Source organism: Carassius carassius, chromosome 25 (assembly GCF_963082965.1).
Source record: "Carassius carassius chromosome 25, fCarCar2.1, whole genome shotgun sequence".
NCBI lineage: Eukaryota > Metazoa > Chordata > Actinopteri > Cypriniformes > Cyprinidae > Carassius > Carassius carassius.
Genome location: NC_081779.1, coordinates 8,428,084 through 8,487,495, shown reverse-complemented (window position 1 = coordinate 8,487,495; position 59,412 = coordinate 8,428,084). Strand labels below are relative to the sequence as shown.

General features: G+C 38.7%; 3 protein-coding genes across 5 annotated transcripts; all 3 read left to right on the top strand.

Moving 5' to 3' along the window:
* The first annotated feature begins 14,560 nt into the window (after nucleotides 1-14,560).
* On the top strand, nucleotides 14,561-27,402 carry LOC132104070 (protein shisa-6-like). Of its 3 annotated transcripts, XM_059509270.1 has the most exons (6): nucleotides 14,561-16,113; nucleotides 16,174-17,320; nucleotides 17,513-17,670; nucleotides 19,293-19,349; nucleotides 20,825-21,010; nucleotides 23,760-27,402. In XM_059509270.1, exons 2-6 carry the CDS (start codon nucleotides 16,641-16,643, stop codon nucleotides 24,587-24,589), a joined length of 1,911 nt encoding a protein of 636 aa, XP_059365253.1. In that variant the 5' UTR covers nucleotides 14,561-16,113; nucleotides 16,174-16,640; the 3' UTR covers nucleotides 24,590-27,402. The 3 variants fall into 3 exon arrangements, with proteins under 3 accessions (XP_059365253.1, XP_059365252.1, XP_059365254.1); XM_059509269.1 differs by having other exon boundaries at nucleotides 14,561-17,320; XM_059509271.1 differs by lacking the exon at nucleotides 19,293-19,349 and having other exon boundaries at nucleotides 14,561-17,320; nucleotides 23,760-27,401.
* An 860-nt stretch (nucleotides 27,403-28,262) lies between these two features.
* On the top strand, nucleotides 28,263-40,236 carry znf865 (zinc finger protein 865). Its single transcript, XM_059509268.1, has 3 exons — nucleotides 28,263-28,668; nucleotides 28,976-29,092; nucleotides 33,582-40,236. Exon 3 carries the CDS (start codon nucleotides 34,409-34,411, stop codon nucleotides 38,930-38,932), a length of 4,524 nt encoding a protein of 1,507 aa, XP_059365251.1. The 5' UTR covers nucleotides 28,263-28,668; nucleotides 28,976-29,092; nucleotides 33,582-34,408; the 3' UTR covers nucleotides 38,933-40,236.
* A 2,192-nt stretch (nucleotides 40,237-42,428) lies between these two features.
* dbpa (D site albumin promoter binding protein a) lies at nucleotides 42,429-48,802 on the top strand. The gene is made up of 4 exons (XM_059509267.1): nucleotides 42,429-43,386; nucleotides 45,213-45,644; nucleotides 47,846-48,090; nucleotides 48,543-48,802. The coding sequence occupies exons 1-4, from the start codon at nucleotides 43,194-43,196 to the stop codon at nucleotides 48,756-48,758; spliced, it is 1,086 nt and encodes a 361-aa protein (XP_059365250.1). The 5' UTR covers nucleotides 42,429-43,193; the 3' UTR covers nucleotides 48,759-48,802.
* The last annotated feature ends 10,610 nt before the right edge of the window (nucleotides 48,803-59,412 follow it).

The window sequence follows — 59,412 nt, the reverse complement described above, 5'->3', positions numbered from 1 at the left end:
TATATATATATATATATATAACTCAGAAAGGGAATTAAGGGATATATGTTCATTTATCAGAAAAATGTGCATCTCCAGCTGAATTTTTGAAAGCGACAGGTTTTGAGAGCCTCTGTAGACTTGCATGTCTTACAGATTTCACTAAAACTTCAGTTTCATTTGAAAGTGGCACACCTTAATTTAATTCCCAGTATTTGTTTGTGCTGTATACCACAGTAATAATTTTAATAAGAAGAAAATGGGGTGTTAAATACCCAACCTTATGAGATGCCCATGTACACAACCTTGTTTTTACCTTAACCTTTATCCTTCCAGAAGAGTGTGTGGAAGAGAGCAGAAATGTGAATTTATATATTTTTTCCTAACTGGAAAAGTGTTGTACAGAACATTTGTTCTCCTTCTGTTGACCCCTCCCCCTCCCTCACCTTCCATTTAAATGGCATAGAAAGTTACACTTGCAAAGTGGACTGGAGTAAAAAAAAAATCATGGTAAATAAAAGACAAGACTGTAAAATATAAATAAAATAACTACTTTTCAAAAATTTTGTGTCTGGGTTTTCATCATCGCCGAGCATGTGTTTTGAAATTACATTGTTCTCATGAGACGTTCTCCAGTAACTTAATTTGTTGACTGCCTCATGAAGAAATTGATTATCATTTTAATTTAGTCCCATTATAATTCAATTAGTTCCAGTCCTGGAGTGCTGTTCCAAGAGTTGATATACAGTACAACAGCACTGGGACTCTTCACTGTTCATATCCTTCTGCTTGACTTTCTTTGCAGGGTAGAAGCAGGGCGAAGGCCAGTTTTGAAAGTCAGAGCATCTGTGTTTTCTCTTGGTTCATGTTGCTCATGGTTTCTCACTAGTAAGGAAATTTAGCTGAAGCAGTAACACTTAAGAGTGCAGAGGAGAAACCTCTCACTCCACATCACAAGCTGTTCTAGACTGGCTTTCGGTCTGTGCATTTGTCAGTGAGCGACGCTTAAATTTCTGGCCTTTTTAAGAAAAAAGGCAAGTTGGTTAAATGTAGAAATCATTTGCATTGCGGGTTAATTACGAAACAAACTTGTAGTCAATACTCTGTATTAGCATAAAACGTTTTGTCAGTAACTTTTTTTATTATTTACATTTTTATTCCACAAGGATGCAATAAATTACTGTCACTTTTCATCAAAGATATTTATAATGTTTATATTTTTATTTTATTTGAAGAATGCCAAAAAAATACCACAATTTCAATAAAAATATTAAGTAGCATAACCATGTTTAAAATGTATGATAATAAGAAATGTCAGGTACACTTTACAATAAAGTTCATTATTTAACATTAGTTAACGTGAACTAAGCATTAACAATACTTCTACAGCGTTTATTAATCACAGCTAATGTTAATTTCAACATTTACTAATGCATTATTAAAATCAAAAGTTGTGTTTGTTAACATTAATTAATGCACTGTGAATTAACAAACTAACAATGAACGACTGTATTGTCATTAACATTAACAAAGATTAATAAATACTGTAAAAAAATGTATTGTTCATTGTTGGTTCATGTTAGTTAATACATCAATTAACATTAACTAATAGAACCTTATTGTAAAGTGTTACCAAAGTGTCTTTCAAGACAGAATAGAATTATTTCTGAAGTGTCATGTGAAGCTGAAGACTGAGTAATGGCTGCTGAAAACAAGCTTTGCCATCGCAGGAATAAATAACATTAAAAAAAATTATTTAAATGGAAAATTAATATTTAAATTGTTTATATTTCCACAATATTACTGTTTTACTGTATTTTTGATCAAATAAAATGCAACCTTGAAAATTCTTGAATTTTCTTGAAAATGCATCAACACGAAGATATTTTTGTAATGAATAGTATTTTGTTATCTAATACTATGACATTTGTACATTTCTTAGAGTGGCTTGGAATTCCAAGCTCTTGTGAGGGCCACTGTACATTAATAGTATTCATTGTGTAAAATATGTATTGCATGCAAGTACACCAATGCAGACATCATATCGACGCTTGGCGAAACCTTGTAGTAGCTTTCAGATTCTTTAGGCTTTGTGCTGCTTTATGCACCATCCTTGAACTTGTCCCACACCTGAACCTGTTTTTCACATTTTTCATCTGTTCACGCTTGTGTGAGTGTGTGATTCCATGTTTTTGTGTCTGATTATTTTTGTGTGTGGCTCTGTGACGCATATGTTTGGGCCAGCAGCTGCAGGAGTGTTTGAGTCATCTGGCTGTGTGTGAGAGCGTGTTTTACTTTTGTGTGCGAAGGCTATGAGCACTTCTGGCAGGTTCACTACCATAAAGCTCCCACAGCGACAAGACTGACCCCACCATTGCCTCCAGCAACACAGGGAGTCATGTCATGCCCCAAATACAATCATTCGCTCTCACGTCACTGGAGATAAGAATGCTCATACCCCAATGTCCTAAAGTGTGTTGCCTTCAGACTGCTGTATCTTAATTGAGAACAATGCTGTCTCCTCCAGAAAGCCTCCTAAACCATCTTGCCTTTTCCACGATGTGAGAGAACCAGTGCCAGCTTCTGAAGACTTCACATGCATGCAGCCTGGCATCTCTGCTACTGCTAGGACCACTAGTGAGGGAGTCTGTATGTTCACTTTAGGCGAAGTGGCTTTACAATCACAATCAACATTCGATTATTTTAATTACTTAGGAGGAAACATTCTTCAGTAACATATAGGTAGTAGTAGGTAATATAGATTGATAAAAACAGAATGTGAAAATGTACAATAATTATAATTTATCATTTTAATCACCTTTTTGCAGGTCATTTAAATAGTCCTTTGTGGGGGATTTTTTTTTTCAGGAATTTTCACAATTAATTTGATAAAACAGAAAAAAAAATCTAATAAAGCAGCAAGTGTAGTTATGATGCAATAATGAGTAAAAATAAATGTTTGTAGAAAATGGTTCTAAATATATATAATGTGGCATTGCTGTCAATACTTGACATGTTGACTAGCTTTATGCAGTGCTTTTTTATTGTCTAGTTTTGTCTGAAGAATAGCTTGATAGTTTAATTGCAATAATAAAAATAATTACCAATGAGTAATAATAATAGTGATGAAATGTGATCATCTTTTTAATAATAATAATATTGATGACAACCAAAATATTTTTTACAATATTTTTTTAATAAAAATATAAAAGATACAATTTGTTATATCTAATATTTTTCACTGGCCATCCCAATGATCATGTTTTATGATTTTTTTTATTTTTTTTTTTTCTGTAAGAGCATCTGCTTTTAACAGTCAAGCCGGGAAACATTTAAGCCTATCGTCTGGTTCCACTAACGTATGCGCACAGTTCAGGAACCCTTGCGCATGCGTAGTAATCGTATAACCTGTGGGGAAAAAGGCATTTTAAACCTTATTTTGGGGCAAAGTCATCAATATTTTTCAGCGATTTTTATTATATTTTACTGCTGTTTCTGTACATGCAGTTTTTATGTCCTGGTGACCAGTGAAAGTGCAGTTCTGACTCTATGCCCATCCATTTAGATAGGAGCCTGGTCTTGTTAGTCTGAAATAGCTGCCCGGAGGCATTGCCAAGATGGCGGCCGAGTGGCACGACTTGCCTAAAAGGACTTTGAGGGAAATAACGCCATGCTGCAAGCAAGTGCAGAAAAAAGCTCTTCGGTAAGCCTAGCCCCAGAGTGCCCGTAATGAGAGCTCCTAAAAAACATGAGCCAAATATGAGTCCCCAAAGCTGCTCTAAGTGACAAAACAGATCAGAGTGCTCAACATACACTCTAAGAGCCTGAACTGGGCAGAGTGAATTATGCTGTTCATCCTCTGAATTAGGAAGAGCTAGAAGGGTAATGACTTGTGCTCTGAACGGAGTGGAGAGCACTTCAAGTATACAGCCGTGTCTTGGTTTGAGGATGATTCTACAGTCGTTAGGCCCAAACTCAAGGCATGAAGCACTGACTGACAGTGCTTGCAGGTCACCCAAACGTTTGACTAATGCTAAAGCCAAAAGGAGAGTGGACCGGTCTATGAGCCCTCATACTCCCCTCAAAAACTTTACGACAAGGTTGTTTCTGCTGACTGATTTGGCCAGCCATGAGAGCATGGTTCACTGAGATGACTGCCACATATACTTTGAGCATGGAAGGGGGGGCCCCCTTATCCAGCAGCTCTTACAGAAAGGTTAAAACGGATGACATATAACAAGAGCATAATTGTCATGGACCCATATTTGAATAATACCTCTGAAGTGAGGTGGCCTGCATGCAAACTGGAGTGAGTAACCACGTTCTATGGTTTTTAGAACCCAGCTTGACACATCCAGAATGGCTTTCCAAGCCTGGAGCTGGATGGCAAGTGGTCTGAGTTTCTCGAGTGGCAGGTGGCCGCACAGAAGTGGGGAGCGGACAATCACAGTACTGCTCCTTTGAGTGAGTAGTTCTACTATTACAGTAGTAATTTGCTTGGGCATGTGCTGGGTGGGAAGTACGAGCCCAGCATGAACAACACTTTCATTTCCCAGAGCAAGACGTGTAACTGGAAAGCGAGCGCAAACCTTTAGATGCCTGAGGGTGCTGACAGAGCCTAGGCTTAGCCGAGGTCAAGTGGGAGACAGCAAGGGCATTGCAGGATGCTAGGAAAAGCTTTCTGGCAACCTGAACCAGCCGCAGAGCTGGAGCAATGAAGCTGCTTTCAAACTAGCAGTGACTTTGTTTCTTGCCGTTAAATACAAACATTTTGAAGGCAAAAGACTAAATATAATATAAATATGAATTAAATCTGTACATACAAACCAAAATGAATGAAAAACAGAGCCTACTTTTTTCCATTGCATATTTTTATCTACGGCTGAGATACTGCATCTTAGATCTCCTTCAAATCCAGTCAAAGGTGATGATGCTTAAACACCACCAAGCTAGCCATGGCCCTTCTGATTACCTGCACAATAGACTTAGTAGCGCCCAGAGCCAGGTTGGTTGCTGTGTGCAGCTCCTTAAAAGCATCAATAATAGGGCCGGATGTCGGCGCCTATCGGTTTTCCCGAGTTCGAGTCCCGACTCGAGGACCTTTACTGATCCGTTCACCTTAACTATCTCTCTCGCTTCCTGTCAGCTATGATCTGTCCTACTGTAATAAGGGCGAAAAATGCCAAAAAATTTATTGTAAAAAAGAAAAAAAAATGGGATAGACTTATCCAATTCACCACCATAATGTGAAGCTCTGAGCCAGCCTGGTCAGCTGCTTGAGGTCTGCCCACTAGAGACAAAATGGTCCTGCTGGGCCTGGATGGGTGCACAGCCTTGGCTCTTAGTCAGTGGAGGTGAGGGTGGCAGAATTAGAGTAGTGGACGTGTGCCGAGGAAGGGACACACCATGCCTTGGTAAGTTCATCTTGAACTTCCGGAAAAAAGGGTTCTGGTCTCTGGCGGGAGGTTCGTTGACGATAGCCAAGTGAGCATCGATCGTCTAAACCAGTGGTATTGCAGGTGGGCCGCCAATTACTATTAAAATAAATAATAATATTGTTAATATATGTCAAAGTGTCTAAGTCATAACATAATAACATCATTTCATATATATAATTAAATAACAAAAAATAAATATTAAACTGTAACTATGCTTCCACTATTCGAGCTCGCTGAAGGGCTGCGGGAAAATCGTGCTATAAAGAGATTTAGAAATTGTGCATGCTCAAATTGTGATTTTATGATGATTTATATTAATCGCACAGCCCTAGAATGAACTGTCAATGAACAGAAAATAACTCGGGCTGGCACCGCTCAGCGGCAAAACGGGAAAACCAGATCCAGGCAGAGCTCGGCAGCGAGTGGAGCAAGCAGTCAGGAGGGAACATTTATTCATGTTTGAATTTGTTGTTCTGTAGCATATGCAGCAAAATTATCTAAGATAAATTGGTGGTTTATTCTTAAACCAATCAGCGAGCTCGAATAGTGGAAGCATAGTTACAGTTTAATATTTATTTTTTGTTATTTAATTATATATATGAAATGATGTTATTATGCAATACCACCGTGACCAACTAGGGGGCCGCGGCCCACAGTTTGAAAACCACTGGTCTAAGCTGCTGCGGGCAGGTTCTTCCAGAGCCAAACATTCCAAGCCGAGATTCTCCACAGCCTTGGTGAAGATGCAAATCAGTTCGCTATCTCCGTCGGCCCATGATCCATCTTAAAAGATTAAACCACTCGTTGCAGACAAGAGGCACTGATCCTCACATGAAAAAGACACTGGCAGATCAAGGTGCTGTGGGGAGAGTGAAGCACGCAGGACCTGTGCCAGAGTGCGATCACTTGAACCCGGTTGCTCAGCCCTGTGACTCCACTGTTTCTTCCTCTGAGGCAGCTGGAAGGAGAGAAATGGTAGAGCACGAAGGGTGGGGACACCCTTATTGAAGAAGGCAATCTGTGAATGAAGCAGGGCGAAACTCATGCTCTTTCAGTGAGAGCAGTGAGCGCAGCCTCTTCGTGGCATTTGCAACAATGCAGTGGAAATTTGCTCCAGAAAATGTGCTCTTTGTGATTGTTGGATAGCCGCAGGGGAGAATGTGCTGAAGAGAAGCGTCTTCCTGCTGCCGTGGCTCTTTGGCAGTGAGTAGTATTTGAGAGTCCAGTGAGGAGATGATCTTCACATTGAAGGAGAAAGATTCTGAAAAATGGTGCTCTGAGCTGACTTATATAGCGGTCGGCTCCACCACTTCTGCAGCTATGTGAAAAAACATGAAAAAGGGCTTCAGGATCAGAGTAGACAGGAGTTTCCCCATAAGTGTCCCTGACGCAACAGGAGAAACTGTTTGATAGTGAACCATGGTTAATACACTTTTACTATAATAAAACCATGGTTAGTTTTCGTAAGGGTTGACAGATTTCATGAGCTTCAGCTAAAAAAGTGACATCAATCCAGATCCACTATTGTCAAGGGATGCGGCGGTTACCACAGCAACCAATGGCACAACACTTGTTATATACATTTCTGTCGCGCAAATGGAAGAGCTAGACTCTATTAGTTTAGCTCATCCTGTTTTTCATTTATCTCAGGCACAAAATACGTTAAAATCTAGCTCATGTTAATTAGTTTTATTAATTCTCACGCGCTAGAATCTCGTGAGTGTGTGCCAGTCTGCGCACGAGCGTAAGTTGATTTTTCCACAAAGCCCAGCGCGCGTAGAAAACACGTTCTCGGCCAATAACGCGTGAGAGCGATTGGCAGATCATCTTCAACATTTAGCAAATGAAACCACGTGCAAGCATCTGTTCGTTCCAATCAATTGATGTAAACTGAATGGAGCGGACCTTTGTGGGAGCAATTGTGTTTCCGTGGCGCGGAGGTACATCTCTATTTGTGTGTGTGGAGCCCATTGAATTTGTGTTGAAAGCGGAATAATACGGTCATATAAATAGTAGACAAACGGATATTACCGGGCGCGTCTAATTAATCAGCCGTTTAATGCATATTTGGCAACATACGGATTAGACTTTGCTTAGTCAATAGGGTTTTATATGAAAAATAACACATTTTTACCTGGATGCACGGAGTATTATGCATTTTCTTTTCTCATTGGGAATGTAAATTACGCATGGTTGATATTTTGCTCATATTTGGACGTCCACGTATTCATTTCATCTTTTTATGACTTGTGACTTAATGAAAACTATATTTTGAAACTGATTTTTTTTGTAGACCACCGAGTGGAGATTTTATTCGCCTTTAAATGAGATACTCTCCCATTGCCAATGCCACAAATCTGCGTCTTTTTCTACGAACCAAGAGCTGTAAAGAAACGCAAGACCCCATCTCTGTGAATACTGCGCGTGCTGCATCATCTCATTCAATTTGCTGTCAGCCAAGAGAGGGGCAACAATAACTTTGAACGGTTATTGTGTCACATTTCCTTCAGTCTCCGCATCATTTTCCACAGATTCGAAGCGGGCAGCTGTTGCAACACACGCATACACACGCAGGTAAGACGTGCCTTCATTTTGTTCCCATGTAATGTGGCTACTGCTACAACGTGCGCGAGGATCTCATACACATAGGTCGCGCGCTCATTACAGCCTTTGCTTTTCGGTTTTTGCTTGATTGCTGTGTGTAAAGATATTTATTATGAGCTAAATAAGGAATATTCATAACGAGGATGAGATTTGGAAATGGATACATGTTATGGGGGTTGTTGTCGCACAGCGTGTGTCGTCCGCCACTTGAATTTTAATTTCCTCCCCGAGATCTGCCATGATGCTGCTTGGGGGGGGGGGGGGGCTGGGGGGGGGGGGGGGGGGGAGCATGAATAATGTCTGAATGAAAACCTAAAACTGCAAATAGGTGTCCTAAAAAGATAAGTGTAGGGGTGGGAAGCTGAAAATGTAATTATGTCAGTGTAACAACACTGGAAAGTCAATGGAAAGTCCTCACCGTGATGTTTGTTTGTTAACGGCTTGTGTTGCTTATAACTATGGTGCATTGTCAACAACAGCAACCAAATGTTGCAAAATGCACATAATTAAGCAAATCCATCATTTTTTCGAGTATCAAATGACAGTTAGATTTCTTTGTTAATTCCTTTTGTTTGTGTTCATCTGTTAATGACAGCACAAAGCTTATTTGTACTAGGACTTGTTGCTAACTAAGAGACTTTTAACATCCTAAGCTACTTTCGATTAGTATCCCAAGGCCTACTGTCCTCTTTCTGCCCTTCATCCCTCCTTCCCCATTTCAGTGTGTGCTCGGTAAAATGGTAATGGGCTGCATATTGGCTTGACATCTGTCATCTGCACCTGTTTGTGGATGGGACAGATGCCTCCCATCCTCCTGAGTCAGAGAAACAGGGCTGATGGTGATGAGGATGAGGAGGACGAAGGGGGTGGGGAAGGAAGAGGAAGAGGTGGCTGAGTGGAGATGTGTATTGCGCTCGCTTATAGGAAGAAGTATATTGGATATTTACCGCAAAGGGAGGATGAAACGAGCAAACTAAGCAAGGTGATCCATCTGCCCATCTCAATGTCACATCATTCTCTATCTCACTCACTGCAGCAGAGCTATTCTAAGAGAACACATTCGACCCACGCTCTAACAAACAGATTTCTCTAACGAGAAAAAGAGTGTATGAGAGAGAAGGAAGGACGAGAGCCTGTAGTGTGGCAGGCTGTCTTTGGAGAGTTAGTGTGCATGTGTGTCCGAGGAGTATGAGCAGATGCTGTAGTGCACATCTTCCAGGACTCTGTCTCTTCACTTTACATCATAAGCCACACAAGGCGTTGCCAATGGCAACTCCGTAAAAGAGGCGACTCGGTGAGCATAAGCATGCTGTAAAATGAAAGGGCATAAGATACATTTGGTTGCTGTATGTGAGAGCAGTGTTGGGAAGGTTACTTTGGAAATGTAATAGGTTACAGATTACAAGTTACCCTATTTAAAATGTAATAGTAGTGTAACTTTTTTAATTACTTTAATAAAGTAATGTAACTAATTACTTTTGAGTACATTTTGATTACTTTTATAAATTTCTAATGAATGTTAATTTGCAACTGTTAATCATCTTCAACCATTTTACACCATGCAGGTTTAACCTTAAAGTAGTGCTCAATACTGTCAGACTTTCACCATCCTTCATCACCTGAATTAAGATGATCACATTTGAACACATCCACCACACAATCAGACTTTAGTACTGCCTTTTACTTAGAGATTGATCTGAAGTTCAAAGCAGATTTAAAATCAAAAGAAATAGTTTATAGATACTGTTTTTGAAACCAAATCTTTGCATAACTACAGGCACCTACCTGCATCTAACAATGGTTTGGGGAAAAATAGTTAATAAAAAAATAAAAGCATTTACATCAACTCAAATACGGTTATCTAATAAGCATGTGTCCTATTTTGTGTACTAAACTCCTGAAACATTGGTGTCTTTTTGAAACACTGCTGTCTCTTTGTATATGATATGATGATAGTTTCTCAAAATAAGTAAAAAATGCTCATGAAGTGACTGTTCTAGAGATTAATTTCCATGAGGGGCGGACTGGGAAAAAAATAGGCTGGGAAATCTCACACTCATACACCCACAACCCATTCTGAAACATGGACAACCCTATTTTTTTTTTGGACCTGACATCAAAAAGATTTGAATCCTTAGGTTGGGGGACTTGCAACATAATCAAGAGTTCTCTCCTGAACTGCACCTTCACTTCCATTATCCATCCATCTCTCTCATGACATTAATACTGAAGATTTTTATTTGACTTTTACCATGTTTTGTAAGTGCAGATTGTTTTTTTTTTGGCAAATTAATTACCACTTGTATTTATTTTTACTACAAATTCCATAATTAAACCACGGTTAGTGCCATACCATAGGCTACATTAATTTTCCTCAGGGTTGTGTTTTTGTATCCACTAGCTCCCCCTAAACCTATGATAAAATATGATGATTTGTCTGCTAACTTACTACTGTAACATTACAAAAGATAATATTGACGTCGTTTATACAGTATTTTGAGTGATTGCGAGAAATGTGCTGCTGCTGCTTGACTAAGTAAACAAAGACAAAACTACATTAGCATCTTTACAGATGAAACTGACCTGCACCTGAAACCCTGAACAGAAGTGTCGCTTCTCTGCTCCAGCTTTGCGCTTACACAGTTCACTCCGGTCTCTCTCTCGCATTGATTACTCGGAGTCTGATCCAAACCGTTCGGCGGAGGCGCTGAGAGCGCGCGAGGCGCGAGCCCAACCATTGCCAGTCACGACTAACCGATTCACGATTTATTAGAAATTTAATTATCGAATGGCGGATTCGGAAATAATCGCTTTAGTATATTCGGCCAGCAATTATACAATAACAATATTAAAGTAGAAGGCCAAATCGTCTGCCAGGCCACCGGGAATAGTCCCGGTTCTCCCGATGTCCAGTCAGCGCCTGATTTCCACAGACACGCAGAACGTGCAGGATTCATATTCAGTCTTTTTGCGGCTTAATATTGACAGACATCAGTCCATATCGGGTTTTGATTCAAGTGTACTGACCTACTTTTGATTTATTCGTCCAAAATGTGGCATATTGCGTCCGCGTTATAGGCTGAATTCCATTTTTATGACTCGATTCTACAAATGTGTTTTCCGCGTCTCGGAGATTATGGGCCATATGTCTTAGTGCAATTTGGGAAAGTATAAGCTGTATGTGGATGTGTGTAAATATTCAAATGTAATCCTCTTTGTAATCGTTACAATTTTCATAAGTAACTGTAATTTAATTACTCATTTTTTCTTAGTAACTGTAATTGATTACTGTTACATTTATTTTGTAATTAAATTACGTAACGCCGTTACATGTAACTAGTTACTCCCCAACACTGTGTGAGAGGCTATTGAAAGGTGCGTAGCTTTGCTCTTTTTCCCTAATCCCTTCTTCCTTAAGGGTCCTTGGTCCCAAAGACTCATCCTCCCGAATCCCTGCATCCTTCTTGTCTTCTCTTTTCCTCTCAGTAGGGTCTCTCTCTGCCCTGTCAACCCCCCACTCAGCACACATCTGTGGCTGTGTCACCCCGGTGATTGTGATTTCACCAAGTACATGTTCCTGGATCAACATTCCAATCAACCAATCAGAAACGAGTGATAAGTTTTCGAGAAATGTCAGTTTTAGACTTACAATCAGGGTTAGATGCTTCTACACCCTTGTTTTTCACTTATTTCCCTCTGATTTTAGGAATACATTATGGGTAAGGATTGGGGTTAGGTCTATATTTTTGGACAGTAATGTTGATAAAAGATGTTGTTGCAGGAACATGTCTTACTTGGCAAAATCGCGATGACCGTGTCACCCCCTGCTTTCTCTCTCCCTTCACCCAAAGCTGCACCCCTTTGAATGTATTAAGCCTTAAGTATGTTCCCACAAGCCTTTTTAGTGGCACTTACACTGTTTTGTACTGCTTTTTTGTGCCTGGTGCTGTCATTGAGGGTTAAAGATTCACTGTATTGCATCAGCTATGCTAACATGTGCATGTTATTCACTGCTGTAACGTGTGACTCAGTATGTGAGAAAGCTGAGGTCGCACTACTATATGCAGTAAATATGGTGTGCATATTGCATACACTTTGCACCTTGTTGATCGTGGAGGATGATGTGATTCACAGCCATATGTTTTTGGATGACTTTGATTTTGTTGAAAAGAAACAACATACAAATATAATCGAACCTGAATGCACAAATTTGACATTATTGTTTAAATCATTTTAAATAGTTTATTGATTGTCGTAATTGTGTGGTTAAATTGGTACATATATGTCAGAATAATAACCAAAAGAGTAATTTTATATCACTGTTATAGTATTATATATATATATATATATATTTATTTATTTATTAGGGCTGTCAACGAATGTTCTAAATTCGAATATATATTCGAATAGTTAAAAAAAAGAAATTTCGGAGGTGAAAATTAACATTTGAATAAAAAAAATGTGGAAAAAAATACCTGCGGTAGTAGAGGCGTGGTTGTCTGCTTTGCGAGTGGGCGCGCTAGCGCGCCTGAGGGTTCAGGGACAGGTCACAGGAGTCTGGCACAGAATCATTGCTGAAAGTTGACGCGTCTTCATGGAAGATGGCAGCAAGTGCAGAGCCCAACTCGACCGCAGCGGAGAAAGCGAGGTAAAATTGTTGAACCGCGAGATAAAGTTGTATGCAAGCTATTTAAGATACAGTTAGCATACCATTCGACCACTAGCAACATGAGGTCACATCTCAAAAATGCGCACCCAAATGAGCATGGCATAATGTGTGGACTCCAGCTAAACAGTCACGTCTTTACACTTAACATTACATGATGTTTTATAACAAAGTTCGGGAGGAGCATTCGCAGTTCATTAACCTGATTAACACAAGTGGAGACCAATCAGTAATCAACTCATGACAAGGTATAAATAACAGCAGAACCTACCTCTGTTCATTGACAGTTTTCAGCATCCCTCCTCCACCCCATTTCTCCTCACTTATAGATCCATCTACTCTTACCACAACCGGGGGGAGTACTCTGGGTTTGGGCCACATCCCGAGCTTGGAGCCCTCCACCCGGACAGCACGCCAAATACGCATAACCTTAATATGTATTAAATATACGTAGATGACCGATCAGTATCGCGGATGGGGCAGGCTTCGGGGAGTTCTTTCAAGCAATGGAACCGAGGTTTGATTATTTATTGTTTCATGTCAAGGAAAAGTTCCATGTTTACCACAGCACAGCTCGCTCGGAGCATTCAATGTCAGTTCTATATGCTGTAAAACTTCAATTAATATTAATAATATTTGTTTCAATCACTGAATGAAGCCTTGGGACAACAGTCGCGACTTTAAATTGCTTGCACAAAACTCTTGATCAGCACTCAAAATTTGTTTGTTCATTTAAACCGTTATGCGCAGAGAACGTGAGGGTGAGAGAGCGTGAGGTCCGCAGTCTTGGCCATTAGTTGATTTTCCTTGTTTTTGTGTAGGTAATACGTTGTCAAATATGTTTAAACTTAAATGGACTACCTATACAAGTAGTTATGTCTCTTTGTATTATTTTGTCCTGTTATTGACGTAATGCGCGTCATTGACGACAGGCGCAACTAGATGTTCGAATAGTTCGAATATTCGTGTTTTTTTTTAGAGGGAATATTCGAACGGCATTTTTGAGCAATTTTAACAGCCCATATGTATATAGCTATTTTATTGCACAGTACAGTCATTTTAAATGAGAAATATAAGAACAATTGTTTATATATTAACAATATTGTAATATGTAATTCTGGATATTGAATTTTTATATAGAATTTGAAAGACACGCAGAAAATATGATTATTCATAACAAATTAATAAGTCTGGCATTAGTGCAACAGCTGCATTATACAATACTTGAAATAGACTGTAAAACTATTACTTCTGACTGAATTTTAAGATGATGATTTGCGTTTAAAGCATGAATAATGCACTTTGTGACATAGATTGGCACTTGTAAAATTGCATTGCTGTGTGTGGTGCCCAAGACTCCTTAATAACAAGATATTTTTCATTTCTCATCCTACTTTCACATTACTCCAAGTTTCTGATGGACATATGAGCTCATTGTAGATTAGATGTTTGTTTGATTCATTCTTAACTTTCTTTTGTTTTTCAGTGAAAATCCAAGACTTAACAAAGGAAAACAGAAGCCAAGACAAAGAGCCATCAGCCTGGATGAAAACGACTGGAGTCCTGGCCAGGAATACAAGTCGTCTTTTCTAAAACAGATGAACTATCACTGTTTTTTGAAAACAGCTTTTTGAAAGGATGTTGATTTGCACAGATTGAAGATTTTCTCTTTGACTTTTTGCTACCGAAACCAGTGCCAAACACTAACCATGCAAACCAGAAGCAAGAAATTATTTCACTAGTATTTTTGCATTTTTCTTGATCCATTTAAGCCATTGAAACTCAATTTACACCAACATTAGTTCACAATTTTTACCTTATCTTCACTATTAGTATTTAAAACTTTAATAGCATGTAATGTAATGTAAAGTCAAAAACTACCAGCAGCTTTTGATCCCCAAAATAGGGAGAACAGTGCATTATTGGTTAAACATGCTTTATGTAAGAGTGACCGATACGAATGCATTAACCTGAAAAAGTTTGGCTCCTGATCGTTTGATCGATGGATGGATGGATGGGTTTATGGTTGGCTGGCACAAGCCTCATTAAACTTTCCAAAGTGAGCTGCTGCTAATTCTGTTAATTAGTCGTCTGTTCCTCTCACTAAGGCCCATTTAAATCTTCCTCAGCATCAGATCTCTTTAGTCATCCATCTTGTTTGCTTCTCCTTCCTTTACGGAATCTGCACATTTAGAGCAGAACCCTCAGAAATGTCTGAAGGGTTTACATACTGAAGCCATACTTCTCATAGCCATACTAACGTCAAGATCCCTGCCATCATTGCAAGGATTCAGCTTGGTCATTCGGAAAGATCAGGTGCATTGGGATATTCAGGAATATCTTTAGAGGTGTGCATGTTCAATGGTGGTCCAGGTTTGACGTTCCGTAATCTGCCATATTCAATAGCGAGCCATTGATGCGTTTACTGTCTTGACAGTGGGACGACATTAAAGTTGTCACAGTACTTGAAAAATCTATTTTTAACACTTAGGATAGGCCTTCAGTGTGTCTGCTTGACGATATCCACGTGTTCCACATTGTCGGATGAATCCTGACTTCATGCCTGTTCAGTGGGCTCAACCATGCTGTCCTGCCAGAACTGGGCCCAAGCCCCCATTCGTTTTATTCTGTTGGGTTGAGCTAAATCCAGAGCAGAGACACTCACGCAAGAGGGTCCAACACACATAGACCCTCAAACTTTTTCAAGTTCAACCTTCCATTTTCTCTCTTCCTTTCCTGAACACTTCTTCCTCTCTGGCCTGACTTTTGTCATCAAACCAGGAACTAATATATACCTGCTGCTTGTTACGCTTTGTGAGTGCCCTAACCGACCTATACTCTTCTAAAGCCTTTGTAATGATCCTTTGTCCCATGGTGCCACCTGTAGAGAAAAGATCAGCTCTTCCCCATTTCTGAACACTTGCTCATTCATTGCTTCATCCTACCTTTATGTCTAGCCTCAATGACTTCCTTCTGAAACTCGAAAAGATTAAGTACTTGACACTGTTAACCTGATTATGTGGACTGCACAACAGAACCTCAGTGACCTTGAAAGGTATTCTTGTTAGTCTCACAAGACATTCTTATTGAAAAGCAGCAACCAGCTGAGATTTGTTTACAAGACAACATCAGTTCTTGGAGCTGACGATGACAATTGTTTACAAGTCCATGGAATAGCTGAGTACTAGTAACTGTTTCTTTCTATACTGTTGTTTAGTGAGTTGACAACTGAAGTGCCAACCAGAATAGAGAACATTTGGTGAGACATAGTTTACACTGGAACAGAAATGTTTACATGTTGCCCATAAGGTGAACTCAGATTAAGTCTTGAATGAATTGTTAGTGCCATAGATCAGTTCAGTTACACAGACTTAAATAAACCACCTTTAAGATAAAGCTGTACCCATGACTTTGACACTTTAAAAGGTTTACATTGTTAAAATACATTTTGTTTACCGGACTAAATTGCTTGCAACAAAAGTCAAGAGTCAAATATTTGTTCCTTTTGTTTTTCATTTGAGCCATTTTCATATATTTAAAGCTGTTGTTTTATAGAATTTGTTCATCAAGAATATTCAAAATTTTACATTTTGTGCCAAATCAAATTTTTTGCAAATTCCAGCTCTCACACCTTAAGCATAAAATGTGTATATAGATTTACCTCATTCTTGTTAATAATTTCCTCAGAAATATGTTTACACCTTAACTGAGAGTCTCATACTTTTTTCTATAACCCAGACTCCCGCACTTGGATGTGCATTTTGCATATTAAATAATTTGCATACTAGTGTATGCACACGTAAAAGAGAGATTAACTCGACTACATGTCATATATTGCCACACTGACTTGCAACTTTTGATAGACATCAGCTTTTTGTAGGCCTCTGAAGTCTTTTGTACTAAGGCTTCACATTTTTTTTCATCTTTGATAAAATAAAGTCCCTTGTATCAAGATGCCACCTGCTGCCATCTTGCTTTTCTTCCTTTTTGGCCCTGTGGTCTCCACAGAGACTATTACCTCAGAACGCACCTCCGTGAATGGGGGCCCGGTGCTGCTTCTGTTGCGAGGACGCAACCGCAAGTTCCCTCAGCCCGATGTGCGGGGCAAGGAGGCCGCTGCCATGGCAGCACAGCCAGAGGCAGCCGAGATTCCTCCGAGACCCCTGCCGCAGATTATGCTACCCCGTAACGTGACGGCTGATGCCCTGAAGCCCCCGCTGGGTGCCGCTCAGGTTGCCCCTCCTCCTCGGCGACTGGTGGACGTGGACGTGTGTCAGGGCTACTACGATGTGATGGGTCAGTTTGACAACACTTTCAACTGTACCAAGGGCACCTACATCTATTGCTGCGGCACCTGCCATTATCGCTTCTGCTGCGAGCACCAGCGCAGCCGTCTAGACCAAGACTCCTGCAATAATTACCGCTCACCCGATTGGGCCATCACGGCGGGACCCATCACCCAGCCTCCCATCCGACACGACCCAGATTTCGACCCACTGCAGCAACAGAGCAACAACACGGCTTACGTCATTGGGGGAGTCATCTCTTTTACCATGGCTGTGGCCATTGGGGTTAAAGTGGCCTTCCATAAACTGTCTCGACGACCGAGGAACAGAGACATCAACATGCCTAGGTGAGTGAAAGGCCAATTATGACCAGGCTCATGATGTGGAAGTAGACAATGCTGTACACATCTGAGTCTGCATCAGTGACTGCCATCTGAAGAGATCTGAAGTGATTTTGATGTCAGACTCTTTCAGCTTTCACCTTTTGATTCCGTCATGCACTCATCCTTCATTTTTACTGTTTACATCTCTCTCTTCAGAGCGCTGGTGGACATTCTGCGTCACCAGTCCAGTCCAGTCCAGCAAGGAGAGAGGAACAACAGCACGGTTCTCACAACCGCCACCTCCAGCGAGGGCATGCTGGGGCGGACGTCAAAAAACTTCTACGCTCCCATCCTCCAGAGCAAAGACAACCGGAGTAAGTCTATCTCACCCACTCATAAAAAGCTAATTTGTATGCAAAGGGCATAATGGATGTAGTCACAATGTGTATAAATTTGTAGAGGTATGAATAATCACATATAAGTAGAAAGGGGGTTTGAATTGTACAAACAACAGGGCAGAAATGAAGTCTGGAGGCATAATTTAGTCGACAGATTGACAGTGTGAGTGTATGAGGTAATGTAGAACAGAGGATGTGTCAGAAATGAGTCAGATGAATTCTGTTTCAGAGGCAAATTATGCTATGTAACCACATGAAACTATAGCAGCAAGTAAAGAAGGAGGTGTTTTCCACCTTTAAAGCTAAACCGTTATCGACTAACATCCAAAATGGGAATCCTAGAAGTATAAAGCTCGGGGGCAACTTTCAGGAAGTGAAGAGTAATCACTGGCCAGTGAATAAAATAGACAAATCTTGTAGTAATGCTAAAAGTTTATCAGCTGGTTTTGAGGAATGCAGTAACCAAAAATAACACATCTGTCTTAGACTGGTTAAGTGATGTTTTTAAAAGGTTCTTTTCATTTTTCCCAAACAGTGTAGTTAAAGTGAATTTATACATTTTTTTTTCAAAAATACAGTTAAAACAGTAATATTCTGCAATGTTATTCAAAACGTAAAATTTCCATTATAATACATTTTTTTATTAAACTTACCCATTACTCCAGCTTTTAGTGTTACAAGACCCTTTAGACATTATTATTTTCAATGTTGAAAACACTTGTGCTGCTTAATATTTTAAAACCATAATGCAATGTTTCAGGATTCTGTGAAAATAAGTTCAAAAGAACAGCAATAGAAATATTTTGTAACATTATAAACGTCTTTAATGTCACTTTTTAGCAATTTATTTAATCTTTGCATAAAAGTTTTGAACAGTAGTGTATATGCTTTTGTAATATTCGTAAATACTTTCAAAATGTGTTTTTTAGTACTTAATATGCAAGAAAAAAAAATCACTATAATTAATCCCAAGGATGTGGATGAATATTTAAAACTGGGCAGATCAAAGCTAAAATATATGATAAATAAAATATAATAAAAATGAATGAATATATGAAAAGAATAATATTATGAGGATGCACCCCTCATTGTTTGTGGTATTCAGCCCTGATTTCACAGTTGGTGTTCTTTTTAGGATTGAGTCCATTTTGTCTTGAATTGTCTCTTTTCACTCTCAAGTTTTCAATGTTTGTTTGCAATTGTTAAATGAAAACCATGCTTTTTAAATGTGCTGCAGGCAGTCTGTACAATCAGTGGTGAGAGTCTTTTAGTGGCACCATTAAGTTGTGAGAATATATAAAAAAAAAAAAAAAAAAAGGAAATATGACTGCACTGCAAGGGATGTGGTACAGCATGACAAAACTGCATCTCTGACATACGTGCTTGCAGTCTAGACTGCTTCATTCATTATAACTGGAGCATTATTTTTGCGTTGTGTTGTTCACTTGCATTACTGATACATATTTGGCAAATTCTCAAAAAAAAAAAAAAAGATATTGGTGCAGGCCACTGAAAACATTGTTTCTAAGTTAAGATATTAAACATGCAAAGAGGATCAGTGGATGGAGTGGATCAGTGTTCACTCTGCTCTCTTGCAGCTGGGAAACACAGTTTTGGCCAGACTGGGTCCAGTCCTAAACGCACAGCTACTATCGGTAAGCCAAGGAGCTTAGGCAGAGTGTGCAAATGTGTCACTTGTGTGAGAGTGCCAGTAAGAAAGCTACAGGTTTTTCTGTGTATGTATTTGTCACTGCCTTTGCTTTGGCTTGGTCTTGTTGGTTCGAGTGTGTTTTCTCGTGACCTCCCACTCTGTCACTACCCTGAGCTATTTTCTTGTTGTTTGTCCTGCACCCATCGCTGTTTGCACCAGTCAACAAAGCTTCAGTAAATGTGCTGGCATGCATAGTAGCAGAATGCCAAAATCATGAAGAAAAAAGCGTCCTTTCTTCATGTTTATGTATGTTATATATTCATTTATATTAATCCTATACGATAAAAAGAAAGCTATGAAATTTAACCAATAGATTGGGATCTAGATCTATCTATCTATCTATCTATCTATCTATCTATCTATCTATCTATCTATCTATCTATCTATCTATCTATCTATCTATCTATCTATCTATCGTTCCATCTATCTATCGTTCTATCTATTGTTCTATCGTTCTATCTATTGTTCTATATTGTTCTATGTTCTGTCATTCTGTCAGTCTATCTATGATCTGCCAATCTTCAAGGCCCTTTGCATTTTTTTTTTCAAGTTGAAATGATTGTTTTTTTAAAAATGCTACATCAATTCAGATTCATACTAAAAATTGAATTTGAATTTAAAATGCATTGTCATTTCAGTTTCTAAATGTTCAAATCCCAGATAAATATTATTTCCTAAGAATGATTTTGTCTGTTATTTTTTATTCATTTTCTTTTATTATTTTGCTTTTGGGAGGGTGGGTGGTGGAAAGAAATCTGTAAAGCCAAAATATATATATTGTATGTATGTTATATACAATATTATGTATGATATTTACATACAAGATTTGGTAACATATATGTGAGAATAATAATATTAAAAGCCTTTAACTTCATGAGACACAACAACACAAATTGCATGCCATGGTGAATTTTGGCTGGTGGCCTGAATTGGGCTGCTAACTCCAAGGTACCCAAGTTATAAATCTCAGCAAGATGATCTATGAACTGGAGAGTTGCTGAGATCCCCTGTGACCACTGTGCCTTTGACTACATTTAATCTGCAGTGCTTAACCCAAGGTTGCTTCAGGGGGACTCTCCCTGTATTACGTGCTGCGCAAATTACTTATACAAGTGTCTGTGGAACAAATTACTACATGAATAAGGATATTATCATTATGTAAGGATATATTAAATTTAGTGGAACGACGAATAAGACAATATTCTAGTCATATATCTGTACACAAATACTCCAGTTCCTTTGTATTCTAGATAATTATTAGACATCTGCCTTTGTCATTTAGAGACTCGGGATACAGCTTCAGTGTTCCAGAAACCCACATTTAATCAGACACGTATTCTATATTCGACCCAGGCAGATATGCTTTGAATACATCAGTTGTTGGTGTTTGTCTTATTGTCTTTTGTTCTCCTCTCTTAGAGCGAGTTCCACGCATGAACAACACCCAGATGGTCTCCACAGGAACACTGCTGTCCAGCAAGCACAATAATTCTGGCTTTCAGCCTTCCTTCTCTCACTCCTTCCACAACCTTGCCCAGCTACCTCCATCATACGAGACCGTCATGAAACCAGAGCTCAACCGCTACAGTTCCCTCAAGAGACTAGGTGAGTGTGTGTCTGAAAAAGAGTGTGTAATTTCAGAACTGCTACTACTCAGAGGGTCTTTGGCTGCATTTACACTGGCAGAAAAAAAATCGGATTTTTGCCCACATCTGACACAATAAATCTACACGATATATGATTTTTTTTTGCATCCGATCTGAGCCGGTTCCAAACATGGTTTTAAATCAGATACATAGCCGATATCTTGACATCCGACCTATGTCTAAATATACATATCCAATTCCCCACAGAACTCCCGATGCGAGGGTGACACATTTGCCCATAAAGATGTGTTTTAATGCCGGTGTGCTGTATGCGCTTGCATTTTATTGAAATGGAAACTTAAAAAAATTGCACATTCAGGAGCTGCTTTTCAACCTCTGCCCCATGAATTTTATAAATACAACAGCTTCGCTACTAAAATCTACTTTATATTTCTTAGCAATGAGGTAATAACTTTCACTTGTTTGCAAGCTTCACACTCGCACAGTCTCTCTCTCTCTCTCTCTCTCTCTCTCGTTAATTAATTTGAATTCTTTAATAAATATCATCTTGGCACTACATGTATTTCACTAAAGAATTCTACTTCTAACAAGCTGTATAAGATAGCATACCAAATGAAAATTACCGTCATTTCCCATCATTTATCCGTTCAGTGAGATTTTGAGCTGCAAAACATCCATGACAGCCTTTGTCCACGCTGGAAAATAATAGCCAAATGGCCACTCAAAGTGAATTATATGAATCATTTTAATTGCAAGGCTATTCATAACCCGAGGATCTACCATGTTTGATCAATCACAATCAGTTTGGCCTGTAATTATGTAAACACTGAATGTAAACAGACGGGCCAAAAAAAGATTGGATCTGTGCATTAAGACATGCAGTGTAAATGCAGCCTTTGTGAGGAAGTGTAGCATGGAGTCAACTGCTGCTGTTTTAGGAAGGATGTCCTGTGGCATTGTAGATTTTTTACATGCATAATTTCATCAGCATGATTGGGGAACAAATATTTCAGTTTGGTCATATTCATATTCAATCAATGCTTAAAAAATACTATTTAAATTATTTGGAAATTACTACAACAAAAGGTGACATACAGTTAAAATGGCTTTTAAAAAAGGGTTGAGATTGACCTCTATTATATCAAGCATTACCATATATGTCATATCCAGTACTCTCAGTATATTTTAGCCATATATAGTATAATTTATACGCATACACAGTATATTTTAACTCCAGTGTGACTGCATGGTGTGATCTCACTTTACCATACAAAATGCAAATCTCCACATACATAATACAAGAGAGGTTATGTTAAACTGAAATTATATCAATTAAATCTGAATTTAAATGAATTTTATGAAAATTGATGGATAATTCAGAATTCTTTCCATCATGTCATGCTTTTCCTTTCTTTACGAACCTTGTAACTTGTTTAAATAATTTTCATGAATAATCAGACTAAAGATAATGCATTCAGAATCATGAACAATTTTTACAGCATCTAGTTTAAAATTAATTCATAAATATATACTAGTTTTTATTAAAACATTAGGATATTGATGTTAACATATACTATTTTAATTTATATGCTTTATGTACATTAAATAAGTATTGAAGTATTTAAGTATTGAAATATAACAAAATATTAGTACAAGTAAATTAACATTAACCACCATGAATAAATGCTGTAAAAGTAATGTTCATTGTTCATTCATAAGGCCCTAATGCATGATCTGTTTACGAACTGAACCTAATTGTGAGGTGTTACAAAAAATCTGCAATGCATCATTTTTAGAAATTATTTTTACCATTGAATATTACTTGCATAGCTGAATGCAGAAAACCCATTTGCATGTTACACATTCATTAAATGTGGTTTACATCTGCCCCAGACCAGTGGTTTGATCACATAATTTACAGTTTTTTTGTCGAATTGGTGCATCTACATCACAACGAATATCTTTGCAATGTGGAATTGGAGTCAAGTAAACAATCTCACAACTTCATAAATGTTGATGAGGCTGGCTTCAACCTGTCCAAAAGCAGAAGGCATGGTTGAAATCTCATCGACCACAGAGCTACTGTTGATTTACAAAGCCAGCAGGGAGGAAATATCCATTTTCAGAATTTGTAATTCTTTGTGTTGTCCTCTGTGTATATACTGTGCTTCTCAATTGAATGTTCATGAGATGCACCTTTGAACTATTTCAGAGAACTGGTTTATCATTAGCTGATCTATATTTATATTAGTAAAAGTCAAGATTCACCTGCACAATTCATGGCAAATATACAAAAAGTCTAATAGAAATGTGTAGAACATATGCTTGACAGTTTATGACAACTAGATCAACCATTTTGTATTTAATGACTTATATGATGAACTTACTAATTATATGTTTTGGGGGTAAGACTATTGCACAGAGAACTATTTTATACATTTTGAGCAACATGACATTAGCAACTGATAATGTAGGAAACCACACACAAATGTACATAATCAAATTGCATGAATGTACCAAAGCAATCGCAACTGCTTTTTTTTGATGTGCAGAAGTGACCAGATGATGTGGAGGTTAAACAAGTCGTTTTAAGAATTTCATTTCTGATCTGAAAAATGCACCAAAGCAACTGAGAAAAACTGTAAATGTGATCAAGTGCAATCTGATCTCCAAAATTCTATTTAAATGACAGGTGTAATGGGTGAAATTTATGAAAGAAACTTAATTTTCATATTTCCTAACTACAGAGAAAAACTTGGATGAATATTCTGGATATTACACCTCCAGGCGAAGGCCAGACAATGCACCACCCAGCTTCCACTCCTCCCAGCACCACCTGCCCTGGAGTGGTGACTTAACACTGGGTGGCCGAGGTACCCTCCCGTTAAACACTTCCCGCACGCGCATCCACATGCCCAGTTCCACTTCCACCCCAAACCCCTACCCATTACCCCAGACGCAGTACAACCCAACATTCGAGGCGATGAGTAAACCGCCTCGCCGGGTGATGTCCCAAGACCAGCTTCTGGCACTGGTGGAGGGGAACACTCTCTCACGCCTCTCCAAGAACCAGCAGCATCAGTATTACAAACCCATGACTACCACCAAGAGCTCCAACGCCCAGAATTTGCGCAAGTCTCACGAACGCCTCCTGGTGTCTCCGGACCGCCTGGAGGAGCGGATGATGGGTGATTACGGCAGTATGGTGCCCACCATGTCCCATCTCACCCACCACCAGAAAGCGCAATCCCAGCAGAACGTGTGTGTGATGCCCTCGCTCGACCGCCATCACATGATCAAAATGAATTCGCACCCTACCTCCGGCCGTGAGCAAGACCACACAGTCGCCACTATGTCCTCTGGTCATGGGGCCGGGACTTTGGGATGGGGGGAGGTCCATGGCTCCGGAGGAGTACCTGGAGCAATGGCACACAGCGCTCGACGAATGGCCTTCGCCACGAAACGCCAGAACACCATCGAACAGCTGCATTTCCTCCCCGGAGGAGGTGGGGGAGGGAGCGGAGGCGGTGGAAGTCAGGCACTGAGGACGGGGAGCAAGAACGAAGTAACCGTTTGAGAGCAAAAAGAAGGATAGTAAGGAGATGATGGATAGATGAAGTGTGATTACGCAAAATGAAGGGTGGAAAGTGTAAAAAAGGCTGATGACATAAACAAAGAATGGAAAGGAGGAAGGAAATAATAGGCCCATATGAAGGGAATACACAATGTATTGTCATTGAGAGAAAGAGGGATGTAAAAACTATAGCATAAGTGTTTCTGTAGATCCCTAAATTGCCAAATTCTCAATAAATAGAAATGTGAAGAAGGCCCCAGGTCTCCTCTGACCTGTGAGTAGCAAATAGAGTTTCCATGGCATATCTATTTAGACATGATCTGAGGAGGTACCAAAAGGAATACATTCATTATTAGAATAGGCCAAGTTTTCTCTAGTTAGTACATTCCAGCTGATGTAAAAAGAAATTTGTTTTGGGCATTAGATTTTTTTCCTGAATCCAATGATACATTTGACCTTGCCTCCAAATGTTTGGTTTCATTCTCAAAGAGGTGTCACATTCATCAGTAAAATAAAGGGAACAATGAGATTTACTGGATGCAACTTGACACGTGTCCAGTAGTACACTGAATTATCTCACAGAAACAATGATTTGACCAGTCTCAAATCATATCTGACTTGGGAGTGGATTATGACTTTGGGAGTATTGTGCACATTAAGGAGTTTGCCATCAAGTGAAAAAAATACTGGTAATTCATCAGAGAGAAGAACTTGAGGACTTGAAAAATATCACTCGTTTTGTGACCTGATTCTTTAGTCTGCACTGTTAATGTAAATCCAAATGCCATCAGCCATATTAGAGCTTATTCATATGGACTATAATGGACGAAAACATTTCCATTGGGAGATGGGTGTTATATTGATGATCAGTGATTTTTAGCCTCTTATACTGAGACTGTGAATCAAAGCTGACAAGAATACTTTTTTTTTTTTTCATTGTGGAAAACATTTTGGCTGTTTTATGATATGATCAAAAGGCTGTCATATTGATGGGTAAATCAGGTCTGGACTAAAAATGCTTGAGCAGACAGACATTTGGAAATTTAATTCAGCCATTGAAATCTGATAGAAGTCATGCCTCTTTTTTGCATGTTTGACCAATCAGAGAACAGCTTTGTATGACGTCCTGGATTCGTTACAGATGTTCTGTTATTTATAAGCATTAAGAGCTGAGATTTAATCATGGGCATGCAGTAATGTCAAATAAGACAGCATACTCTTCACACTTAATTTGCAACTCGAGCTGTTGTATTGAGGGGTGAAAGGGGAAAGGGTTTGGTTATACAGTGGACAGTTTAATCCAAGGGCTATTCTGAAACTTCATGTGTGTCTGTGCTTCCATGTTCTGACTGCTTTTTATCTTTTCCCGTGACACAGCTGTGCGGACCATAGGCTATATGCCAATGAGTATACAAAACAAAATCTGCAAAGCTAGTTCAAACACTCTGTGTCACACTAAGATGCATTACTATCTAACCGATGAGTTAGGATTTAGGATTAAAAGGTGTCTTGTTTATCTATATTATATTCGAGGAAAAAAAAAAATTTGTTAGCAATTTCTGTGTTTTTCAGCTGTCTCCACATCAAATGGACACTGTTGTGGTGGAATGTCTGAGAACGACCTGGCTGAGAAAGATTACTGGGCCATAATATAGCATTTTAGATCACTCTGCAATGTTTAAGCTTTTATTACCTTTAACTGAATTTAAATACGTTAAAAAAGGTTAAAAAAAAAACTATTAAATCCTGAATGTTCAAATATGTACACATGCCAATTTATGTGCATATATATATATATATATATATATATATATATAAAATCATAAATATGAATTATATTCTTCATTATAAACATTTTGTTTATTTTCTCTGTGACTTAAGAAATTGTTTTTATTCTTGTTTTCTGTTTATATTTGAGTTTCCAGTGGATTCTAACCTTTGTAACTCGACAAAAAAGCAGATGCAATCATAGTGAAAAGACAAAACGCATGAAGATGTCAAAGCCAGTGTTGATGATGTCATATCGCTGACTTCTGATGTCAAGGAGTGTATGTGTCCAGTTTGTGTGTCTGTATTTGTGTGCTTGTGTGTATTTCAGTGTCTATTTTGGAATGTTTTATCTCGCATTTCATCTGACTTTTGCTTTGCGTGAAGTCAGAGAATGTGCATTTCAGAAAACCCAAAATATAATTAAATTTTTTTAAGTGAGTGTCCCTTTGAAAAAAATTAAAAATAAGAATAATAATATTAATAATAAAAAACATTTTCCATTGCTGTATTCACCAAAGTTACAGAAAACAAAATAATCACAAGAGTATTTATAATTATTTTTTAAATATAAATGTTTTTTTGTTTGTTTTTTGCCACGAGATACATAAACCTTGTAAATTTTCTGGGGGAAAATACCAAAATGCCATGCATAAAATATTAACTGCAAAAACTTTAATTATTATTATTATTATTTTTAAATAAAATCCTCATCATTAAGAAAGACATGTCCTGGAGATTGATGTGTACTTGTGTATTTTTTTCCCCTCATGAATTATTAAACATGTTGGTTGGTTTTACATTTTATGTTTTTGAGATGCTTCCATCCTAATATATTATGTGCTGAGTATTTTGATCTTGTATTAGATTAATTGTTTGTTTACACTGGGTAAAACAGATGCAGTTTAGCTACTTTTGACAGCTATAATGACTTGGGGTCAATTTGGGTTGAAATTTGGGGATCGATGTTAACAATGAAATAGAGAGAGATAACTCCGTAATGGCTGATTTCTCAAGGTTCAAAATTGGTTCTGCACATTTGCATACCATCAATCTCAGCCTCATTCACTTGCATTCACTCTTGTTTTTCATTTTCTTTATATTTAATGGTCTACGATTTTGTTTAAACTTAACTTATTTATTTTAGTTTTTCATTGCTATAAAGTAAATTTGTAATTTTATTTGACATCAAATCCTTTTTTATTTTATTTATTGATCTGAACTAGGCCGTTTCAGGTTCTTAAATGGTTCCTGAGGGAGTCGGACCATGAGTCGGACGAGGCATCACCGGCATTCGCCATTTTGAGGGGCAGGGTGGGCGAGGACCTTATGCTCGGCAGGGGTGGGGAGGGGAGAGAGACGGCGGCATGTTGGTAAAATGGCTTCAGAGAGCTGCTGTGCCCTGCATCCTTTCCAAAATATATGTATTGTGTATTCATTCTCACTCTGATTAGTTCTCTCTAATTACTCTGGCTCGCCTATGTGCAGAACAGCTGTTCCGACTGGCTATTTTGCATCAGTCAACGCGCAGCGCGAGCGAGAGAGACGAAATGTGTTGTTTTTGAGTCTCACGCAGGTAGCTCTTGAAACGTGTGCTTTGAAAATGTGTTACTACGTCACACAACACTAGAACATTTAGAACGTGCCACGCGCCATTTGTTTTTGTTTTTTGGCGCTTTTAGACACTGGTTTACTAACCCGTGACATTTACGAGACTACGAATTCCGTAACATACAAAGTTCTGACCATGTCATGTCCCTGTCATCCAACTTCAGTAAACTCGAATAAATTACAGCATGAACCGATTGAATGAAAAAGCCTTTCTCTGACCCCACTTCATCAAAAATTGATTTCAGTGCGCTTAGCAGGACAATGTCGGATGTTTTAACGTGTAACACCACCCGGAACTTGTATCACTGCCCGGAAACGACCACTGTGAGGCGAACAGAAGTACCCGAAGGAAGACGGGGGCACTAAAAATTGACACGGGGCGGAAAATATTTGGCCGACCATAATCCGCATAAAAATTAAGCGGAAAACGGCCTGGAAGGGCAGTTTCGGTCGAATATTTTAGGGTGAGAAGGCCATCGCGCGAGGTTGAGCGTTAGCGAGCGCCAGCGGAAATTGGGGTTTGTGTTACGGATCGAAAGCGATGGAGAGGCCTGCGAGAGTGTTTTTCCACGGGATGAGGAAAAATGACCTGCTAACCTGAAATCGGAAACCGCCTTTGTGCACATCTACGCTTTCGGCGCCCTTTTTAGCATTATTATTTTCACGCATTGCTCTTCAAGAGGACTTTCTCCGTTCACGAGCAGGTGGGAGACCAAAGCTTTTGAATGCATTCTGTTGCAATCTAAAAGGGTACGACGTCTTTATTTAGCTAGCTAAGAGGCTAGCAGAGTGAAGTGGGCTTTATAGCCGGAATTCATCTGATAGGATGTCTGCACTCACTGCCACTTTCTTGTTTATGTTTGTGTTTTTTGTCATGTTGTTCCTCTACGCAACGCGCAGCATGCGGACGTTTGAACTAAATTAGTACGACATAACGCCAAGTTGTATGTAATTTTAACAGATCTGATTTTGCTCTAATTTGTTATTTCGAAACTTTTTGCTGTGCCATAGAGGGATGTGATTGAAAAAGAGAATTCGGCTCTTCCCCTCTCCCTGATCCCCCTCCACAGTGCACACAACCATCCCGAAAAACAGTCAGCGCTTTTCTTTCAACCTGCAAAGGATTTGGTAAGTTTAATTTCAGTTATTTAATTCTATTTAATCGAAGTTGCGTGGATATTTTGTCAGTTGTATTGACATTGTACCTTCATTTGATTTTCTTTGCTGAGCCCTTGATTTTAACGGTTTTTTTTTTTTTTTTTTTCTGATTATTGATTATTTTTTTCCATGCATGTTCTTGCATTAGAGTTATTGGTATTAGAGGCACCAGTGTTTTGGTTGCATTTCAGTTCATTTTGACAGGTACAAAGACTTGACAGATATAAGGATTTTGACAGATATAAGGATTTGATTTCTAAACACCAGATTGTATAGGAATGTATATTATAGTTCAGTATCTATCCATCTATCTGTCTGTCTGTCTTTAAACTTATATTTGTATATTTATATGCAATTTTAAAATATATTTAATCAAGGTGAAAACAATGTAAATTTATTCACTTTTGACAGCTGTTTGTTTCTTTAATACATAGATTGCTATACAAGTGTGAATTTACTACTAAATTCACACTTTCTGTTTATGTTGAAAAACCACCAGTGGTATTTTAACCCTTTCACGCATAGTGGTCACTACAGTGGACAGCTATTAAAAAAGCATTTTCTTGAATTTGCACGGGTTTTTATGGCAAAGTTGCACATCAATCTCTTCATTGGACCCTGGTGCATCATCCTATAAATGCAACCAAGTGGCAAGCCTTTGTGTTTCGATTTTTTCCCCCTCCAAACCAAGATGGCCAAGGGTCAGTCAGACATGCCAAGTTGCTCCAGAATATCCACCCATTCCTTCTATCCTAGGAGACTCTTGTAGGTAAAAAAAATATTGCAGCATAAAGCAATATCTAATGAGTCATATCACAGTAAAATTTTCCAAGTTTTGATTTTAGATTGAGAGAAAACTCTGATTAATCACATGTCTACTGTAGTGGACATCATGCATGCAATGGCTATATTTCAGCTACAATTCATAATTATAATGTGAATATTGTTTTTGAAATTTAAAACTTAAAAACTTAATATGCATTGACTTTTTTCTACTGTAAATGTATTTGTATTATTAGAATGTAATTTTCATTGACATCGAAAAAAAGTCATGTGAATACATAACGTATGACACTTGTAATGCATTACTTTACTTGTTAGATCAAAAAGTAATCTGATTTTATAATGCATGTTATTGTAATGCGTTTTTTTACTAATAACATCAAAAAGTAATCTGATTACGTAATGCATGTTACTTTTAATGCGTTTCTTTACTCATAACATCAAAAAGTAATCTGATTACATAATGCATGTTACTTGTAATGCGTTTCCTTTCTCATAACATCAAAAAGTAATCTGATTATGTAATGTGCATTATTGTAATGCGTTTTTTTACTCATAACATCAAAAAGTAATCTGATTACGTAATGCATGTTACTTGTAATGCGTTTCCTTTCTCATAACATCAAAAAGTAATCTGATTATGTAATGTGCGTTATTGTAATGCGTTTTTTACTCATAACATCAAAAAGTAATCTGATTACATAATGCATGTTACTTGTAATGCGTTTCCTTTCTCATAACATCAAAAAGTAATCTGATTATGTAATGTGTGTTATTGTAATGCGTTTTTTTACTCATAACATCAAAAAGTAATCTGATTACATAATGCATGTTACTTGTAATGCGTTTCCTTTCTCATAACATCAAAAAGTAATCTGATTATGTAATGTGTGTTATTGTAATGCGTTTTTTTACTCATAACATCAAAAAGTAATCTTATTACATAATGCATGTTACTTGTAATGCGTTTCTTTACTCCTTACATCAAAAAGTAATCTGATTAGGTAATGCACATTACTTGTAGTTAATTACTTGTTAGATCAAAAAGTAATCTGATTAGGTAATGCATGTTACTTGTAACACATTAGTTTACTTGTAACATCAAAAAAGTAATCTGAATGGGTTATGTATGTTACTTGTAATGTGTTACCCCCAACACTGATCATTTCAGATGAGATTGAAAAAACGTATCGCTAGGTTTTCTCAGAGGAGGGCTATGATAGAAATGTGCATGTCCATCTTGAACATAATCATAATTATCAGCTAATAAGGGTAAATCCCCATACTCTGGTGCACTGGAGGGGGCATCTGAGTGGTTTCCACAGTTGTACCTTGACAGGCTGTAGATAATTCTGATGGAATCACGTCCTCATGTTCTGATATCATAGATACACGAAGTGCAACTTGTATGAAGTTGTATGAAGCCATTGCAATATTTTGCAGTTATATTTTTTGCATATATTTTATAGTTTTCACATTATTTGATATAATTGCATTGATTAGTTTGTTAAATTCACATACTTTATCTGTTTGATTATTGTCTTATATTTAATACAGTATATCTTCAGTTTAAACCAACCGCATGCTGTCCACTCAAGTGGACATCTGAAGATCTCTTTGAAAAATTTGTAAAAAAATAAAATAAAAATCAATTCTTGTTTTTCATGCCCTAAGAGCAATAAAAACACATAGGAAAAAAATCCTGACTGAGGTTATCATATTTCATGCATGAAAGTGTTAAAGTAGTTTCAGCTCAGTTACTTTTGTTTTGACTGATAGAAGGATTTGATTTGTGCAGATATTGTGCATTTGATATGGACAGATTTAAGGACTTGTAATGAGCATTATGTATTGGAATGTGTGGATGTGTGTTTGGCTGGTGTGGTTTTGCCTTCAGTATTTATTTATCTACCTGTCTGTCTTTAGAAATCTATTCAAGGTAAATGCAGGAAAAGTGGGTCATTTACATTGAGTAAATCAACCAGTGGTCATTTAAATAGTTTAAACTCAGTTACTTTTGACAAATATAATGTCTATCAAAATCAAGTCCTTATTAGAATTTCTAAGGACTGTTTTGTTTGGAAAGTATGAATATGGACAGTTTATTTATTAATGAAGATATATATTTTCTTAGTTCTTAAGTTATGTATTTTATGAAGTATACTTAATATTATGAGGTTGCTTAGAATAAATTTTGCTCGTGTCGTAAAGCTTACTTATCTGACAATGTGATGCACAGTTTATCTCAGACCTAGATGCACCTGATAACTTCACACTGATTTTAACCTGGTAACATGTTATTTGGATTAGCCCTCAGAGGTCAGGCATTATGATTTAGTTAATCTGTCAGTATTACTATACTGTAGTGTTGTTGTAATAATATGTTTTCAGTAGTTGTTACTATTGCAATTTCATGTTATTTAATACCAATATTGATACTACAGCAAAAAAAAAAAGCAATTTCTCTATTATATGCTATATACTAACATAATTATTAAAACTGAATTTGCATTGATTAAAACAACCAGTGGTATTTTTGAAAGCTGTAAGGACTTCTAAGGACTAATTTAGGTTTGAGTGTGTGTGTTTTAGCTGGTCTATTTATCTATCTGCTTTATCACCGACACTAAATACCGTAATGTTGTAAAATATTATTACAGTTTAAAATATCTATTTTCTATTTTAATGTAATGTAAAAAGGAATTTATTCCTGTGATGATAAAGCAGCCATTATTCTTGATTCTTGAGAATCTTCATTTTAATATGCTGTTTTGGTTTTCAAGAAATGTTTATTATCAATAGTGAAAACAGTTGCATTTTTTGTGTGTGTGGAAATTTTGATACAATTTTCAGGGTTCTAAATAGAAATTTCAAAAGAATCTATTTACTTGAAAAAGTGTAAAGTTTTCTGTTTGCATTGAGTAAAATGCAAAATAAATACATAAAAACAGCTGAAGCTTAGTTACCTTGCATTCCTTAAAGGAATGTATGAATGAACGTGGACAGTTTCTATTAATGAAGGTGCTTTTTGTTTGCTCGGTTAAGTTATCATGTGTGTGTTATACATGAATAATGTTTGCATGTCATAAAACTATTTGGCAACATAGATAAGATGAAGTTATGTTGGCCTCATTCTAAATAAAATGTCTCTTTAATGTGAGGTGTTTATGGTTGGTTTTCTGTCAATACTATTTTATTGGTAACAATATTGAGCTATTGAAAAATTACATTTAACATGCTCCCTTATGTAAGTAGTTATTAAAGCTAAATATTAATGTACATATTTAAACATTTAATTGAACTGCTATAAGATTTTCTGAATAATAAATGTTGGTATTATTGTAGTGCCAAAGTAACAGAACTTCTGATATCCCGGTTTCAAATGTTTTTTACAGTATAACTGCTCATGCTTCTTTTTGCTAAAAATCTATTATGATATATGTTTTGTGTCAGAGTTGTCTTATGATGTATGTCTTTAATCTGTTTTAGGATTTTGTTTGTGGTAGGAAGTGATTTATTTGTTTTGTGAATTGTTAAAGTTATGTTTTGCAGTGCTTTGGGAGTCATTGCTTATCATCTCTTATTAGTGTCAATCCTTTGATATTGTTTTGAAATATTTTTTTCCTTTGATTAAAAATCTTCTTACTATTTTTGATCTCCCTTTTCTCCAAAACAGGACTGACAGGGCTCTGCCCAAAGCAGAGAGGAGGAAGAACTACTTGGTCATACCACTCTGCTGTGTTTGTGGTCTTCCAGCTGAGGTGCTATAGACAGAGGTTGGATACATCCTGTGGACTATCTGACCTTTCTCCTTTTCACTCCAACTTGGAACAATTAAAAAAAAGTTGCTCAACAGAATTTTCTCTTTAAATGAAGACATTACTGAGGAAATCAAAAAGTGGGACCATTTCATTCAGAAGTTGTCAAAGGAATACACCAATATCAAGAAAGAAAGACATTCCCTCATTGCTTCAGTTTTAAATGGCTTTCAACACTAAATGATTTGCTTTGTATAGATAAACACATTTTGTGAAGCAAATTTTCATGTGGTATTAGTACGTGTATTAGTAGATTAATACATGGTATTAGTACATTAGGACATGTTTTTACCGTTTTAACTGTAGATATAGTAATATTGAAAGACTAATGCAGACCTGTGTTTATTGCATTATATTGTAAACCACCTTTCACCCTTTTTTATATTTATAGATGATTATTTAATCCAAGACTTCCAGAGTTTTATCACATGTAGTGGCCCAATACTATAGCCAAAACTCTGTTTGTTTGGGATGGACAGTCACAACATCAGACAAATTATTCCCACACAGGCATTTTTTTTTTTACTGGAGCTGCTATCAGATTTCTTTAAAGCTTTATATTGATTATTAGTGGCCCTAGTACCAGATTTTTCTGCACGTCTTTTAGGTCAGATTACATTGTCCTCTTTACTGCAAGTAAACAGGGAAAAAAATCATAGTAACTACCCTCAACAGTGTGAGGGAGATGTTCCAGTTTGGAAAGTACCCTATGGACATTTTAGAAATGCTTAGTGGACACCAGGCTCACCAGTTCAAAGGACTGGGGCTGGAAAGACAGCTGCAGCACCAACAACAGGTCCAACTTCAGCACCAGCAGCAGCTTCAACAGCAGCAGCAACAACAGAGTGAGGCATCTGGTGGCCTCCTGTCTGGGCTTAGCCTTGGTTCCCTTCAAGGATCTAGAAGTAATGCATTTGCGGATTCTTCATCCTTATTTGCCAAAATGAGTGCACCCCCTCCACCTCTTCCACAACAAACTCAATCCTCATCCTCACAAAGCACCCGTAAATCAAGCAAGATGAGCAGCAGCAGTGGGAGTGGCAGTTCTGCCTCTGGCTATCCACAGTTCATACGCACATTTCACCCTGCTGAGGCTGCTCTAGCACAGGAGCAGCTTCACTCAGGAATGGGGCGTTTTGATTTTGCAGGAGGAAGTACTGGAGGAGGCTCTGGGGTAATTGGAGGAGTTGTAACATCAGCACCACCGCCACCACCCTTGCACCCTGGCCTCTCTGTTCCTCAGCCATCTCCTGGGCCATCCTCATCATCTCCCTCCCCTTCGAGTTCAACCACCACTTCTAATAATCCCCCCAGCAGTAGCAGCTCAGTGGCAGGATTAGTCGGAGCCCAGTCTGATGCAAGAAGTTTGCACCAGCAGTTCAGTTGCATGCTCGCTGCAAACCAATACCTGTTTTCTGGAGTGCCCACAAATGCCAGTTTAGAACAATTTCTAGTTCAGCAGGGTCCCCATAATCATCTCGGTCTTGCAGATTCAAATACAGGTCTTGCTCCTCCTCCAGCCCTCCATCCTTCGCACTCCCATGGCCATCCAACTCCCCAGCCCCAACAACAGCAGCAGCAGCTGCCACCTCATGCGTTGTCCCACCCTCACAGCCATGCGCATCCACACCACCCTCTACACCCTGCCCCCCAACCTTCACCTCTTGGTGGTTTTGATTTCCAAGGTATTCCTGTTCTTTCGTCTAATCAGCTGGCTTCCCTAATGCAACAAGAAGCAGGCTTGCCTTTGCCACTCCCACTCCATCTCTCCTTACAAAAAGATGATGGGAAAGGAGATAGTGGATCTGGGGCTGGAGGAAGTGGAGGTAGTGGCAGCAGGAGAAAGAAAGCCATGGCTGGCTACCTGCCCCAGAGAAAGACAGAGAATAACAGTAGCAGCAGTACAAGCAGTGCTAACTGCCATGCCAGCTCTGGGGCACATGGTCATGATGGGTCCTCTGGTCTTGTGGGAGGAGGTGGAGGGGTTGGTATGAGGGGTCTTGGTGGTGACCCCTCCTCCATCCTCTCTTCGTCAACACCGTCCTCCTCTTCTTCAACTGTCTCCTCCTCTTCTTCCTCTGCCCCATCTTCAAATTCTGCTTCTGTGCTGGTATCAAATATCTCTCAAAACCCCAAGCCTGAAAATCAGCAATCAATGACTCCCAATATCACACAGCCAGAACAAGAATCTCTCTTTCATTGTGGAGAATGTGGCAAGTCTTTTACCCACCTCACGAGCCTTCGCCGACACATACGCTGCCATGAAGAAGTCGGTGGTGGTCCCAACAGCAGCACAAACACAAACCCAAATCATCAGCATCAGTCAGATCTCCCTCACTCAACACAAGATGGAATTTCACAAAATGCTCACCATCAGCATGAGAATACAGACCCCATGTCTTCCACTTGCTCAAGTCCAGATAAGTCATACTGTTGCAATGAATGTGGAAAGGGGTTCAAGAAGAGAGGACACCTCCTTCAGCATGGCGTCATCCACTCTGGAGCTCGACCATATGCCTGCTCCGTCTGTGAGCGTTCATTCAACCGCAGAGAATCTCTCACTCGACATGAGAAAATTCATGAAGAGAAGCCCTACCGCTGCCCTGCTTGTGGCCGCTGCTTTAGAGAGAGCAGTTCTTTGCTTAACCATGCTGCATCAGGTAACTGTGGCAAGCCAGGGAGAAGATCTAGAAGCAGTGATGGTAGCTCAATAAGTTCAGTAGAGGGCAAGGTTGAAAGTGATTTTCCAGGTGGACAAATGGATGACACAAAAGAATTGGTATTTTGCAAAAATGAGGATGGCACAACAGGGATGTCTTGTGACAGTCTGTATTCACAGGGAAGAAGTGTTAATCAAAATCCTGTGTGCAAAACTGAAGAAAAGTATAATCCTGAGTATTCGAGAGATCCTTACCAAACATCCTACAGAGTCGATGACTATCGTCGTCAACAGGGCAACCCATCATCCTACTCTGGAGACTCCTGTAGCAACAGCATGTCAAGTTCAGCCCTTAGAAAAGCTCCTTTAGCCCCAACACTTCTTCCACACCCTCAAACTCAGCAGCACCATCACCAACCACAGTCTCATCTGCCTCTCTCCTCACTTTTGGATGACTCTGAAGATGAAGTCACTAGTAGTGCTATGTCTGCCATTGCTGCAGCTGCTGCTGCCTCCGTCTTGCCTGCTGAGATGAACAATACTGGGGGACGAGAGGAACGGAGAGACATTATCGGAGGTCTGTTAGGAGGGCTTGGGTTCGGGTCTATGGGTACCTCTTCATCTACATCTGCAGGAAATGGTGGGAATGAAGAATGCCTAAATGGTTCAATGATACCCTTATCTCACCCCACCCAACAGCAGCCTAACTCGCAGAATGCCAACAATCCTAATGCCAAACCCAAGCGGCCACGGAAGCCCAGACAGAAAAGAGAGCCGAGACCTGGTGGGGCTCCAGGAGAAGGAGTGAAACGTCGGAGAAGCAATGGTGCTGCTGGAGATGGTTCTGAAAGGCCTTATTTATGCACTGTTTGTGGTCGGGGCTTTAGCAGACGTGAGACCTTACGTCGACACGAACGTGTACATACAGGGGAAAAGCCATTTCATTGTGACATCTGTGGTAAAGACTTCCGGGAGCCGTTTCACCTTACCAAACATCAGACTGTTCACTCGGGGGAGAAAAACTACAAATGCACCCTCTGTGGAAAAGATTTTGGATATGCACAGAGTCTGAAAAGGCATGAAAAACTGCATCTACGGGGAGATTTCAAGCCAAGGCGAAGTAAAACCAAATCCGCTGCAAATCAAGGGGCACCCGCTAATCAAGATCAAGCCGATCAAACCAACCCTGGAGCTTACTACTCCTATTCTCAGGATAAAGTTCAAGGATCTAATGCTACTACAAGCAACCAACCCCCTCCTAAACTATATACTTGTGAGATTTGCTGGAAATCTTTCCGCCATCATTTCCACTTGACTGCCCATCACCAAGCCATTCATGAACATGGAGGGGAGAAACTTTTTTCATGTGAAGTGTGTGGTAAGGCATTTTCTTACTCCAACAGCCTGACCAGACATAGATTATCTCAGCATGGTTTGACTCGTACTGGGCCTACAACACAACCAACAGGAAATGAATCTATTGGAACTGCCCCATCTGTCTCCGAGAGTGAGGCTGCAACCAATGCACTCCTTCATATAACACCTGAAAGTGGCAGTCATGGTGTACAACAGTCCCATTCAACTATCGCTCTCACGCAGCATCCTCAGCCTGCTGGTTATTCTCCACTATTCTACACTCCAGAATCAGGACATCATAGTTCAAATGTGACTTCTCACCCCCAACATCTGCACTACTCAAACCCCACTATGGGTCCCCTCCATCTTCCACCACCAATCACAGGGAAGCAGCTAATGTATTCAGGGGTTCCAAGTAACACTGTTCATTCCACCCCACCTCATATCCACATTTCACCACCCCAGCACTCTCAACATCACCAGCAACAGCACCCTTTTTCGATGCAGTCTCAACATCTACAGCACAGCCATCAGGCCCTGGGAGATTCCACCCAGAAGAAGAAGAAAAAAAAAAAGAAAAAATATAAACTGGCTAGTAGCATGCAGTTGATGAGTGGATTCAATGCTTACGAAATTGCCAGGAGGCATATGTATTTAAAACGAAGGAAGTGCAGGCTTCAGCAGCAACAAAAGAGGAAGAAGTGGATAGCTCAGCTGAAATGGGCCAAGTTTACTGGAGGAGGGCTTGGTTTAAATGTAGGTGGAGGCACATGGCGTGTGGGGCGGTTAAGGTTTAGAGGCCTACGGTCTCTTATTGTTCCCTTAAAGTCATATACTTGCCCTATCTGTCCCTTTACAACTTTTTCAAGCCGCATAACTCTTTCAGTGCACCGTGTAACCAGGCATCCACCAAGAAAACATGGCCTTCAGACTCGCCTGTGTTGCATAGTCTGTGGAAAACGCTCTCGAAAGCTACTAACAGCCCTCCGTCATCGGGCCCACCACCTGTCTCAAGAGGCATTCTCTTGCTCTCAATGTCCCTCTCGATTCTGGAATGGCACCCTCCTACAGCGCCACAAATTTGCCTGTCGGCGTGTCAGTAGAGGAATCAGAATGTCAATAAAGGGGACTAATGTACAGAAGGTAGAGGACAAGACTGAAAGATCAACAGTAGTGACAGGTTACAGGCACTAAGTAAATTGGCATCTTAAGATAGTAGAAGGCCGATAAAAACTCATGTTTTTGAGGCAAGGATCACGTGCAAGTAGGCATAGAGGACTGGTGGAAATTGCCACACATTTAACTCCTTAAAAGTGGTCAGACTATAACCAAAGGAGTGCCTCGTGAAAATAAAAGACTCCATTCACGTGAAAACAAGCCTGTACCTAAAGAACCATCCATTATAGACATGGATCTCTAACACGGTTTCTCCAAAGGGGAAGAATATTCTAGAATATGGAACTGTTTTTTTTTCTCTTTCTTTTGTAGCACCTTTGTTGTAATGGTAGCATCTCTATCCTCTAAAAATGCATTCATTATGTATTTTCGTAACTTTATTTGTGCTGCAATGATGGATGCATACCAGTGAAAGTGAACTAATTTGAACAGTAACAATCTATTCTCTTAACTAGTTTCTCCCCAGTACTCAGAGCTTAACAGTATAGCCTTTGTTTACTCTCAATTATACGTAGCTTTTTTGTTAATTGTGGTGTTGTTTTGTCCCCCCACCCCACCCCCCCCAACTTTTGCTGTCTTCATGATAAAATGCAAATGTTTGACCTGGAACTGAAAGTTACTGGTGTTGGGGAGAGAATCAAGTACATAGTGTGTATTCCCTATGAACAACTTCAATTATGACAGTCCATGTTGATTTTAACAGTGTCTCAAAGAGGACTCGCTGCAGTGAAACTGTCAAAACGTGCAAAATATTCTGCAGAACTGATGCGGAGGGGACAGAGTGGTGTTCCTAATGCCATGTTCTTGTGTTTAATGTCATCTGTTTTTTAAGAAAAATGTAAAGAAACCTTTGCAGGTGTTTCTATGGCAAGTGTTAATGTCTTTGGTTGTGAGATTGGCTAGTGGGAGTGAGGAATAGCCAGTCTGTACTGTACAATGCGTATTATATTTTATTAAGTAACAGTTTGTTCTTTTTTTATTAATCAAAGTATACTTTTTTTTTTTTTTTTACTATTTTAGGGGTGGGTGGGTTTGTGGCAGGGCTTGTCATTGTAAGATGTGGGGAATATATGTATCAGTGTGATTTTTTTTTTTTTTTTGTTCCCTGCCCCTTTGATCTGTTAACCCAAACCACAGTTTAGCCCAGCTTTCCCAACACTATTGTACTCATTCTCAATACTTTACTTAGCTCTACTGTCCCAATGTTTTCCTCTCAGTAAACTAAAATACAAAATATAAATACTAAACCGCTGTTTTCTTTTTCTGAGTCAACAGTAATGTTGAGTTTCTCAGAAAGCAAATAAAAAGATAGAAAATGTGCAGTCTTCGTTTTACGAGTGTTTTGTTCATTCTGAATTTTTATCAGAAGCAGTGTTGCCTCTTCATGACGGTAAGCAGATTAGTTTAATTGGTTATTTATGGAATGTAAGTTAAATGATTTATAAACGTCAAATCAGGTGTAATGCACCTGGTGCCATGGTGCTGGATGTGGCTGTTTATGGCTTTACGTGTTGGCACATGCCCTATGCAGTGCCACACATTATTAGAGGTGGAGGGAAGAATGCCCTTAAGGGTACTTTGGTTTGGTGAGTCAGAGGAACACAACCGTCTGTTCACTTAGTTTCCCTCTTGGGTGTCTCCAAGCAAAAGTTTAATGAGTTCAATAAAGGACATCATCTCACATGACCTTAATTGAAATTAACATGAAACTGCAAGTTGCAAACAATGTACACTAGGTGGCAGTGGCCACAAATCAACTCGATTTGTCTTGCAAGGCTTGTACAGTGCAGGCTGTTGAACACAATCATGCAATTCTCAACCAACAATCCTTTTTTTTTGCCCCAGGATCATACATGTTACTTTGTACTAAAGTTTTCTGTACAAAAGTATTTTCAGATTTTAAGTAACTTTGTATTCTCATGTTTTGTTTTAGAACTGTTCTCCTTTACATTCAGGTTGAAAAGTCATAATCCATATACAGGTTTCCTACAGTCAAAGACCACCTGGATTTCTCTGCAATTTCAGGTAAAGTTGTGATATATTGGCCTGAAAAAAAGTAGTAATTGCATTTCCCATATATATATATATATATATTATAAAAACGGATTCTTCCGGGCCTAAAAGTCACAATTTACAAATTCACTCATATTTCTAGGTTCTCCATGACTGCAAACCCTGAATCATTAAGGAATGAAAGCCAATGGAAATTCACTTGTCAAAAGGGGTTCCATATATATATATATATATTAAAGTTCTTAATATGTGCAGTCAAAATCGTCTGTCTATGCATAACAATCCCTGTGGATGGAACATTCTTCTTATTTGTTTTCATTTTTAAACACGCAAAGGCATATTCTATTTGATCTCTGCATCTGACAAGAGTTGCCGGCACTAATCCACAAAGATCTCACCAAGCCGCCTTTGCATGTTGTTTATACTCCCGTCTCACGCGGCACTAGCATGGGGAGAACTCTGGGAGGAGCGACTGACCTAGTTTTGTCCAATCGGATCTCGCGGAGAGCAGACACTGACCTACTTTACACCAATCGCGTGAAGGAGAGGCCGCCGGTAGGTAGCGATCGCGCGTGCCTGAGCCATGTGCTTTGCTACGAGGTCTAGTGCTGGCCTTAAGGCAGTGGAAATACTTTTGTGTCGGCCAAACTGACATGCTCACGTTTTTTGACTTATTCTAGCCAATGACAACTAGCAACAAATTAGAGATTGAATGAATATGATAATGCCTAGAAATAGCAGCGTTACTACGAGTCGCACGTCTGGACCTGGACGGACCAAACAAATGTTATTGCAATTCCAATAGTAGTCTTTTGTGTCTTTGCATCTATTGATTTTTTTGTCATATCTGTTTACATTCATACATTACATGCATATTCTCATAGACAGTATAGCTACTGTATACTTATTATTGCAGATCTTAAATAGGAAACATCTCTAACGCATATAATGATAAATTATGTGACGATCTGTCAAATAAGATTCTTACAAAATGCCTAAAATACATATCTATTATGACTAGAGTCAATTCAATGTCCGATTTAAAAGTCATTTTGAATTTTTTTAGTGAGTCTTTTAAAGACTCATTAAAATGATTGCTATTGTTTAAGGGAAAAGGAAGCTGCAAGCAAGGAGTAAATCAAGCATTTCTAGTCATGAAATCAAGATTTCTGAATGCAACAAAACAAAAATACTAAGAATAAATTTCTAGGAACTAGGCAGCTTTGCAAACTATTTTTTTTTTTCATTGACCCGCACATGTAGCTTTGTCCTTTGTTCTTGTGTTTGGCTGTATGTAGCCTCCCGTTTAAATTAGTTCGATCTGTGAAAATGTAACAGCAAGATGTTAGTGAAAACAGGAGGGGGGGGGGGGGGGGGCTGACAATAATATGTAAAAGAGACAGTTTCTATTGGCCAGATTGGCTCGTTTATCATATTGTGGGAGTTAATCGAGGAGGTGTGTATAATGAATAATAAATAGCCCCGCCCTTCAGCGCCGTTCCCCCGTGAGAGGTGATGTCACGCGCGCTGCCCGTGTACGTTCCAGCTGACTCTTGCTACGATACCGAGCGCTCGCTTTACCGAGTGCACGAAAAAAGAAAGAAAGAGAGAGAGAGAAAGCAACAAAGAGGGCAGAGGAATAATAACAGCCATCAGTCTTAACCGTCACAGCTCAATTGTTTATTATATTCTGAAGAGAGGGGACCATATTTTTATTTGCACACAGAGTTTTTCCAGCTCTCTCGATTCGATTTAGTCTTATATTATAGTTTACTTGCAGCTTCTTGCCGACTGTTTGAGTCTCTGCCTCCATGGACACCCGTCCAAACCAACACATTCGTTTTTTCGGGGAATATTTCTGTCCTGGACGCGAGGAGCACCAGTTAAATGCGATGACACACGTCAACAAATGAGCGGCGATCCCACGGAAGGTTTACTGAAGGCGAAACCATCGGCACAGTATTCTTTAAAAGGAGCCAGTGCGTTCGAAGAGGATGTTGATCTTGAACTCCGCAATGTTTCTCACTTGAGCGGACCATATAGGACGTCAGTTCACTTCGGTTTCCTAATGGGAACGCATTAGGACTTTGAATACGAATTTTAAATGCTCAGAAACTTCCTAGGCGCGAGGCGTTCGTTCGACTGACAACCTCTGTTTTTAGACCATTTCTACTTTTGATTGGAGCACTTGATTCAGTCAACCAGCTCAACTGTCCAGTGATCTGAAAAAGTTATTAACTGGTCGAACCCGGTGTTACACCGAGGAATGTCCAGGCCAATTTCTCAGCTATTGCCACCTGACCTTCCAGCAGGGACCAGTCCACAGCTCGGTCCTGCTAACCCTGCAGGTACCACCACCAATGGCCACCTGAATAATTCCATGGCCAGTCTGAAAACCCTTCTTCAGCTACCTATTAAAGCGGACCAGAGAGGGAAAGACTGCTGTGCTGAGATGAAAGGTGACTTTTTCTCTATCTCATCCACTATTACAGTCTCTTAAATAGTGTCTTCGTTGTTAAGATTATCTGTTATCCACAATGTCATTTATTGCTTAAAAAAATGTCAGTGTAGGGAAATGACTAATAGGGAGCAGCAATATAACTTTAGCTGCCTCACAAGCTCTAGACTGGTCTACCTCAGTTCTGTGCAAGCAGGAAACATCTTCTGTTCTTCACTCAGCCTGGCTGTTTCCTCAACTCGATGGCTAAATCGTTGACAAATTATGTGAACTGACGGGTTCACTACAAATTAAAGAAATTTAAGGCCTCTCCCCTCTCTTAAAGGGATTTCTGAAGCTCCCATGGCTGCCATTAAAGGGATGCAATCCTAAAATGCATTAAGGTGTTGTCTTAATACGGATGTACACATTACTAGTCGCGCCCTCTTGTGGATGATACAGGTCACTTCGGCTTTAGAAAGATTAAAAGTAATCAGGAAGAGGTGGATAAATGCTGTGACAACACTTTAACAAACGGCCAGCGTTGTATTATCAAAATGCATTTGTTCATTCTTTAAATATGAGTTTGTTATGGGTAAATTTTCCACTGCTTTGCTATGTTTGGCTCTGCTGTAAACTCTCCACTAAAATCCTTCTTTTATCATTCCATTTATTACTGCTTTTTCCCTCTTCCAGTTTAATAGTCACACTCTCTTGAACATTCCTCCACTTTCCATTCGTAAACACAGCTTTTTCCCAGCTATCACTATGCGGTGCATATTCCCCAGCTCCATCTTCAAAAGCCCCTGTGCTGGAGATGACAGCTCAGCTCTCATGCAGCACTCTCATTTAACAGCAAGCCCCCCCACCCCCCACCCCCGTTCCTCTCATCTCTCCATCTGAGCGATGGGCAGAGAAAGAGACTTCCATTTTGGCTCCTGGCATTCCAGCCGTGTACATGGCATTGTGTGTTCCCAAGCCTGTTGCAGCTGTGATACTTCAGAAGTTCATGGGTCATGCACTCATGAGTTTTGTTTATTCAGTAAGCACACTGTACGCCTTTATGCCTGGGCGCCATGTTTATTTGAGGAATTATGTTGGAATGCACCAATATCAAAACTGTGTTATATTTTCATGTTATAGTTATAAAGGATTAATAAGATTACAGTCATTTTAAATACTACTAGTACATTTAGGCACCCAAACATTATAATGTACAGTATGTTCAATGGATCTTCATCTTGAGATTTGATTAGGATTACATTTAACATTATTTTGAAATTATTAGTGTTTTAAAGACAGATTTTAGTGAGATTTAGGTGATGGCAAAGCTAATCTAAATGTAGAAATAATGGACAGAATTAATGCGAATTATGTGGAGTTAATTCAAATAAATCTAAAATAAAAGTAGCCAAAATAAACAAAAAAATGTAATAAAAATAAAAACTATATATATATATATATACGGTATATATATATGGTATGTGACTTTTTTGTTAAATTTATATAAGTACATCATGATTCTTTCTTCCAAACTGTGTTTTGTCTTATCCTCAATCACTACAGTATTGTAGTGCAAGACACATGCAGTTTTGTTTATTAACCACTAGAGCTCCAAAAGTTACATAGTGTAACTTTAAAAATCCTGAATATCGCTGATAATCGTTATGGTACTGATATATCATGCATCACTTGAAATTTCAATACTAAAAATACGGTAAATGATCCAGAATTTCATGAATACATTTAGCAGATTTTCTTTCCATGAGATATATGCTCATTTATTTATGATAGAATCAACAAAGTGAACATATTTGATAGATTATTGTTTCTTTTTACCACTCACAGATAAAGAGAAACCTCTGGACTCTGATGAGGATTCATTGGGTGGAGTTGGGGGCATGAACGGTGGGAACGGCACCCTGCGTTCCTCTAACCAGTCCACCTTCCTCGGCCCACTGCTATGGGAACGTTCACTGCCGTGTGACGGCGGTCTGTTCCAGCTACAGTACATGGACCTGGAGGAGTTCTTGACGGAGAATGGGATGGGGTGCATGCCGTCAGGAAACACCTGCAGTACGGCCGCTCAGGTCCCTTCTCAGAGCACGCAGTCGGCCGTACCCAGCCAGAGCTCTCAGTGCCCACCTTCTTCCTCTCCGCCCTGCTCTTCCTCTGCCTCCTCCATCTCTTCCCTTTCCTCATCGTCTTCATCATCCTCTTTACTGGGTCTGGACGTGCCGCAGGGCCCTGGTCTGCTGGGAGGTCCGGAGTGTCTGCATGGTAAGAACGTTTTTCATTCGATTTTGTTAGGAAGCATAATGGCTTACATAGATTGCTAATGGTTTAGTTGCAGCATACTGTTTAATAAACAGTCTAAAATAGATCCATATCGCAGATTACGACACGACAACTTGTTATTTTGTCTCCACCATTTTTTTGGTGTATATTTATGTGTGCATTGGTGTGAATGTGAACAGGAGAGTCTCAGCCACTGCAGTGTTGACTGCAGTGATGCATGATGGGATGTCTAAAACTGTTGACCTCTGATGCCCTGGGCAATGCAGGCTTTGAAGCTTTAAGGGCACAGCTGTGTGTGTGTTTATGAGTGTATTAGTGCGTGTAGAGAGGAAATGGTTCTTTACAGTATAATACTCAGTGCAGATAATAACCTCATGTAATATTTGGGGAAGCACCAAATTTGGAAATCGTACCTAACTAGCGATGTAATGCCATTAGGGATTGCATATAGTGCAGTACCTCTACTATGTCTTTAGTTTTTGGACATCGTTAATTTGAGACTAATATAAATTAGTGTACAGTATTCTGCACTCTATTCACTAAAAGATCCATTTGAATTTTCAAAATGCTGCACAGAAAGAGGGAGAGAGAGGACTGCTGGAGATGGTGGGTGCATTTCTATCGCATGTTTTGAAATCTCTCTCTCTGTCTCTCTTGCTCCCCCTCCCTCCTGCTCTCTCACACGCTGGGGCCATGTGCAGTAGACTTGTCACGTGCTGATGCAGAGAGAGAGAGAGTGAGGGGAAAGAACGGACAAGGGAGGAGAAAGGGGGCAAGAGGAAAAGAACAAAAACAGGAGGCTAAAAAGATCCAAGTTTTAAGAGATATGTTTGCCTGTGCCTGGTATTTGTCTTTTCATCATGGTAAAACAAATGTTTGATTGTGTTTTGGATGTCTGAAACAGAAATCAGATGTGGAATCAATAATGTGGTTATAATTGTATATTTAAAGTACATTAACTTATATGTGTATAGATAAATAGATAAATTGACTGATAGACAGAACGGGAAATATTGCATCGGATTTACTTTTGTATTGATAGATAGATAGACAGATTGATATATAGATTCATTGATATAAGACAGATAGAACGAGAGGGATAGATTGCATTGGGTTTGCTTTTGGATAGATAGATGGCAATATAAACATTGTATGTTATTGTGTGTGTTTGTATAGCTTGTACAATGTGAATTGTGCACACAGCTGTGTCTCTTGTTTATGTCTCCTCCCGCATAGAAAGGAAGAGGCCCAAAGGACATCTGGTCTTGTACATGCTCATGGGAAATGTGTTTTTTTTTTTCTTGCTAGATTTTAGATAAGATGAGAATTACTACAGGAACTGGACAATATGTTGGTTTGGTGGGAGCGCGCTTTACATAACAATCTTCCTATATCACTTTGTGTTGGTCTTTGTGTGTTGTCTTAATGAATGAAAAGCAAATCTCTGGTAGACCTCCTGAGTGCTCAGGCTTAGAAGCTCATTATTAAATTACAAAGAATTTGATTATGTTTACATGTGCAAATTGGGCTTTCGAGAGCCGTCTTAAGTCTGAAGCCGGATTTTTCTGTTGTTGAAATAAACAGAATGATCTTATTTTAACATTTACAGGCGATGTTTAAAAGTGCACACAACAGCAAAAGCTACATGCATATAATTAGCTCTTAATTGGATGTGTGTATCCTAAATACATTATATCTGTGTAAGAACTTACTCAGGAACAATTTAAAGCAGCAGCCGAGAAACTGCTATTACAGCTAATGTATCATAATTAACATCAAGTGCTCGCCTTCCAATCGCAGTGTTATCAGCTGCTCTAAAAGCAGATTTCAAACTAAAAAGAGGAAGAATATATGAGAGGCCAGCCATATAAAGTGCTGGAAAACGAGGCCCAATAAATTTGAACAATCTCGACTGAGAACAAAAGGTGAGCGTTTTCATGGTCAGTTTTATGGTGTTTCTCTGGATGTTTATAACATGAGTTGTAACTGAAGGTAGGCTTGTCGACCTTGCCTGCCAGCTGCTGAGATTGGCAAGTGTCCACGTTGGCTTTTGGCGCACCCTTGTGGCTAAAAGCTAGCCTTTGGTTTTAGCCCACATGCGTGGTGTTTTTATCTGTCTGGTAACATGTGTTCCTGCGACGTGACAGACTATTTTTTCTTGACACTTCTGTCTTCCTCAACAGGGGCTCAAACTGTACCACCTGACCCTTCTCCGAGCCCCTCCTGCCCACCTCCACCGGTGGTGCCACCCACCAACGTGGCTGATGTCATGGTGAACTTTGATCCGGACCCCGCTGACCTCGCCCTGTCCAGTGTGCCAGGCCAGGAGGCGTTTGACCCGCGCAGACATTGCTTCACAGATGAAGAGCTGAAACCTCAGCCCATGATCAAGAAGGCCCGCAAAATGCTGGTGCCAGATGAGCAGAAGGTGCTACAGATACCTTTGTTACCAGACATTGTTTTCCAAATTTCTTATCATGCTGCTATGACTAATCAATTAAATAAATCAACAAAAGTGTAATATTATAAAAATCTCTTAAGGATAATATACAGTTTTAGCCAGCCTCAAAGAGTCCATCTTATAAAGAAGGTCAACTGTATTTTTATTAACATTGTAACTATATGGTTATGTCCTTGAATATGCTGCTATTATTGTTATTATGAAACATCATGATAGATAGATAGATAGATAGATAGATAGATAGATAGATAGATAGATAGATAGATAGATAGATAGATAGATAGATAGATAGATAGATGGAAATTAGCATGCAACTGATATAAAGAGAAAATTACATTATGTAAGAACCCATATGGTACTCATATATCATGTATCTGTAAATATGATCTGACCCTTTTCCCTTTTTTTGACCTTCAAAGGATGACAAGTACTGGAGCCGGCGCTTTAAGAACAATGAAGCAGCAAAGCGTTCTCGTGATGCCCGCCGACTGAAGGAGAACCAGATTTCAGTCCGAGCAGCATTCCTGGAACGGGAGAATGCCACCCTTCGCCAGGAAGTCGCTGATATGCGAAAAGAGCTGGGCCGCTGTCGCAACATCATCAGCAAATATGAGAGCCGCCACGGAGACTTATGAAGAGGGGAAAGGAAGAGAAAAACAGAAGGAAGAGAAAGACACAATTACTGATTTTAAAAAAGCATCTCAAGGGCTGTTCAACTCATCCTGGAATGGCATTTTCTTGTAGAGCTTGCTTCAAATAAGCACTACGATACTCTGTTCACTAATTTACATTTCTTTCCGTACGTGCAGGGATCGGTTGGATTAGCTGCCGTGGTGCTCGGTTGAAACAAATACTTGAAAATTGTGGTTCAAAGTTGAACAGCCTCAGCCGAGGGATGTGCACAAGGTCTACCTGTAAGCACAAGCACATTTCATAAGCATCGGCTCTTCTCCTACGATACCACCCCAAACCTTGACTGAGGATGTGCAATCCAAACTCTCATAAATACTCACGGATCGTAAAGGCAGATCGTTTATAACATCATGTAGCCCTTGTGAACATCCTCTTTCTACACGGGATGGTTTTCTTAGAGAGAGAACTATATACAGCAGGTGGTAGAGATGTAATTTTTTTCTATGATAAAAAACCCCCACATTTGTATATTTTTGAACTGTTAGGGTCAGCTGTAATAGAGTAGATGAAGAGACAGAGGAAGGAATAAGAGTGTGCAAAAGAGATTTTGACATAGGAAAACTGTATATTTTTATACTTGCACAAGCAGGCAGGCGATGAGATTTTGGAAATAATCTTTTTTTGTATATTTTATATATGGGTGGGAGGGTGCGGGTAGCTAAACCGAAAGAGGGCTATATGAAAATGGATCGTTATCATAAAATGATATATTTTCAACATCCAGAGAGCAGTTAGGAAGAACAAGACTAAAGGGACGAACGTCATTTAGAGTTACGAAAGGAAACGGAGCTGATTAGAAACAGAGAAAATAGCAAACATGAAAACTGTATAGTTTTACATTTTTAATCATGGTTTTGTTCAAGCACTTATTTTGGTATCTTTGATTCCTTTTCTTAAAATTCTTTGTGTGTGTTCGTTTTATCTTGAGTTGAGAGAGAGATGGAGAAAGAGAGAGAGAAAAATGGCATAACATCCTGTCACTATGTCTCAGGAGTCGCGAAATGTGTACAAGATTTTTCAGTGTATATATTTAAATGTTAAAGCAAATACGTCCACATGCACACACACACACACACACACACACACACATACACACACACACTCTTTTTAACACAATCTGGATATGAGTTTTCATGCCCAGTATGATATATATATATATATATATATATGCACATGCACAGACAGACTCAGAACGTGAACAACAGAACTGTTAAACACAGCAATATCGTTTCTCTTTCTTTCTCTCTTCCTCAAACTTTTGACGTTGTGATCGGTGCTGGTTTGGGATTTCTCACCCAGGTCGAGTCGGCAGCGAGTGGGTTGCATGCTGGCGCATGTTTGCATATTTTTCCGCCACAGGAAAAAACACTCTTTGTTTTTATGACATTTTATATGGTGCTCACCCAGTCTGTTGACCCAGACGCACATAACCCACCAGTTATACCCTGTATGCCTATAACCTTTGCTCTCTTATGATTATTATTGATCATTGTATGAGGGATTGTATATATATATATATATATATATATATATACACACACACACTCTAAAAAATGCTGGGTTGTTTCAACCCAACTTTGGGTCAAATATAGACTAACCCAACTTTTTGGGTTAGAAATTTAATTACAAAATTTAACCCAACAGCTGGGTTAGTCCATATTTGACCCAAAGTTGTGTTGAAACAACCCAGCATTTTTAGAGTATATATATATATATATATATACCTACAAGAGTATAACTATACATATCCTCAAAATTGCCCCCCCCCCCCAAAAAAAAAACATGCACCCTTATACTACTGTACCATACAAAGTACAATATTATATTATATATTAAATATTAAACTATTCTCTGACTAGATATATGTGTGTACATGAGTATATGCTTGAATTTGTGACTATAGATGTTATTTGCATAACTTGAATATATAAATGTAGTATCTTTCTTATACAACAGACAGATCTGATTTCTCGTTTTCTCAGGTGTCTGGGATGACTCTGAAAAAAAAACATACACCACGCTGATCAGCGATACTGTGGCTTTTTTTGATTGACTGTTGTCCAGTTTTATGGAGCCAGCTAATGGTGGCTTTATAATTCCATGGAAATGAATAGTGCACTATCAAATATTTTTGGAGGAAGATTCTGTAAAAAAAAAAAAAAAAAAAAAAAAACAGAAAGAAAAGGAAAAAACTTGTGCTGGATATATAACTTTATTACTTTACAGATAGGAATTAAATGTCTTTTCCTTTTGAACCTTGTTGCTCTATTATTACGATTGCTTGCATTACCATTGCTGTTGTTATGATTATAATTCTCACATTTATTTTCAGCGTTTTCTTGCAACAACTTACTTTTCAATGGAAATGTATTGCTCTCTTACCTCCCTTGTAACTGCAAGACCATCTTGAATTACTCAGTCGAGCCTGTTCACTGTTGGAACCATCCATCGAGACTGTGCTAGGCCTTAAGTGCAATGAGATGGAGGGGCCGTAATCTTGTCCTTGTGTGTATGAATTTGATATAACCTGAAACGAACAAATGGTAGACTGACTTTTCCTTTCTCTTGACAGAACTTCTTCTTCTACAACCTTTGACTCGCTACTTTTTGATGCAATGTCAAAGACGTACAGTTTGTTTAAAAGAAACTTAAAGCAAGTGAAGGCTGAAATCTTAAAGAGCTTAAAAACTTTTGACAGTGCTATTTTTCTATGTAACTGTGTGCACATACTCTTTCATGGGCATTGGTAGCCCATCGCCACTTTAGTGGTGACGGTGTGCTGCTAAATGTTATTGCGGGTATTGTATTCATCATTTTATCCCTTTCCACATGTGGATTATGAACAGCTCCCTGTTTGTGACTGTTAAGAACTATGAATCTTATGAGTACACCACTACCAAACATCACTTGGTAATGTCTACTGTTCCTGCCTATAGGGATGCTGGGAAAAGTGGTCTGGCTTCCCCCCCAAAACACCAATAAATAATTACCCCTGTTCACTGACAATGAATTCCTTGTGCTGTAAATACCAATTTATTTCAGAATTGATGGTTGAAAGTAACATCGTTTGTAAATAGGCCATTTTGAATGAATGCCTTGGAATCTGATCAGAAGCTGATTTTTTATAAATCACTGGTAGACCAGAACGGACATTATGCCAAACGTCTGACTCACAATCTGAATGATGATAGAAGTGAAATAGCAGCCCAGCCCTTCCTTTTGTGTTTTGTTTACTCTGTGCTATTGTCAGTCTCTAAGCTAGTTGAATAAAGGTTAACAGCAGCTGTTTCACACACCCCATCAGCCAACTATCCAAACCAGTTTCAGGCATGCAAAAGGCTGCTTGCTTTTAGCCTGCTTGCATGCCATCTATTTGGCCTTACGAATTGAATTCTTACTCAATGTGTGACCATTATGCTCAGAAGTCTTCTCATAGACGTATCTAAACTGTAGGTGAAAGTTTGAAACTGCTCCAACCCAAAAGTTCACGTAAAGTACAGCCTTTCTCATTCTTCGTCTCTGAGAAGGATTCAAATATAGCATCCATTCTCCCAAGTGGCCTTCAGCAGACTGAAGGTGAAAATTTCTTCACTTACTGAAAATTCTCACTGTGACTCTAGTTATGTCTGATTTCGATTAAGTTAGGGATATGTATGAAAAAATTATGCCGGTACAAAATTGTATTCGTGTATTGAAAACAGTCTAGACTTGGTATTTGATAACCAACTCAAATACATTTTTATGATTGCGCCTCTGTTCTTTAGAAAACAAAATGTACTTTCTCTAGTTCAAACATTTAGCATAAGACAGGCAACATTAAACAGTAAATGGAAATACAAAAAATAAAACGTTACCATTGGCCAACAATAAATTGGACATTAATATAAAAAATATAGTGCTCAGTATAGTAAATTATTGCAGTGTTAAAGTGAGATTTATTACACTGAGGTACTGTCATTTCATACACATATGTACAGGCCTTTCCACAGTAGACTCTTCAGGTAGGAAGTTGGGTGAGGCAATGAGTCAGTGCTATTAGATAGATGGTTTGAGGAAAAAGCTTTTGCTAGATCTGGTGGTTGTATTGTTATGCGGATATAAATGAGTGTTTTGGTAGGCTAACAAGAGGACTAAAAATAGCAAACAAGGACTAGCTCATGCTGGTCTGCCAAGGGGCTGTAGTGGTCAGTTCGTACTGTATTTTCCAAAAGGCCAGGGGCTGTAGTTGTCAGCTTATTATACATGCACCAAAAGCCCCTGCTGCTCATCTTATTTTGGCAGTCTCGAGCCTCAGGCCAGAGGCTTTGGAGGGCCCTGACAGTCTAAGACATCGGGTCTCAAGCTCCATAATCCTGGCCATGCATGCTTTATAACATGCCAAAAGACTTTATGTATAATTACAGTGATATCCCAGAACAGGCTGATCCTGAAAAGTGTCTGCTTAACTGTAGATGGTAGTGAAGATCAAGCCTCTTGTGTTTTTTTTTTTTTTTTTTTTAATAATCTTACGGAGAAAAGCTGTAGGTGGTCCTCCATTGTACGGAGCCCCGCACATGACATGAAAAAAATAAATAAATAAATTGTGCACACGATTTTACTAATTCGTTCCCTAGATGGACTAAAACGTGCTCACAATTACTATTTCATTCCCTCAGTTTGCTAAACCATGCACACAATTTATTAATTTGTTCTCTCGATTTATAAATCGTGTGCATGATTATGTAAATCGAGGGAATAAATTAGTAAATCGTACACACAATTTATAAATTGAGGGAACAAAATAGTAAATAGTGCACATAATTTAGCCTAATATTTTTTTTCCCTACAAACCATGTAGCTCCGTACCATTGAGGTGTATGAATTCTATAAGATGATTTATGGTGTGAGAACACAATCATTGAAAAAGACAGGATATTAAAAGGTTAATATTATGCTTTTTTTAAAGATTACAATATGTTGACATGCTTTAATGTTCAAAAAACACATTATTTTCCAAATTCTGTACATTATTTTAGGTCTTCTATGTCCTGTCTCTCTCAAACTTGTAGTTTTCTATAAAAAAGTCCCTCCTTCTGACACATGCAAACTCCACATTTGAACAGTCTACAGCAAATACTTAAACTAATAACAAAACATACTTCCAGTAGCTGATTCAGAAGCACCAGATTGTCGTAGCAAAGTCAGAATGACCTCCTCTCCAAAGTTCACGAAACGGTCTTCTATAAAATGCTTTACTCTTCTGTTGTAAGTAACATTAATCTTAAAGGTTCCTAAATGCATCTTCTTTAGGAAGGCCAAATAAAGTGCTTTTGCTTTAGCCTAGATACACACAGCATCTCCCTGACACGACTGCTTCAACACTAACTGTGGTTACTGAAACATGCCTTCCTTCTTAGTGTGAACATTTGGGCAGCATTACACAAATATTTCCACATAGTGATGTATACATGTGGGGGCGTGGTTGAATGAGCTGTTTTAGTGGGGCATGGCAGAGTCATAACTTTGATAAAGAATATCTCTATGGATTTGAGACTTTAGTCTTTGCAACTTTGCAGATATTCTTCATGCACCAAGAGCTTCTAACACTCCAAAGAGAAAGGAAACATTGTCTAATTATCATTATCAACAAAATTCAAGAAGATTACACTCAAATTCAATAAAAGAGCTAAATCTAAATATGTGTGCTTTTGTATGTACAGGTTTTTGATAGACAGGAATGAGTGAGAGGTCCTATTCATTAGAAATGTCTTATGTGCATTGCCTAAATAGAAACCATATGTGAGACTTTCCACCCTTCCTGTAATCTATATGTCTACTTATTAATTTCCACCCTGCCTCCTTCTCTTTCTGTTACTTCATCTCTCTTTCCATCTCACACCTCATCCTTGTTCTCTGCCTCTAATTCCTGTCTCCTTAGCAACTGCTTGGTAACAGTGGGCTGTTAGGACCTCACGGTCATTCCAAGAGAGCTCAGACAAACACAGTGCCAGAGATGGTTGCCTTTAAAGATATTTCACAGTGTGACCAACCAACCATGTTTGTGTCATAGTGTCTGCTTGAAACCATCCAATTTTCAATATTATAGCAGATAATCTCTCAAGTGACATGGAAGAAATCTGATTTAGCTCTTTTATTGAATTTGAGTGTAACCTTCAAGCAAAGCTTAGCTGTCAGCTGTTAGCCCCATATTAGCCAGTATTTTTTGTTTCTATTTCAGTCTGAATATCCTTAGAAGTGTAGGCTTCTTTGTGTGTAGGTTGATGCAATGGGGTGTGCGATAATGACAAACAAGTATACCTCAGTATATTTAGAATCTGCATCTGGAGTGGTATTTAGATGCATTCACACAGACTGTTTAATGCAGGACATGAATGTATTTGACCTGCATTTACAAATGCATAATTAAGTCCCCATGAAATCAAAATGGAAGTTTTTTGGCTTTTAGTATGAATTTGTTAGCCTTAAGGTTATCTATAAGCTAGTGTGCTTCAAAACAATAAATTCACATTTACAAGACATTCAGAACTTACAGTCTCCCACTTCAGCCAATCTGGATCAGTGATTTTGATGGCATCAACCTGCACTTCAGCTTCTCTTGCACTTTCAGATTTCCTGTCCAATCAAATGTTCTCTAGAATCCAAAGGATCCCGCCCCCTACACTTTAAGTACACGCTGAAGCTGCGTCTGAAGTCGGTCGCTTGTTTACAGAGTTAATATTTTATGTACGGTGAATGGCACATAGGACATAGGGAATTATTCATGTACTTATGCTTTGCATTTGGGCGAAAGAAGTCTGGTTTCACACTGTGTCAGGTAGAAAAAGATCTGATTACTGTACATACAGTAAGGGAGGTATATGCAAAATTTCAGCTGTAGTAAGTCAGTCTGGCCACCAGAAACCTTCTACAATATCTGGAATATGAAGAACACAACAACTACACATTTTTTGTTTACTGTATGTACAGTAAAGGGGGTTATGGCAAAATTTCACCTGTAGTCAGTCAGTCTGGGGACTACAAACCCACAGGATTTTTTTTCATCCAAAAGCTATTTATTTATGTATGTGTATTTTATGTAAATCTAACCTCTGTTAATTTACTCTTCAGTACTAAGTAAGTTTTACAATGTGTATTATTAAATGTTAAAAGTTATTGTAATTTTTGACGATTTAAACCAGTTGGTGGAATTTAGGCAAATTACACATAGGGATTTTTAATTACATTTTTATAAAGTCGATATACAATTGTTGCATTAAAACTAATCATGGTATTGATATCTTTTTAGGAATGTCGACTCTATAGAACAGTGGCAAGGGAAAGTGAATGTCTGATGAATATTGAACCTAAAACTAACTAACTGCGGCTTTTAAACAACAATTACGGTATTATCATAGACTATATATATTGAACACCCCTAGCTGATGCAAACCTCTGCAAACAGAGTACACCTATCAAAAAAATAATTTTTAATGTAATCATTCATATATTTTATGTAGTTTCATATTTTAATATCAAAAGCACTGCTCTGGGAGAAAAAAAAGTATAGCAAAATAAAAATATAACCTCCATATACATATAAAATATATTAAATGCAAGTTAAGTGTCTACTTTACTGTTTCAAATCACTTTTGTGAAAAATAAAATGTCAAAATATGGGAGAAATTATGTTTCGGCATCATTCTTCATTACAGATATATGTATGTAAAAATTAAGCAACATACTTATTCTGACCTGTACTTATATAATAATAAGGACTGGTGTCAAAAGTATTCACATTCATTACTCAAGTAGAAGTATAGATACTAGGGTATAAAAAGACTTTTGTACTGTAGAAGTTGAAGTATCAACTCAAGCTTTTTACTCAAGTAAAAGTGTAAAAGTACTGGTTTAAAATACTACTTAAAGTATAAAAGTAATACAAGGGGAAAAAATGCCATTAAGAACAAAAGCTTAGGCCACGCCACGCCTATTGTGCACTACCCCACCTCCTCAAAAAAACATTTTTCTAAAGGCCATAGGCCATAATGACTATGATGTTATATTAAAATATTCATGTTGAAAAATTTGGGATGCACTAGGCTACCTGTTTCAGCCGCATATATGCCCATTGAAAATGAACTAGAGATATGATGACTAGTTGCCTATAAGTATTGTAATGGTGCAAAAAGTCAAACTTCAGAGGCATGTTATCAATAACCTTTAATGGAATGTAAACATCCAAGCTTAGCTGCAGGAATCTGCGAGGGCAATGGACAAGAAAATTGGTGTACCCAGGGCAGGCTTAGTAACAATTACCCTTGTATGGTTGTCTATTTACAGTAAAGATTAGAGCTGTCAAAATGAATGATTAATCCAAGTGTTTAATCAAAAACTAAAAATGAAAAATAAGTCATAATCCTGATACCTTCTTGATTGATAGCTTCCTGTATTTGCTACAAACATCTGCTATGTCCAGTGTGTGTGTGTGTGTGGGGGGGGGGGTTACAAATTACAAATTACAAAACGAGTTACAAATTTGGTATAGCCTACTTATCACAACGTTGTCAATCGCAAACGCTAATATATTAAAACGTCTCGATACCGAACTACCTACAGGAGCTTAATTTGCGGAGGATGAAGAGAAAGCACCCATTTGGTAAATGAGCCAGTAGTGAGAAATAATAACTTTAAGTAGGGTCCGGTGCCATTTCGATACTTTTAAAACGTTACCGGTGCCTAAACGGTACCTGAACCGATACTTAAAAAAAAAAAAGAGCCACAAAAAACCTATAGATAACATTAAAGAACATTACAAATATTTAAAATAAATCCATAGCTTTCACACGCTCCTTGGATGCTCTCATTTCTCAAGTTGTGCTTCCCTTACTCTAAGGCTAATAAATGTATTTCACAATTTGGATAATTATTTAATACAAAACCACGCATAATGTTTCTACTGTATCTCTGTCAATCTCTCTGATATTTAGTTAAAATGAGTGCTGTCTGTCACTGTCTTTAACCAGTCCTGTGAATTACTGGATGGTCATTCTTTATAAAGTAGCAACAATGTCGTTTTTAAAATACAGTACTGTGCAAAAGTCTTACGCACATTAGTATTTTCAACCCAAAAAAGGGTTTTAAGCCAGATATTTATATCTTTTGCTGTAGTGTGTCAGTAGGAAATATCAGTTTGCCATTAATTTTAATAATAATCTAGTACGATTTTGATTGCACAAGCAGTCTGACAACGGCAAAATGAATGTTTGGAAATGTAAACTGATATTTTCTATTTTCTACTGACACACTTCAGCAAAATATATAAATAACTGGCCGAACACCATTCTTTTTGTTGAAAATACTAACGTGCCTAAGACTTTTGCACAGTAGTGAATGTATAAAGTACGTATGATTAAATTAAGTATATTTACAATTTTACAATTTAAGTATGCGTTGGTTCATATGTTAGTGTTAAGGGCTAGATTGTCGCTGGAGGAAACAGCTGTCGTGTGATGAGCGGTGAACGCAGTGAAAACTTAACAGTAGATGAGAAACCAACTGCTCCCTCGTGACCTTTTGTAAACTGTATTTATGACAAAGAACTGCACAGATACAGATATTCTAACAATCTATCGCTAAACACATACCTCGTGTCCTCTATTTATGTTTGAGTCCGCTCGCACTGCTCCGCCGTGGTCTGTGGACTGAAGAGCGCGCTGAAAGACGGAGAGGAGACCGGTCTGCCACCTTTTTCATATGAAATTTAAGTGGACTGACTCTGAGGCGATCGCGAATTTGTGTACAGTTTTAGGAGCTAAATACTATAGCCCCGCTAAAAAAGCCTAGTGATGCCCATGCTTCTTGTGTAGGCCACATTTCTGTGAACCAGGACAACATTTCAATTGATCGTTCAGGCATATAAGAGCGAAATCTGCGTCCTTATTCAGTTCGGTGCATACCAGTTCCGCATGTACTGGCCATCGGGACTACCAGGAGACTCCCGGTGGGCCGCGGTCTGGTTGGGCCGGTGCGTTATCTATTTTGTTTTTAAATCATTATTAATCGCAAATATATTCGTAAGTATATTGTTGTATAGTCCAATTCCGGCCTTATGTGTTTCTCTCATGAAGCCGCATAATACTAATGCAAGCTGCGAGACGAGACGAGACGTGACGTGACGTGTTCACTGCTCATTGGCCAATCAGAATCAAGTTCTAGCCTTGAAAAGTGGCCACATTACAACTGCAACGAAATTCAATATGTTAAATAAAAATAATAAAATATCTAAGCGTAAAGGCCCGTTCACACCAAGAACGATAACTATAAAGATAACGATAACGATAACGATATTAGCGTCCACACCAGCGAACGATATTGTCTGTGTATTCTAAGCGGACGCGCGTCTGCTGCTTTAAATTCTCGAGCTCATTACAGCAGGATTGATTCTGATTGGTTGGCAATGTTTTATCGTTCATCAGGGAAAAAAAAAATCGTTCTGAAAGTGATTCCAACGATATCGTTTCTCTGTGCCTTTATCGTTATAGTTGTGGTGTGGACTCTGCTATTCTTTAATATCGAGAACGATTTTTAGAACTATATCTTTATCGTTATCTTTATAGT

What these genes read in the sequence shown, in the direction of transcription:
- LOC132104070 (XM_059509270.1), top strand. Translation starts at nt 16,641, where the DNA reads ATGCCACCTGCTGCCATCTTGCTTTTCTTCCTTTTTGGCCCTGTGGTC. An exon ending in AGAGACATCAACATGCCTAG is followed by an intron (nt 17,321 to 17,512) that starts GTGAGTGAAAGG and finishes CTCTCTCTTCAG; the next exon opens with AGCGCTGGTGGACATTCTGC. An exon ending in TAAACGCACAGCTACTATCG is followed by an intron (nt 19,350 to 20,824) that starts GTAAGCCAAGGA and finishes CTCCTCTCTTAG; the next exon opens with AGCGAGTTCCACGCATGAAC.
- znf865 (XM_059509268.1), top strand. Translation starts at nt 34,409, where the DNA reads ATGTTCCAGTTTGGAAAGTACCCTATGGACATTTTAGAAATGCTTAGT.
- dbpa (XM_059509267.1), top strand. Translation starts at nt 43,194, where the DNA reads ATGTCCAGGCCAATTTCTCAGCTATTGCCACCTGACCTTCCAGCAGGG. An exon ending in AGGTCCGGAGTGTCTGCATG is followed by an intron (nt 45,645 to 47,845) that starts GTAAGAACGTTT and finishes CTTCCTCAACAG; the next exon opens with GGGCTCAAACTGTACCACCT. An exon ending in TGGTGCCAGATGAGCAGAAG is followed by an intron (nt 48,091 to 48,542) that starts GTGCTACAGATA and finishes TGACCTTCAAAG; the next exon opens with GATGACAAGTACTGGAGCCG.